The sequence below is a fragment of the Sphaeramia orbicularis genome, chromosome 8 (genome assembly GCF_902148855.1).
Source record: "Sphaeramia orbicularis chromosome 8, fSphaOr1.1, whole genome shotgun sequence".
NCBI classification, from domain to species: domain Eukaryota; kingdom Metazoa; phylum Chordata; class Actinopteri; order Kurtiformes; family Apogonidae; genus Sphaeramia; species Sphaeramia orbicularis.
In genome coordinates this window covers 11,591,292-11,662,349 of record NC_043964.1, presented here as the reverse complement: position 1 = coordinate 11,662,349, position 71,058 = coordinate 11,591,292, and the positions used below count along the sequence as shown (strand labels likewise).

At 36.9% G+C, this 71,058-nt stretch overlaps 6 protein-coding genes across 13 annotated transcripts in view; 2 read left to right on the top strand and 4 right to left on the bottom strand.

Annotated features, from left to right (window-relative positions):
* Nucleotides 1-11,642: 11,642 nt before the first annotated feature.
* LOC115423915 (E3 ubiquitin-protein ligase TRIM39-like) lies at nt 11,643-18,333 on the top strand. 2 transcript variants are annotated; one of them, XM_030140946.1, is made up of 2 exons: nt 11,643-11,666; nt 16,360-18,333. In XM_030140946.1, exon 2 carries the CDS (start codon nt 16,362-16,364, stop codon nt 17,997-17,999), a length of 1,638 nt encoding a protein of 545 aa, XP_029996806.1. In that variant the 5' UTR covers nt 11,643-11,666; nt 16,360-16,361; the 3' UTR covers nt 18,000-18,333. The 2 variants fall into 2 exon arrangements, with proteins under 2 accessions (XP_029996806.1, XP_029996807.1); XM_030140947.1 differs by lacking the exon at nt 11,643-11,666 and adding an exon at nt 14,576-14,680.
* A 3,019-nt stretch (nt 18,334-21,352) lies between these two features.
* Nucleotides 21,353-28,570, bottom strand: mrpl12 (mitochondrial ribosomal protein L12). Its single transcript, XM_030140949.1, has 5 exons — nt 28,375-28,570; nt 24,697-24,895; nt 24,535-24,609; nt 22,853-22,990; nt 21,353-21,927 (listed from the first exon to the last, which is right to left on the bottom strand). Exons 1-5 carry the CDS (start codon nt 28,431-28,433, stop codon nt 21,811-21,813), a joined length of 588 nt encoding a protein of 195 aa, XP_029996809.1. The 5' UTR covers nt 28,434-28,570; the 3' UTR covers nt 21,353-21,810.
* Nucleotides 28,571-31,125: 2,555 nt separating this feature from the next.
* Nucleotides 31,126-35,589, top strand: LOC115423916 (methyltransferase-like 26 B). 3 transcript variants are annotated; one of them, XR_003936022.1, is made up of 8 exons: nt 31,126-31,255; nt 31,339-31,541; nt 33,280-33,442; nt 33,614-33,673; nt 33,755-33,822; nt 34,810-34,888; nt 35,010-35,110; nt 35,464-35,589. XR_003936022.1 is itself a non-coding variant. In XM_030140948.1 (7 exons), exons 2-7 carry the CDS (start codon nt 31,342-31,344, stop codon nt 35,055-35,057), a joined length of 618 nt encoding a protein of 205 aa, XP_029996808.1. In that variant the 5' UTR covers nt 31,126-31,255; nt 31,339-31,341; the 3' UTR covers nt 35,058-35,313. The 3 variants fall into 3 exon arrangements, 1 of the variants encoding a protein (XP_029996808.1); XR_003936023.1 differs by having other exon boundaries at nt 35,010-35,113; nt 35,466-35,589; XM_030140948.1 differs by lacking the exon at nt 35,464-35,589 and having other exon boundaries at nt 35,010-35,313.
* Nucleotides 35,590-35,636: 47 nt separating this feature from the next.
* hgs (hepatocyte growth factor-regulated tyrosine kinase substrate) lies at nt 35,637-57,056 on the bottom strand. 5 transcript variants are annotated; one of them, XM_030140941.1, is made up of 20 exons: nt 56,890-57,056; nt 55,425-55,509; nt 55,216-55,291; nt 54,980-55,072; nt 53,635-53,758; nt 53,313-53,365; nt 53,149-53,217; nt 52,900-53,024; nt 49,860-49,971; nt 46,811-46,909; nt 46,426-46,521; nt 45,584-45,622; nt 45,325-45,489; nt 44,212-44,422; nt 43,275-43,447; nt 41,113-41,253; nt 39,073-39,256; nt 38,844-38,980; nt 38,564-38,746; nt 35,637-36,992 (listed from the first exon to the last, which is right to left on the bottom strand). In XM_030140941.1, the coding sequence occupies exons 1-20, from the start codon at nt 56,924-56,926 to the stop codon at nt 36,888-36,890; spliced, it is 2,307 nt and encodes a 768-aa protein (XP_029996801.1). In that variant the 5' UTR covers nt 56,927-57,056; the 3' UTR covers nt 35,637-36,887. The 5 variants fall into 5 exon arrangements, with proteins under 5 accessions (XP_029996801.1, XP_029996804.1, XP_029996805.1 ...); XM_030140944.1 differs by having other exon boundaries at nt 44,212-44,425; nt 49,860-49,944; XM_030140945.1 differs by having other exon boundaries at nt 49,860-49,944.
* A 5,068-nt stretch (nt 57,057-62,124) lies between these two features.
* Nucleotides 62,125-65,716, bottom strand: cldnk (claudin k). Its single transcript, XM_030141971.1, has 2 exons — nt 64,076-65,716; nt 62,125-63,209 (listed from the first exon to the last, which is right to left on the bottom strand). The coding sequence occupies exon 2, from the start codon at nt 63,021-63,023 to the stop codon at nt 62,376-62,378; it is 648 nt and encodes a 215-aa protein (XP_029997831.1). The 5' UTR covers nt 63,024-63,209; nt 64,076-65,716; the 3' UTR covers nt 62,125-62,375.
* A 536-nt stretch (nt 65,717-66,252) lies between these two features.
* The window catches only part of btr02 (bloodthirsty-related gene family, member 2), a 9,426-nt gene continuing 4,620 nt past the window's right edge, over nt 66,253-71,058 (bottom strand). The window contains exons 3-7 of the mRNA XM_030140311.1: nt 69,558-69,635; nt 69,232-69,480; nt 69,004-69,151; nt 68,882-68,908; nt 66,253-66,816 (exon numbers count right to left, since the gene is read on the bottom strand). Of these exons, the coding sequence (XP_029996171.1) occupies nt 66,272-66,816; nt 68,882-68,908; nt 69,004-69,151; nt 69,232-69,480; nt 69,558-69,635 (1,047 nt within the window). The 3' untranslated portion in view covers nt 66,253-66,271. The remainder of the gene's footprint in view (nt 66,817-68,881; nt 68,909-69,003; nt 69,152-69,231; nt 69,481-69,557; nt 69,636-71,058) is intronic.

Genomic DNA, 71,058 nt, shown 5'->3' with positions numbered 1-71,058 from the left:
CTTAGCTCTGTCAGTTTAGCTCTATTAGCTTTGCTCTGTTAGCTTAGCTGTGTTACTTTAGCTCTGTTAGTTTAGCTCTATTAGCTTAGCTCTGTTAGCTTAGCTGTGTTTGTTTAACTCTGCTAGTTTACCTGTGTTAGTTTAGCTCTATTAGTTTTGCTCTGTTAGCTTAGCTGTGTTAGTTTAGCTCTATTAGCTTAGCTGTGTTAGTTCAGCTCTATTAGCTTTGCACTGTTAGCTTAGCTGTGTTAGTTTAACTCTGTTAGCTTAGCCCTATTAGCTTTGCTCTGTTAGCTTAGCTGTGCTAGTTTAACTCTGTTAGTTTAGCTGTGTTAGTTTAGCTCTGTTAGCTTAGCTCTGTCAGCTTAGCTGTGTTAGTTTAACTCTATTAGCTTTGCTCTGTTAGCTTAGCTGTGTTACTTTAGCTCTGTTAGCTTAGTTGTGTTACTTTAGCTCTGTTAGCTTAACTCTGTTAGTTTAGCTGTGTTAGCTTAGCTCTGTTAGTTTAGCTCTATTAGCTTTGCTCTGTTAGCTTAACTGTGTTAGTTTAACTCTATTAGTTTAGCTGTGTTAGTTTAGCTCTGTTAGCTTAGCTCTGTTAGTTTAGCTCTATTAGCTTAGCTGTGTTAGCTTTGCTGTGTTAGCTTAGCTGTGTTAGTTTGAGCTCTATTAGCTTTGCTCTGTTAGTTTAGCTCTGTTAGTTTAGCTCTGCTAGCTTAGCTGTGTTAGCTTAGCTCTGTTAGCTTAGCTGTGTTTTAGCCAGAAAACAGCCACAGTGAAACCACACATCACCTCTATTTCCTGTACAGTTTGTGTTGTCAATAACTGAACTAAAGATCTGTTTGGAATCTGTTTAGTCTGAACTACGGATCAACTAAATCAATGGCTAACTTAGCAAAGACAATAAAAACTCATAATAGCTTTTATACCTTCATGAACCTCTTAAAGAAAATCACTTGTGTAGAAGAAACGCTGTGATTTCACCATCCAACTCCATTCTTTTCATTTCCAGCTGTGTCCAGTGATGAAAACAACAACAGTGCTTCTAGCTTTTATCACTTTGTCACTTTCTTTGACTCTAAAAGTTGTTTCTCATCCCATTTCATGACTTTCTGACACTTTCAAAGCCCCCCTGGCGTTTTCCTCACCATGGGAGCTCAGCAGAGTGACTTACTACTCCCTCAAGTGGTCACATGAATCCACTGAACTGTCAATGTGAATATACTGAGTTCATATCGAAATACAATGCAACACACTGCTATCTTTTTTTTTATATATATATATTTGACAGTTGAAATACTACACATAGCCTCTTTAATGTTCCTGTAATAATAAAACAGTGCAGCTGATCTGTAGGTGGAAGTGACTCATGTAAAAATAGTTTGTCAGCTGAACTACTGATATAGTTTTGTCATATGACATGCCAGAATTTTAGGATAAAAAATGAATCAACAGGCGCAGCTCTCATAACTCCAGCCAGTCGGGGTCAACAGAATCCAAAACATACATCATTTCTGCACTTAGTAACATGTAGAAACAGTACGTACCCATGAGGGAGTGATTAATTTCATTTTATGATTCTCTGGAAGTTTCAAAGCCCAAAACGGCTGTGATTTTACATGAGTGGGGCAGGGGGGGTGTGCTGAGTCAGAGGCAGACAGAGAAGGAGGGAGGACAGAAGCAGTTCAATCAGGAGTGTCAAACTCATTTTAGTTCAGGGGCCATATTCAGCTACATTTGATCTGAAGTGGGCCGGACCAGAAAAATAATAACAGAATAACCTATGAATAATGACAACTCCAAATTTTTGTCTTTATTTTAGTGTAAAAAAAAAAACCCCATTCAATTAGGAAAATACTTTTATAAACTATCCAAACAAACAAACAAAATAAAACCTGGAAAAAAATAAAATTTAAATTAAAAAACATAAGAAAATTTAGTGCAATTTTAACAATATTCTGCCTCAACTTTTCATTTCTCCATGAGCATTATGGATCAGATCTACAAAGACACTAAACACTGAGGAACAGGCAGAAAATTTGTTCAAATTGTGCTTAATTTTCTTTGGACATTTCAGGTTGTTCATATTTGTTCAGGTTATTCATATTTTAGTGTTATAGGATAGTTTGTAAATGTAAATATTTTCATAATTTATTGCTATTTTTTGCACTAAAACAAAGAAAAAAAATTTAAGTTGTTAATTCAAGATTTATTTATTTTTTTACTTAATTGATTATTTTATTTTATTTATTTTTTTATTTATTTTTTGGCTTAATTCAAGATGTCTTTTTTTACCTAATTGAAGATTTTTTTTTTTTTTTTTTTGGCTTAATTCAAGATTTTTTTACTTAACTGAAGGTTGTTTTTTTTTTTTTGCATAATTCAAGATTTTTTTTTTTTTACTTAATTGAAGATTTTTTTGGGCTTAATTCAAGATTTTTTGCTAAATTTTAGATTTTTTTGGGGGCTTAATTGAAGATTTTTTTTTTAAACTTAATTGAAGATTTTTTTTTTTTTTTTTGCTTAATTCAAGATTTTTTTTTACGTAACTGAAGATTTTTTTTTGGCTTAATTCAAGATTTTTTGCTAAATTTGAGAATTTTTTTTGCTTATTTCAAGATTTTTTTTTCTTAATTCAAGCTAATTTTTTTTTATTTTTTTTGCTTAATTCAATTCAAGACTGTGGAATTTTTGGACTTGGCAAAAACATCCCAGGGGCCGAACTGGACCCTTTGGCGGGCTGCATTTGGCCCCTGGGCCGCATGTTTGACACCCCTGCATTAAAAACAACAGCAACATCAGATTTATATGAGCTGAGGTAGAAAAAGCATGTGCACATTCACTTTCCCCACCACACCATAAGGTATAAACTGATTTAACCTGTTACAATATGTTTAAATCTCAACAGTCCTTTTGGGTGTTTCACATTAATGTTGAGTTCATTTGTTACCTCCGCCAAGGAGGTTATGTTTTTGCCAGGGTTTGTTTGTTTGTTTGTTTGTCTGTCTGTTTGTTTGTTTGTCTGTCCGTTAGTGTGCAACATAACTCAAAAAGTTATGGACAGATTTGGATGAAATTTTCAGGGTTTGTTGGAAATGGGATAAGGAAGAAATGATTAAATTTTGGTGGTGATCGGGGGTGGCGGGGCCCACAGGGGGGGCCACTGATCAGCCTTGGCGGAGGTCTGCACTCTCCGAGTGCTTCTAGTTTTATGATGAGTTTAGCAGTGTTTTCAAAAAGGGTGACATAAGTTGCTTTTCCATCGGACATCTGTGCAAAACTTTACCGATATTTACTAAATGTTGAAAAAACAGAAGTCCGTAATGTCGGTTTTTCCATTAAATCACAAATGCGATGATTTGTTTAATGTTTATTTATCAGGAGATTCCATAAACATGGCAATGAACGGAAATATGGTGTTGATTTACAGATATATTAATTATTATTATTATTATTATATATTACCCCTCTCATCTTTTCATGGTCATCAGATATGACCCATTTGGATGTTCAGAGGCTCAGTTGTTACCGTAGAAACACTGTCATCTTCTACAACATTGATTCACCAGTAAAGCCCATGGAGTTCAGTCAATGACAGTGCATGGAGATTACTTGGTTTATGTTCAGTTAATGACAGATTTGACTGAAAAAGTCACTTTTTCTATGTTTCAGTATTAATAACCCTCAAATTTAATCTGAGCTTTTATGAACATCTACATGATCAGTAAATTAAATATAGGAAAAAAACTTAATTTTCACTGAAAAATTCAAAATACAGAGGATAATATAATAAATGGTGATAAATCACTTAAGAAAGGTTAAATATAGAAAAATAAATCATTTGTGAACTTCCACAAAAGTAGCGCTTTGGACTTTTAAAAACCATTGACAGTGGATGGACACACTGGGTTTATGTTCAGTTAATGATAAATTTAGCTGAAAAAGTCTTTTTTTTTTTTCTTCAGTTTTCTCTATTTTTAATATAATAACAACTTTAACCCTTTCATGCATAGTGGTCACTACAGTGGACAGTTACAGGGGTTGGACAAAATAATGGAAACCCCTTCACCTCAAGATGATAATGCCCCAATCCATACAGCTAGAATTGTTAAAGAATGGCATGAGGAACATTCTAATGAAGTTGAGCATCTCGTATGGCCGGCACAGTCCCCAGACCTCAACATTATTGAGCATTTATGGTCAGTTTTAGAGATTCAAGTAAGACGTCGATTTCCACCGCCATCGTCTCTAAAAGAGTTGGAGGGTATTCTAACTGAAGAATGGCTTAAAATTCCTTTGGAAACAATTCACAAGTTGTATGAATCAATACCTCGGAGAATTGAGGCTGTAATTGCCGCAAAAGGCGGACCTACACCATATTAAATTATATTTTGTTGATGTTTGAAGGTGTTTCCATTATTTTGTCCAACCCCTGTACTCTACAGCTTTAATCTTGTATATTCATGGGTTTTGTTGTTTTAGTTCCATATCAGCCAACACAGTGGACACTTATGCATCATCTCATAAACTGCAATTCATACCATTATTGTAACTTTGCTGTTCTTGATTGGTTCTTGAGTGGAAATCAATTGTTAATATTTATTTTTTGCATATTATCTCCATGAAGTGAGTAATAACTAGTGTTAGAATGTGTTAAAATGTGAGAAAACATCAGATTAGCTGCATTAAACATGGTTTCATTTCACTGTTTTCATATCACTTTATGATATTGGGTTTTAAATACATGTTTCTTTGCTTCAAGAATAAAATTCATGGTGTAGCTGAGTGGACATTTTGGTAACTCCATGAAAAACAGGTTGATTTAAAAAAAAATTCAATCACATTGTTTTTTTTTCATGCCTAAAGAGGAATAAAAACACTCAGGAAAAAAAAAAATCTAATTAATGGTTCTCATAATTCATGCATGAAAGGGTTAATCTGAGCTTTTATGAACATCCACATGATTAGTAAATTAAATATAGGAAAATACCTGATGTTCACTGGAAACACACAAAATACAGAGGATCATGTCATAATAAATGGAGATAAATAACTGAAGAAAAGTTAAATATAGAGAAAAAAATTTTTTGGAGCTGCCACCAAAGTAGCACTGGGTCTTTATGGGATGCATATATGTATAAGGTGCTTCCATACTTATACATATTAATGATCTTTTCCCTTTGACACGATTCACATTTTCCGTTTACCCTTTGAATTTTAATTCTTTTCCCATATTGTGGCAGTGGCTGGACTCTTTATGTTTGCATTCTTGTGAATGTCATATGTCAGGAACACATGGAGGGAGGGAATTTCTTTTAAAATCAAGGACACTTTGATTCAACACTGGAAACTTGGACTGTCTGTGTTGAAGGTCAAGCTTAAGAATTTCCATGCTACACCGTGACATTTCACACAAATATTCTCACTTTAAATTATGTACTGCAGTGATAACTCATTCACACTTCATAGGTTTTAGTTAATGCCTTTTTCTTTATATATAAATATGATGAATCTAGACAACAGATAAAAGTAAATGCAAATAGACAAGTTGTAGACTTCAACTGTGAGGTAATAATTCTAGTTTTATTGGAGATGTTTACCTGGTTTTAAGGTTTTTTGTCTGCCTTTTCCTCTGCTTCCATCATCCCACTTTCAGTTTTATAATTTAGACAAAACCTGCAGAGTGACTTTAAAAAAGAAACATCTCAACACAAATGGGAGGCTGGGTGTTTTTACTGCTTTAATAAAAATCCTCAACAAGTTAATATTTGCTGATATGTTTGTCAAATAATCATAGTAAGTGCAGTGAATAAGGTAAGGAGTTTCGAACCCCAGGTAAAGTGAGTCCCAGTTAACCCTCACTGAAATACTATTTGATCTTTTTTTTGTTGTTGTCATAAAATTATTCTATTGATCAGTCTGCACGTTGGCCTGACAGTTTTAGAAATATTTAACCAATGAAAAGCATTGAAAACAGCTTGTGACTACATCTCTTAACTCCATTCATTTATTTAGAATATACATCTTTTTTCCAGTTTCCTTACAAATAACTGTTTTGGATATTCCACCTGACAGCGATGATGTAGATTTTTATACACCATATTATCATCAGCATAGAAGGATGTCATCACATTGGGGACAATTGGGAATATGAGTTTGTTTGCAGCTCATAAACATGTTTTAGTGTAAGCATCACTTTAATTCAGTCATCAGTCTGAGTCGTCTTATTGCATAAATGCATTTACATAATTATTGTCTAAATCAGTTTCAATAGCACTTACTCACATTTATTAATACATCAGTCATTCTGAACTTCCCAAGCGTAAAAAGTGTTTTGCACTCTGTAAAGTTTTTTTTTTTTTTTTTTTTAATTTTTTCAGTATTTAATTCAGTAATAAAGTAATACAGTATTTCAGTATTTAATTTTCAGTATTTCCATATGTTTTATTCGGTTTTATGTTTCTGAATACAGTGAAAACACCTCTCTTCAGACTGATCATAAACCCTGCATATTTCACATTTTAACCCTTTATAGGGCACTCACTGAAATACTATTTGATCTTTTTTTGTTGTTGTCATAAAACGATTCTATTGGTCAGTCTTCACATTGACCTGACAGTTTTAGAAATATTTAACCAATGACAACTATTGAAAACGGCTTTTGACTACATCTCTTAACACCATTCATTTATTTAGAATATACATCTTTTTTCCAGTTTCCTGAGAAAAAAATGTTTTGGACATTCCGCCTGACAGCGCTGATGTAGATTTTTATACACCATATTATCATCAGCATAGAAGGATGTAATCACATTGGGGACAATTAGGAGTATGAGTTTGTTTGCAGCTCATAAACATGTTTTAGTGTAAACATCACTTTAATTCAGTCATCAGTCTGAGTCGTCTTATTGCATAAATGCAGTTACATAATTATTGTCTAGATCTGTTTCAATAGCACTTATTCACATTTATCAATACATCAGCCATTCCACCTTCTCCAAGCGTAAAAAGTGTTTTGCACTCTGTAAAGTTTTTTTTTTTTTCAAAATTTTCAGTATTTCATTATTTAATTGAATAATACAGTAGTACAGTATTTCAGTATTTAATTTTCAGTATTTCTATCAGTTTTATTCAGTTTTATGTTTCTGAATACAGTGAAAACACCTCTCTTCAGACTGATCATAAACCCTGCATAGTTCACATTTTAACCCTTTATAGGGCACTCACTGAAATACTATTTGATCTTTTTTTGTTGTTGTCATAAAATGATTCTATTGATCAGTCTTCACATTGGCCTAACAGTTTTAGAAATATTTAACCAATGAAAAGCATTGAAAAGTGACCACATCTCTTAACGCCATTCATTTATTTAGAATATACATCTTTTTTCCAGTTTCCTAACAAATAACCGTTTCGGATATTCCGCCTGACATCAATGACGTAAATTTTTATACACCATATTATCATCAGCATAGAAGGATGTCATCACATTGGGGACAATTGGGAATATGAGTTTGTTTGCAGCTCATAAACATGTTTTAGTGTAAGCATCACTTTAATTCAATCGTCAGTTTGAGTCGTCTTATTACATAAATGCAGTTACATAATTATTGTCCAAATCTGTTTCAGTAGCACTTATTCAAATTTATCAATACATCAGCCATTCCGAATTTCCCAAGCGTAAAAAGTGTTTTACACTCTGTAAAGTTTTGGGGGTTTTTTCCCCTAAAGTTTCAGTATTTCTATCGGTTTTAGAAATAAAAGCATAAAAAGTGTTTTGCACTCTGTAAAGTTTTTTTTTTTTTTTTTAATTTTCAGTATTTCAGTATTTAATTCAATACTACAGTATTTCAGTATTTAATTTTCAGTATTTCTATCGGTTTTATTAGGTTTTATGTGTCTGAATACAGTGAAAACACTACTCTTCAGACTGATCCTAAAACCCTGCATATTTCACATTTTAACCCTTTATAGGGCACTCACTGAAATACTCTGAAATTCAAAATTTCAACCTTAGTGTGTTATTGGACGTCATCTACTTCCTCGTCGGTTGCCGTGACGACTGTCTCCCTCCTTTTGCCATAAAACATCCGAGCAGCACTTGCTAAAAAGTAAACACATGCAATGAAACAACTGTTACAAGGTCATAAACGGACAAAAATCACTCATATTCTCCAACTCCCTCCCACCTTCTATCCAACACTGCTCCGACCTCAACACCTTTAAATCCCTTTAAAAAACTCATTTATTTAAGATTGCTTTTAATGTTTAATTTTAATGTTTAATTGTTTTATATACGTATACCGGCCTTTTGCACCTGCTTTTTATCAGTTTTTAATGTGTTTGGTTTCTGTTCTTATCTGCTGTATGTGAAGTGTCTTTGAGTTCTATGAAAAGCACTATACAAATAAAATGTATTATTATTATTATTTTTTATTTTTTTATTATTATTATTATTAAAGTCACTATTTCCAGCTTCAAAATGTTTCTGAAATCTCTCTGAATCACTGTATCGTGTTATAAAAACCAACATGCTCCTAGACCTCAGTGAGACATGGGATTGGCCCCATATTTAAAGTTTGCAGAAATTACCAAAAATAGTCACTTGCTTGATAAAAGGTTAATTCAGGATCGTTTCTCATAAGGGCTGCACATGGAACTCCACTGTAACTGAAAAATGGTCTCTGTGGACTTAGTAAGTACTTAATCCTATTAACCTTTTTAACAATCAGAGAACACGACCTCCCACTGATAGTACTTTGCTACAGCACAATAAAAAGCCTCTTTTTTTTTTTTTTTTTAATTTTACATGTGGCAGTGGTTCTCCTATTTTGTCTCCTGCAGCGTATAATCAGAGTTGATTTATTTCAGGTGCACAGTCCATCACAATTAAGTCCTCCATGTGTTAGATACAACTTTAAACATGTGGTAAATACTCCACCTAGTGGCAGAGCACAGTCAGTGACACCAACAGGATGAAAAGTAGATTTGATTATGTGATTTATTTTTATTTTATTTAACCTTTATATAACCGGGAAAGTTACCGCTGAAAAAAAAGTGCCTGTTTTGAGTTTTATTAAAGTGCGTCACAAAGGGGGAAAATGTGGGTTTAACCTATAAAGACCTAGTGTTACTTTTGTGGCAGTTCTTCTAGATTTCACCTTTCTTAAATGATTTATCACCATTTATTAAAAAAAAAACTATCCTATGTATTTTATGTTTTTTCAATGAAAACTGTGTATTTTCTATTATTCAGTTCACTGATCATGTAGATGTTCATAAAAATTCAAATTAAAGTTGAGGGTTATTATATCAGAAACAGAGAAAACTGAAGAAAAAGTGACTTTTTGGGTCATGTCTATCAATAACTGAACATAAACCAAGTGTCTCCATCCACTGTCATTGATCGAGCTTCATAGAAAATCAGGTGTTTTAGGCTGCAACAGTAAAAAAAAAAAAAAAAAAGCCCGTGAAATCCTGGAGGGACTGTTTACCGAAACAATTCCTTGTAAATGTGAAGCCCTGTTTTTAGGGGATATTTCATATGAGAACTGGACTCTGAAAGATTAAAAAAAAAAAAAAAAAATTGTTTTTAATGCTTTCGGCAGCAAAAAGACTATCAGTAGAAAATGGTTAAAGTCTGAAGCACCCACAACGGAAGACTGGATGAACATCGTACAGGACATTTACATTCTGGAGAAGTTGACATTTTGTTTCAAGGGTCAAAGGGGAGCTTTATCCACTATTTGGTCAAATTGGACAAACTATGTAAAATCTGTAAATGATGTGAACTGAATATATCAGTTATGTGAAAAGATTTATATGACATACATTTGTGTTTAGGTTCATGTAAACATACACACATTAATTTTTTGTAAAAACTGGGGCACTCAGAGTAGGGCTGAAATTAAAAAGCTTTTATTGAAGCATGGCCAGACAAATAAAAACTGAGCCGATGCGTTGCGGCCTATAGGCCTTCATCAGGGCTGATAAAAGAAGGCCGCCCATATGGCTCCTCCTATATATAGGGAGAGGTCACATGACTCATAGTGCTTGAAATGTCTATGTTGTTTGTTTTTATACTATGTATTGCTCTGTTTTTTTTTTGTCTGTTTCAATTTTTAATTCTCTAAATCTCTGTTTTTAAGGTCTGCCCAGTCATGTGACCTCTCCCTATATATAGGAGGATCCACATGGGCGGCCTTCTTTTATCAGCCCTGATGAAGGCCTATAGGCCGCAACGCGTCGGCTCAGTTTTTATTTGTCTGGCCATGCTTCAATAAAGGCTTTTTAATTTCAGCCCTACTCTGAGTGCCTCAGTTTTTACAAACAACTAATATTTGGATCCCAACGCTGATGAGCACCAGAAGCTAGGAAAGAAGACCAATGATACCCACGCAGCACTCCAGGCTTGTGTTTTTTTGATCTAATACACCCATTAATGCAGGGGTGTAAAACTCTTTTTGGTTCAGTTCCATATTTAGCCCAATTTAATCTCAAGCGGGCCAAACCAGTAAAATAATGACTTAATAACCTATAAATAATGACAAATCCAAGTTTTTCTTTTTGTTTTAGTACAAAAAAACAAAACAAAAAACAATTAAATTATGAAAATATTTACATTTCACAAAAAAAGATGTGAATAACCTGAAAAAACTGAAATTTCATTTGAAAAATTTAGTGCAATTTGAATAATATTATGCCTTGACTTATTATTTATACATGTACATTTACACACAGTGTTACATAAACATTTGGTAACAGGCAGAATATTGTTAAAATTTTGGAGTTTGGAACTAAAATTTGAACAATTTCTACAATATTCCATCTCTTATTATTAACACAACTCCAGATCACAGTGGATCCATAAATGCACAAAACATTTAGTAACAGGCAGAATATTGTTAAAACTGCACATTTTGGGTTGTTCATCTTTGTTTTTATTTATGTATTTATTTGCATTTTATTGTGAAAGAATAGTTTTGTAAATGTAAATATTTTCACAGTGTAATGATATTTTTTTCACTTAAATTTTTTCCACATAATTTTTCACAAAGAAAATTTGTAGTTGTCATTATTTATGGGTTATTGTGTTGTTATTTTTACTGGAGATCACATTGGTCTGTATGTGGAACCTGAACCAAAATGATTTGGACAACCTGGACTGTTCAGGTTCATTTTTGCACTTTCATCCTGCGGGCCGGAATAGAACCTTTGGCGGGCCAGATTTGGCCCCTGGGCCGCATGTTTGACACCTGTGCATTAATGTGTTTTATCTTGTTGAAGAAGAAATGGAACAAGCCCTCTTCTTCAGCCCAGTTTTCATTTTTCTTTTGTTTTTTTCTGTATAAGTTCTATATTCTACTAAAAAAACCTGGATCATCACCTCTGTTGAAATTTGATGTGTGGATATTGAATGGTACCTGAAAGGAAAGTTGTGTAAGATCTGCTTTTCCAAGTGAACAAAGAATGAAAAAAAAAGAAAAAAACAAAAGCACAACAACCAGGAAACAGATCAGAGGCGGAGCTACATTCAATGGAATACAGATCATTTCCTGGAAATGAAAGTAGAGGTTCTTCTCAGTGTGATCAGAGCTGCAGACGTGTCTGTGGGACCGTCCAACAAACCTGAAACGACTTCATCAGATCTGTTTCAAGTCTCATTGGTGAGTTTATCTGAGCTGATCCACAGCTTCAACACTACACTGCAACTCCAAACACACACACAGAACCAGGGCCGGTTCTAGAATGTCATATTAGGGTGGGCTGGTTGAAATAACAGGTGGGCAACTCGGTTGGTGTGTACAGATGGTAGCAACAGTGGCCTGAAGGCTCACAATTTGAATTGCAGTCCTGATGGCACTCAAAAGAAGTGGTCTGGGGGTTTATGTAAGTATAAGACTCCCTTTATTGATCCCCAAAGAGAAATTCAATTGTCTGGCAGCTCATCTGTGTTCATTTACTCTTTAATATGAAATAAAAAAGATTTTAAAAGTCCTTCATGCATATTTCTTTTCCTTGGATGAGCTTGAAAAATAAAAGAATGAATACTAAATACTCATAAAATAAATTATTCTCACTGTGGCCAGAATTTATGCAAAAAGAAGGCAGTCTACTCTTGTTCAAACTCAGACGGAAATGTGGCACAGATAGAACTGCACAAACAACTGAAACTGTGTGTGTGTGTGTGTGTGTGTGTTTTACTGGCGCTGTGTATGTTTTTTGGTTTTACTGGTGTTGTGTTGCCCAGTGTGTGTGTTTTATTAGTGTTGCTTTAGTCAGTGTGTGCGTACATAACATGATGTGAGTGGCTGCAGAACTGGGCCGGCTGTTCTGCAGGAGCCCGGAGGCGATGCTCAGCCCAAGAGCACGTCAACAAGCCACTGATACAGTGAAACTCTGATAATCGTGGTATTAAACAGAAACCTCAACAGGTGCAAGAGAGACCAAGGAGGGACGTTAACTCCCCACAGCCCAGAAACAGACTGTGAGCTGCTGTACGAGCGAATGAAGCGCTCAGGAAATGCAAAACAATAATGACAACCAATCAGTGACAGAATAGGGCGGGCTGTAGGCTGCCCATCCAATCGCAAATAAGAGCCAGTAATAGTGTAGTCTGTTATGTTTTTCTATTGGATAAACATTTTCCCCTAACTTTCGACTGGGTGGGCAAGACGGACATTTGGGTGGGCTTAGCTCACCCCTGAAAAAAATTAAATTCAGCTCTGTTTTTACGGGATAATTATCTCATTAATTCAGAAAAACAGAGCCGAATTTAACTTTTTTCAGAAAACAGTATCTTGTTAATTTGGAAAAACTGAGCAGATTTTTTAAAACTTATTTTTTCTTGTAATTACGAGATAATTACCTTGTTAATTCAGAAAAACAGAGCCGAATTTTATTTTTTTGTGTGAATGCAATACGCTTCCGTACACAATCGATCTTGTTAAGCTTAAAAATTTTTAAACCTTCATTTTTGTTTTCAAATCTTGATGTTTTGTTTCAAAACTATATTTTTTGTTTGTCTTTGTTCCATTTGCTTTCATAATAAAGACTTAAAATTATCTTCATATCCAGTTCATGTCCTTCAGATGGTCTGGAGTTTGGTTCTACATCTCTTCCTGCTTTTGTTTCCACTAACATTTTCTACAGTTACACTCGAATGAACTTCCAGAACATTTCACAGTCAAAGTATTGGACTGACGTCATGGATTTAAAACACTGCTGTAGAGTCATGTGACTGACCAGTCACACTTATCTGAAGTCAGTTTTTATTTGTCTGGCCATGCTTCAATAAAGGCTTTTTAATTTCAGCCCTACTCTGAGTGCCTCAGTTTTTACAAACAACTAGTATTTGGATCCCAACGCTGATGAGCACCAGAAGCTAGGAAAGAAGACCAATGATACCCACGCAGCACTCCAGGCTTGTGTTTTTTTGATCTAATACACCCATTAATGCAGGGGTGTAAAACTCTTTTTGGTTCAGTTCCATATTTAGCCCAATTTAATCTCAAGCGGGCCAAACCAGTAAAATAATGACTTAATAACCTATAAATAATGACAAATCCAAGTTTTTCTTTTTGTTTTAGTACAAAAAAACAAAACAAAAAACAATTAAATTATGAAAATATTTACATTTCACAAAAAAAGATGTGAATAACCTGAAAAAACTGAAATTTCATTTGAAAAATTTAGTGCAATTTGAATAATATTATGCCTTGACTTATTATTTATACATGTACATTTACACACAGTGTTACATAAACATTTGGTAACAGGCAGAATATTGTTAAAATTTTGGAGTTTGGAACTAAAATTTGAACAATTTCTACAATATTCCATCTCTTATTATTAACACAACTCCAGATCACAGTGGATCCATAAATGCACAAAACATTTAGTAACAGGCAGAATATTGTTAAAACTGCACATTTTGGGTTGTTCATCTTTGTTTTTATTTATGTATTTATTTGCATTTTATTGTGAAAGAATAGTTTTGTAAATGTAAATATTTTCACAGTGTAATGATATTTTTTTCACTTAAATTTTTTCCACATAATTTTTCACAAAGAAAATTTGTAGTTGTCATTATTTATGGGTTATTGTGTTGTTATTTTTACTGGAGATCACATTGGTCTGTATGTGGAACCTGAACCAAAATGATTTGGACAACCTGGACTGTTCAGGTTCATTTTTGCACTTTCATCCTGCGGGCCGGAATAGAACCTTTGGCGGGCCAGATTTGGCCCCTGGGCCGCATGTTTGACACCTGTGCATTAATGTGTTTTATCTTGTTGAAGAAGAACTGGAACAAGCCCTCTTCTTCAGCCCAGTTTTCATTTTTCTTTTGTTTTTTTCTGTATAAGTTCTATATTCTACTAAAAAAACCTGGATCATCACCTCTGTTGAAATTTGATGTGTGGATATTGAATTGTACCTGAAAGGAAAGTTGTGTAAGATCTGCTTTTCCAAGTGAACAAAGAATGAAAAAAAAAGAAAAAAACAAAAGCACAACAACCAGGAAACAGATCAGAGGCGGAGCTACATTCAATGGAATACAGATCATTTCCTGGAAATGAAAGTAGAGGTTCTTCTCAGTGTGATCAGAGCTGCAGACGTGTCTGTGGAACCGTCCAACAAACCTGAAACGACTTCATCAGATCTGTTTCAAGTCTCATTGGTGAGTTTATCTGAGCTGATCCACAGCTTCAACACTACACTGCAACTCCAAACACACACACAGAACCAGGGCCGGTTCTAGAATGTCATATTAGGGTGGGCTGGTTGAAATAACAGGTGGGCAACTCGGTTGGTGTGTACAGATGGTAGCAACAGTGGCCTGAAGGCTCACAATTTGAATTGCAGTCCTGATGGCACTCAAAAGAAGTGGTCTGGGGGTTTATATAAGTATAAGACTCCCTTTATTGATCCCCAAAGAGAAATTCAATTGTCTGGCAGCTCATCTGTGTTCATTTACTCTTTAATATGAAATAAAAAAGATTTTAAAAGTCCTTCATGCATATTTCTTTTCCTTGGATGAGCTTGAAAAATAAAAGAATGAATACTAAATACTCATAAAATAAATTATTCTCACTGTGGCCAGAATTTATGCAAAAAGAAGGCAGTCTACTCTTGTTCAAACTCAGACGGAAATGTGGCACAGATAGAACTGCACAAACAACTGAAACTGTGTTTTACTGGCGCTGTGTATGTTTTTTGGTTTTACTGGTGTTGTGTTGCCCAGTGTGTGTGTTTTATTAGTGTTGCTTTAGTCAGTGTGTGCGTACATAACATGATGTGAGTGGCTGCAGAACTGGGCCGGCTGTTCTGCAGGAGCCCGGAGGCGATGCTCAGCCCAAGAGCACGTCAACAAGCCACTGATACAGTGAAACTCTGATAATCGTGGTATTAAACAGAAACCTCAACAGGTGCAAGAGAGACCAAGGAGGGACGTTAACTCCCCACAGCCCAGAAACAGACTGTGAGCTGCTGTACGAGCGAATGAAGCGCTCAGGAAATGCAAAACAATAATGACAACCAATCAGTGACAGAATAGGGCGGGCTGTAGGCTGCCCATCCAATCGCAAATAAGAGTGTAATAGTGTAGTCTGTTATGTTTTTCTATTGGATAAACATTTTCCCCTAACTTTCGACTGGGTGGGCAAGACGGACATTTGGGTGGGCTTAGCTCACCCCTGAAAAAAATTAAATTCAGCTCTGTTTTTACGGGATAATTATCTCATTAATTCAGAAAAACAGAGCCGAATTTAACTTTTTTCAGAAAACAGTATCTTGTTAATTTGGAAAAACTGAGCAGATTTTTTAAAACTTATTTTTTCTTGTAATTACGAGATAATTACCTTGTTAATTCAGAAAAACAGAGCCGAATTTTATTTTTTTGTGTGAATGCAATACGCTTCCGTACACAATCGATCTTGTTAAGCTTAAAAATTTTTAAACCTTCATTTTTGTTTTCAAATCTTGATGTTTTGTTTCAAAACTATATTTTTTGTTTGTCTTTGTTCCATTTGCTTTCATAATAAAGACTTAAAATTATCTTCATATCCAGTTCATGTCCTTCAGATGGTCTGGAGTTTGGTTCTACGTCTCTTCCTGCTTTTGTTTCCACTAACATTTTCTACAGTTACACTCGAATGAACTTCCAGAACATTTCACAGTCAAAGTATTGGACTGACGTCATGGATTTAAAACACTGCTGTAGAGTCATGTGACTGACCAGTCACACTTATCTGAAGACCATAAAGGACTTTTGAGTCTCCTTATTATAAATGATCACATGATGATAAACATTGATGATATAATTCAAATATTTCAGTGTTGTATCTGTTCTGTTGGTAGATATGGCTGCTGCCGGTCGTGTCCGATCTGAAGATCAGTTCCTGTGCTCCATCTGTCTGGATGTCTTCACTGATCCAGTCACAATACCATGTGGACACAACTTCTGCAAATCCTGCATCTCTGAACACTGGAGGGTTAATGTCCCATATCAGTGTCCCATGTGTAAAGAATTCTACATAAAACCTCAGCTGAAGATCAACACGTTCATCTCAGAGATGGTGGCTCAGTTCAGACATGAAGCTCAACATGAACCAAACATCTACAGCTCAGACCAACAAGCTGCCAAACCAGGAGAAGTTCCCTGTGATGTCTGCTCTGAACCCAAACTGAAGGCCCTGAAGTCCTGCCTGGTGTGTCTAACCTCCTACTGTCAGACTCATCTGGAACTTCATCTGACAGTTCCAGCACTGAAAAGACATCAGCTGATCCCCCCTGTGGAGAACCTGGAAGACAGGATGTGTATGAAACACGAGAAACCTCTGGAGCTGTTCTGTAAAACCGACCACACATGTATCTGTCTGCTCTGTCCTGTTGTAGACCACAAGAACCATGAGTTTGTTCCTCTGAAAAATCAATATGAAGAACAGAAGACAGAGCTGAAGAAGACAGAGGCTGAAATTCAGCAGATGATCCAGGAGAGACGATTGAAGGTCCAGGAGATCCAACGGTCAGTGGAGCTCAGTAAGAACGCTGCAGACAGAAAGACAGCAGAAGGTGTTGAGGTCTTCACTGCTCTGATGGACTCTGTTCAGAGAAGTCTGGACCAGTTCATTGAGGAGATCCAAAAAAAGCAGAGGACCACCGAGAAACAGGCTGAAGTCTTCATCAAAGAGCTGGAACAGGAAATCTGTGAGCTGAAGAAGAGAAGCACTGAGGTGAAGCAGCTCTCAGGCTCTGAAGACCACCTCCACTTTGTCCAGAGGTTCACATGTGTCAAAGCTGCTCCATCCATGAAGACCTGGACAAAGGTCAGCATCCGTGCACCATCATATGAGGGGACTGTGGTGAGAGCGGTGTCTGAGCTGGAGGACAAACTGACAAAAGACATGAAGAAGGTGGTGGCTGAAGCTGAGCTGAAGAGAGTCCAACAGTATGAGGTGGATCTGACTCTGGATCCAGATACAGCACATCCTACCCTCATCCTGTCTGATGATGGGAAACAGGTTCATGATGGTGGTGTAGAGAAGAACCTTCCAGACAAACCACAGAGATTCTCTTTTTGTCCTTGCATCTTAGCGAAGCAGAGTTTCTCTTCAGGCAGGTTTTACTTCGAGGTTCAGGTCAAAGGAAAGACTGGATGGATTTTAGCAGTGGTCAGAGAGTCCATCAACAGGAAAGGAGAGATCCAACTGAGTCCTCGGTACGGAACCTGGACCATCTGTTTGACAAAGGGAAGAGACTACAAAGCTTTTGCTGATCCTGAGGTCCTTCTGTCTGTGAAGGCTGGTCTTCAGAAGGTGGGGTTGTTTGTGGATTATGAGGAGGGTCTGGTCTCCTTTTATGACGTAGATTCTTCAGTTCTCATCTACTCCTTCACTGGCTGCTGCTTCAGAGATAAACTCCTCCCATTCTTCTGTCCATGTCCTAGTAATGGAGGTCTAAACTCTGCTCCTCTGATCATCACTCTTGTCACACACTGAGGAACAAACTCATCAAATGGACAGATTTTCTCAGATTTACTGGAGTCACTTAACTTAGTGATGATGTAAAGTGTTTGAACGTGCATGAATCTGGATCCAAATGCACTGAAATACTAACATTAGTGCTGATAATAATCCTGGTTTGACAGATTCTGAATTCTGTGATTTAATCCAATGATCGTGATGGTGTTTTAATGTTAACTTGAATTCAAATGTTGGGATTGTGAATGTGTTTAAATTATGTGATTGATTTTATACATTTAAATGATAAAAGTGTTCAGGAGAATTAAATATTCAATAATAACAGTAAAGATTATGTTCATCAGCTTTAATAAATAGTCATATACTGTCTTCATTTGAAATGAGAAAAAACATTAAATATTAAATGTTGTGAGAGCAGGACATCTCCATCACTATTGACTCCATACCTCTGGCTCCTACCAGTGTAGTACGTAACTTGGGAGTCATGATTGATAATCAGTTGACCTTCACGGATCACGTTGCCTCTGTCACCCGATCATGCCGTTTCACTCTGTTCAACCTAAGAAAGATCAGGCCATACCTAACCGAACAGGCCACCCAGCTCCTGGTGCAGACTATGGTTATCTCCCGTCTTGACTACTGCAATGCTCTTCTAACGGGCCTCCCAGCTTGTGTTGTCAAACCACTACAGATGGTCCAGAATGCAGCAGCGCGTCTGGTCTTCAATCAGCCTAAAAGGGCACATGTCACCCCCTTACTCATTGAGTTACACTGGCTACCCATAGCTGCCCGCATCAAATTCAAATCTTTAATCCTAGCCTACAAAATTCTCAGTGGGTCTGCTCCTGTCTACTTAGGTGCACTAATAAAAGCTTATGTCGCCCCACGACCACTCCGCTCGTCTGGGGAACGTAGTCTGGTGGTCCCCAGACCTTGTACAAGACAATCCAGGCTCTTTTCATGGGTCGTTCCACGTTGGTGGAACGCTTTACCAAGTGCTACAAGAACAGAGTCATCCCTGCCTATCTTCAAGAAGCTCCTGAAGACCCAGCTCTTCCGAGAGCACCTCCTGTCCTAGCACTTTCAAACATTCCATTTTAAATATTCTAATAAGGTTTTTCCCAGGACAACCACAGATTCTTTCATGATTATCTCTGGACCTGCTGCGGTGGTCCGGCCTCTTCCCTGCCCTCATCATCACCACTCACTTATCCTCAACCGCCTCCATGTGTCTCCCCCTACTCCCCCCTTCTCCCCCTCTCCCCCAGTCTCTATCTCTATCGCTCTCTCTTTTTCCCCTTCTCTACCCTCTCTCTTTAACCCCAACTGGTCAAGGCAGACGTCCATCCTCCAGGAGTCTGGGTCTGCTCCAGGTTTCTGCTGTTAAAGGGAAGTTTTTCCTTCCACTGTCACCAGTCACAAGTGTTTGCTCCTGGAGGATTCTGTTAGGTTTCTGTAAATTGACTTAGAGTCTGGTTTTGACCAACTCTATATATAAAATGTCAAGAGATAACTTTTTTGTGATCTGGCGCTATATAAATAAAATTTGATTGATTGAGTGATTTAATTGGTTTTCCCCTGTAAGTCGCTTTGGAAAAAAGCGTCTGCCAAATGCGTAAACATAAACATGTTTTCTATTTGTTTGTAGACAAACACATGGAATTATTGTAAAAACTGTAATTATTTTCACATCAGCTCAGACGGTGGTTATACCATAATATTTAAGACCAAATATATAGAAAGGATTCATCAGTTATTCAAATATTTTCTGATATAAATATTTTCAAATCATTGCAACTTTCACTGCAATTTTTTGGAAAAGCTGCTGCAAAATCAGGCATTTTTGGTCGCAATAAAAAAAAAGCCTGTGAAATCCTGGAGGGACTGATTATAGGATATATATGAATTACACAAACCATATGCTTTCACTGCTGACAGTGGACGTACCATCGCAGATAAATCCACCTCTAGGTGAGTCACTGTAATCATGATGGGGGCGGGGCCAAAGGTTCCAACTGTCAGCTGATGATGATGCTCGATGTTACACAGGTGACACTTATAGAGCGGGTCGTCCAATAACCAAAGGGTTGGTGGTTCGAATCCCACTCTATCCTAGTCAGCCCGTTGTGTCCTTGGGCAAGACACTTCACCCTCCTTGCCTCCAGTGCCACTCACACTGGTGTATGAATGCATATGAATGTTTGGTGGTGGTCAGAGGGGCCGTAGGCACGAATTGGCAGCCACGCTTCTGTCAGTCTGCCCCAGGGCAGCTGCGGCTACAGATGTAGTTTACCACCACCAGAGGGAGAATGTGAGAGCGAATGAATAATGGATCAATAATGTAAAGCGCTTTGGGTGTCTTGAAAAAGCGCTACATAAAATCCAATCTATTATTATTATTATTATTATTATTATAATCCATTTAATGGGATATTCAACAGACCTGTAATTACCACTTATCACCAACAGGAGTCACCAGACAGCTGAAATCTTCAACATTACTAAAGACGCCACACAACTTACCTAAAAAAAAAAAATCATGTGACATCTAGTGGTCAGTAGCAGTAAGGCAGGATACCACCAAATATGATCAACAGTTCATGTCAATAATTAGACCATTTTTATGGACATTATTGACCTCCGCCAAGGAACAGCAGAGGTTATGTTTTCATTGGGTTTGTCTGTGAGCAAGACAACTCAAAAAGTTATGGAGGGATTTTGATGAAATTTTCATGAAATGTTGATACTGGCACAAGGAAAACATGATTAAAATTTGGTGGTGTTTGGGGGGGGGGGGGGGGGGGGGGGGGCTGATCTGCGCTCTGAGTGCTTTTCTAGTTACCTCCGCCAAGTGAAACTGCGGAGGTTATGTTTTCATCAGGGTTTGTTTGTCCGTCTGTTAGCAAGATAACTCAAAAAGTTATGGACAGATGAAATTTTCATGAAATGTTGATACTGGCACAAGAAACAAATGATTACATTTTGGTGGTGATGGCCAGAGGTCTGCGCTCTTCGAGTACTTTTCTAGTCAGTAAATGGACTGCACTTATATTGTGCATTTTTTACACCTCCATGGTGCCCAAAGTGCTTTACAAAGCCTCACATTCACTCATTCACACACCCACACATACACCATTTGGCAGCTGCTGCCATGCAGGGCATTGCCAGGCCCTACTGGGAGCAATTTAGGGTTCAGTGTCTTGCCCAAGGACACTTTGGTATGTGGACAGTTGGAGTCAAAATTCAAACCGCCGACCCTTTGCTTATTGGACGACCCGACCTTCCACCTGAGCCACAGCTGCCTTTTGTTCATGACTGAACATTAAAGATTCAATTGAACTGTGATAAGAAAACATAAGAGAAGAGGAAAATATGGATATTTCAAGTTTAATCATGTTATTAACAACTCTATGAGCAATATGTCATACCTTCAACAAAATGCATGGTGTTTTTCAACATAGGGTTTGGTAAACATGTCCCTACAACATCATCTGTTGTTCTGTGACAATTTAACATACACACAGAATACCTGACTGACGTTCTGACTTCCTCAGGCCAGTTTTTCTGTCGCCTCATTGCTACACAGATATCGGACAGACATACAGTATGAGCAGGCGAATGGACAAGGGGGGGGCAGCTGTTTGAACAGTTCAGTCTGAGTGGTGCCGCCCCACCCGATACCGTTAGGAGAAAATATTCAGAAGGCATTTCTTTGTTTCCTCTCTCATTGGATTCTCTCCTCTGATGTAAAAAAAAAAAAGAAAAAGTAGAATAAAGGACGAAGTGCTTGAAGAGCAAAGTATTGCCGAACCAGAAGGGCAGTGGGACTTTACTCTAAGACCACGGTGCCACCTGCTGCCTCCAGGGCAGCTTTCAGTTTCTCTGCCTCTTCTTTGGATACGTTGGCCCGGATTTCCTGAGGAAGGGACTCCACTAGTTTTTTAGCCTGGTTAAGGAAAGAAAGAAAAGACGACATTCAGTGAGGAAACCAGAATAGTGGTGACTGTCCTGAGAGGATTCTACAAACTCATGTTCAAACCTCTTATCATATATTAGGTCTCATTCTTCAAGATCTAAACAGGGTTTCTACAGGTTTCTATAAGTGCAGTTTAAGACTTTTTAAGACTTAGACAAACTTTGTTGATCTTTATTGATATTGATTGAAATTACTTGGTCATAATAGCGCAGTTGCAAACAAAACACTCTTGAATAAAACACTAGCAAAAAAAAAATTAAAAAAAACAGCAAAGACTACTTCAAACAGAATTTAATGCCCATTGCACAGCCGTTCTACTCCACTTTTGTCAACCAGGTTGTGAATGATCTTTTCTCCAACCAGACATTATTAAATTTACACTTCCCTATGTTTACTTTTCACTTGTGAGCTGTCCCTTAAAGTTCTCAAAGTCAGCTTTCTCAGGTGACTAACGGCTGCACGTGTTGGTATGAATATTGTGATCATTTCTCACGGGGAGCTGCAAAGTTGGTGATAATTGGTTCTTAATTTCAATATAAATTGTCAGGTTGGAACGGTTGGAACTGAGTAAATTAACATTACTTTCTTTGGGTACGTTTAAACACAATACAGTGAACAAGTTTATGGCAACATAACTTAAGACCAAATATAATATAATATCAAATACAATACATTTTAAAGACTTTAAGGTAAATTCAAGACTTTTAAGACTTTCTAAGACCCCGTGGGAACCCTGCTTTCATATAATGACTCACTCTTCTCCAGATGTAAAACCCAGATCACAGTCTTTCCAAACCAAACTCGGTAAAAGCCTGTTCACCAACTACTAAAACTTAGCCTGTACTTACTCAAATTGAGGTATAGGGCACAGACCAAATGCTGAAATGAGACTTACCTGCACCAGATTCAATCCTTGTATACAGTTCTTCACTTCCTTTATAAGCTTTACTTTTTCAGTTGCCTTCAGTTCTGTCAGTTTTACTGTAAAGACAGTCTTCTCCTTCTTCGCTGGTGCGTCCTCCTCTTGTGTGGCCTGGTTTCAAACAGACAAACGACAATGGAAATTCACTTGTGCACTCATGACACTTAGGCGTGGGTCGTGTATTAAATGATGGTCTACTCATGTTCAACTACTGCAGCATTTTATCAGAAAGGTGCATTTCACATTTTGTAGTAATGTCTTATGTCACGGTGTGAATGGTGTTAAGGCGCATGCCATGACATTGTAGGGTGTTCCTGTTAAAGGAGTGATATTTTGCTTTTTTAAATGGAATGATTCATTTTCAAACATTTTCCTGTGGTCTACATAAACTGTAAATGCTCTGCTTGGGTCTGAATTCTTCATTAATTCAACTCCACAGATCCATCTTCAACCCTATTTCTGAGTAATGACACCAGAAAGGTGGTTTTGAGTGCTGGCCCTTTAAATGCAAATGAGCCACTTCATGCCCCGCCCCCTCCAGGTTGTTGACTGTGCTGCTCTGTCCCGTTCAGCCATTGGTGTTCGTTAATACAACCAACAACTGAACATTTTAGGTAATCGGCACGAAGTTTGAACATATTTTCAGTTTTTAATACAACCGCTGCTGCTGATAAACAATAACCGTACTTTCCGGACAATAAGCCGCTACTTTTTTCTCGTTTTGAACCCCGCGGCTTATATAGCGATGCAGCTCGAGTATAGATTTATACAGGCTAACGGCCACCAGGGGGCGCTCTAGCAGGAAGTGCAAAAGTGAGACAGAAAGGTGGAAGAGGTGATGAAGAGGAGAAGTTTTAATCTTAACTTCTAACAATCATTTTGCATGTCACGCACAAACCCTCATCATGGAAAACACACGAAGAAATGCATATTTTGCAGCTTTTAAGTTAAAAGCGATTGATGTGTCTGTCTAAGAAGGAAATAGAGCTGCAGCACAGAAGTGCCCTTGAGCAACAATATAGGAGAGACGTAGAAGGTGTGTGACAGATGAATTTGAGGCTGTTCAACTCCAACACTGAAGAAGACAACTGCAGTGGTTTCAATGAGCAGAAGGAAGATGACGATAGAGATCAATGATTTTTCTGGGTTTTTTAACCAGCCGTGTTCCTGCCGTGTTACAGGCACTGTTTGGAAAAAAGCAGTTAAGGTACGGAAATAAATATTTAAATAATCTTTCTGTTTACCATCTTTCTGTGTAAATATCTCACGTCACAACGTGGACACCTGCAGCTTACAGTCAGGTGCGGCTTATATTCCGGTGCGCCATATAGCCTGGAAAGTACAGTATGTTGTATTTGGAGGAATGTTCGTCGGAAGTCTTGACCTTATATGTGCAAATGTGGTGATGTAACTAGTTATAAAATGTAACAAATTACAAAAGAATTAAAACGAGTTGCAGAAATCCACTCGATTTTTGCCAGAATGAATATAAAGATAGCTTTGCAGCACCTGGAGGGTTCAAATTCAAACTTTATGAACTATTAAGAGTCCAAATACACAAATAAATAAACCAAAGACTAATAAAAGTGGGTTTAGCAGAATATGACCCCTTTAAATCTACTTCATCTTAAAACAGTCGTCTACATGTTTCACACCTGAGCTGCAGGAGCGGCAGGTCCAGCCACTGCCCCCATTGGCATCATTCCAACATCTTGAATATTAAGAGTTTTCTGTAACAATGAAAGAAAAAAAAAATCCATCAAACAAGAACCAGGTTTACGACCATTTACATCAATTATTTCAGGGTTTTTCTGTACCTTAAGCAGCTCATTGAGGTCCGAAACCTCTAACAAGGTGAGGCTGGCGATGTCACTGACAAGCTGTTGAATTTTGGGTGAATATTGTTTGGGTGCTCCATCTAGTGGAGGGGTGGCAATGGCATCTGAATGTGAGGCTGGACTGGTCTTCAGAAGTCTAAGAGCGCACAGGGCCGGTGTCTGCCGCTGGAGCTCTTGCCTGGAAAACAGAATGAATGAATGAAGAAATGAATGAATGAATGAGAGGAGGAGGTAAATAATTATGTTTCTGATTATAAGAGCCCAGGAAACAAAACCCCCTCAAGAAAAGACCCTTCTGTCTGTGTAAGTTTAATGTCTATGATAATAAACATACTGACACGATTACACAGCCACTTTATAGCACTTGAAAAAGCTGATTACAGCACTTTTGCAAATTTATTTTCATAAATATATATATAAAAAAGATGATAAACTCACATCATCACTCTATACTTCTGACAGGATTTTACTCCATTTCAAATACTCTTTTACTGACACCATCTCCTTCTTCATCTATGGTTTAAATGCACCTAGAGGTTTACTGCCACCAAGTGTAAATCTACAGACATCTGGCTTCTAATATTAGACAGATGAAGCCTAGATACCAAACACTAAAGGGTCAAAACACGGTGTTCGAAATCTTTCTGACGGGACATTTAAGAGACAATTTGACAGACTGGTGTTGCTAAATAACCCACATTTTTACTTTTAAGTTCATTTTTGCTTTCGTTGGACCATAAGGTATCATCCAAAACAAGGAGCTACTTTATACTGAAATAAATGTTGGAATGGTTATCAATTAAAGTTCGCTCTCTGATGGGACATTACTGTGTTTTAACCCTCAAGTAATTTGGATGTATGTAAAGTTCTTATGTCCTGATAAATGACTTGCTATTGTTCATAATCCATAGGAATATTATAAAACTATAATATGACTTCGAGTATATAATAGAATTATAATGAACAGACCAGACAAACTGAATCAGTTACATGATGTAAATTTATTCTCAACTAAAATTTCATCATCATGTGCTCACTTTAGATGTCTAAATCTTAACAGATATTACTGCAACCATCAGAACAAACACACCAAACAAAGTTTATTTACAAGGTCCATTTGTTTTTACTAAACAGTGCTGACCTCTGTCACCTCTGGCAAAAGTAACTAACTACCACATCATGTTTGGCATGAGTTGATCTATAACTATGCAAATAAAGTGAATATAACTAAGTAAGTAAGTAAATTTTATTTATAGAGCACTTTTCACAGACAGAGTCACAAAGTGCTTTATCAAATCAAATTTACAGAAACCCAACAGAATCCTCCAGGAGCAAACACTTGTGATTGGTGACAGTGGCGAGAAAAAACTTCCCTTTAACAGCAGAAACCTCGAGCAGACCCAGACTTCTGGAGGATGGCCGTCTGCCTTGACCAGTTGGGGTTAAAGAGCGAGAGTAAAGGAGGAGAAAAGAGAGAGCAATAGAGGTATATAGAAACAAACAGGAGGACTACGTCTAATAATCAGATGCACTAATATGCTTCAATACTTCTCGACCCCTCCCTCTAACTCACGGGTGTCAAAAATGCAGCCCGGGGGTCAAAAGCAGCCCGCCGAAGGGTTCAATCCAGCCCCTGGGATGAATTTGTGAAATGCAGAAATTACACTGAAGATATTAACAACTAGAAGCACTCGGAGAGCGCAGACCTCCGCCAAGGCTGATCAGTGCCACCCCCCCCGTGGGCCCCCCCACCCCCGATCACCACCAAAATTTAATCATTTCTTCCTTATCCCATTTCCAACAAACCCTGAAAATTTCATCCAAATCTGTCCATAACTTTTTGAGTTATGTTGCACACTAACAATCAGTGCCCCCCCCCCCCCGATCACCACCAAAATTTAATCATTTCTTCCTTATCCCATTTCCAACAAACCCTGAAAATTTCATCCAAATCTGTCCATAACTTTTTGAGTTATGTTGCACACTAACGGACAGACAAACAAACAAACAAACAAACCCTGGCAAAAACATAACCTCCTTGGCGGAGGTAATCAAGGATGTTAGAATCATTTTAGGTCAATTCAATCTCAAGTGGGTCAGAGCAGTAAAATACTATCATAATAACCTTTAAATAATGAAAACTGCAAATTTTTCTCTTTGTTGCAGTGTGAAAAAAAGTAAAATTACACAAAAATGTTTACACACTAAACTTTTACAAAAAATGTGAATAACCTGAAATTTCATAAGAGAAGTATGTTGAATTGTAATAATATTCTGCCTGTTACTAAATGTTATTTGTCTTATTTGTCTTAAGAATTTTCAGGTTGTTCATATTTGTTCATGTTATGTTTAAGTAGTGTTTGTAGATGTAAACATTTTCATTACAGAATTTGACTTTTTCCACTCAAAAACATAGAAAAAAAACGCTAGAGTTGACATTATTTTTAAGATCTTATCCTCTTATTTATATTATTTTACTAGTTTTTAGATCATATTAGGCTGGATGTGACCCCTGAACTAAAATGAGTTTGACACCCCTGCTCTAACTCCTCAGATGTTCCTCCTCTGACCCATGACAGCGCTCTCTGCTGTTTCAGTTTCCTATGATGAACCTGTAGACTCCATTTTCCTCCTGTTATTCTTTAAAATTTCACCTTTGCATGACACAAATAGCTACACATGTGCAAACTGTCAAAGCATGAAGGTGCAGAAAAGTGCAGGTTTATATAAATGCTTTGCAGTAAAATGAGTTTCCATGTTTGGCATATATCCAGAAAAACATAAATATACAACAAGTGAACGGATTTTTTATAGACTTAAGTCTACTTATTGCGAAAAAATGTATTTCATTATTTTGGAAAAGATCTCATAACCCAACTGTTAGTCAGTGGATATGGCAGATGCTTTCTACCCTTCCACTAGAAACAATTTCCTATATTCTTAAGGGCAAACAGGAGTCATTTGAACGTGTTTGGACTATTTTCATTGTGTATGCTAAGATTCTAAATTTATTGGAGGACAATGCAAACAACTGAAAAAGTTACCACTGTGGCTTCTAAAGGTGGATGCTCAGATTTCTGTTTTTTTTTTTTTTTTTCTTGTAAAAGGTAATAATATTTGTGATTGTGGTCAACAGGTTGCATGGATCTGATATATGCACTGTTTGTTGTATGTTTGTTAAAATGTTACAAATTTAAATAAAAACATTATGGCAAAAAAAAAAAAAAAAATGAGTTCCCAACCACGAGTGTGACCTTGGATGTTAGTGTCAAAAATGTGCAATGAAACTCAATGTCATTCGTTGCATAGATTTTATTCAACGATTAAACTAAAAACGAAGATAAATAATTTCAAGGGATTAACTTCATGCATCAATGAACCTTGGTGTTAAAATGAGGCAGAGTTCAGTTACAACCGGCTAAAGTTACCAAGCTAACGTTAGCTAACACCCATTAAACACAGCAGGAACCCTTCAAACTCCTTTAACACTCAATACTGAACACATAACCTTTATTTACACCATTTACAGAACAATTCGCATGTTTAGTATCCATACTGGAGCTGTCTGTCCTTGAGCAGCACACACTCACACACCGCTGTGCCGTTACCGATGCCCGGTGTTACGTGACTAGTTGCCCGCTCGGTGTCGCCTCTTACCGGTGTGTAGTCGCCGCGACCCGCAACGCGGTCCGGAGGCAGCGTCTGGTGCAGTACATTTTACAGCCTAAGTGGAGCCTCTAGTCCCGGTGTCCTTCTGAAAACAAGACGGGTTTGTCACAGCCAGGTCCTCTTCTGTTGCCCCTGTCTCAAAAGCACATGGCGTCCTCTTTTACTACTGACCTACCCATCATGCACTGCGTGAACTGTTAGAAAACGTACGGTGGCCCGCGAGGAAAAGCGAGAACAAATTAATAACCTTAATATGACACGGATACAAATATTTGATTTGGTTATTAAATGTTATGTTTTTTTCCCCAGCTCCTTAGCTCTTTATATTTTCTTCTATTTAAAACTTTTAAAAGTTTTTTGGTAAATAAGTGTTTTAAGAGCCGGTGCAGTTTACTGCCATCTAACGGTAACACTATGAACTGCATCTGTAATATTATGTAGTTGCAGGGGTAAATGCAGGTGTACAGTTCATTTTACTAGTATTTTTATTTATTTATTTATTTATTTATTTGTTTGTTTGTTTGTTTATTTATAGATATTTATATTTTAAGTTATTATTATTATGTTTTTTTTTTTCTTTGTGTTTGTAATTTATTTGTTTGGATGATTTTTCCTTTTGACATCTTGATGTTTGTTCAAAATTTCTCAATGTGTTTAACCCTCCAGTATCCGGTTGCGCCTTTTAGGCACACTTTGCACTTCGTTTTAAAAAACTTCATACTATTTTTCACAATTTAAATGAGGTTAGAATTCAAAAGTTGTTCATTTTTGCGTGATCTTTAAAATTCTGGCCACCGACTAAAATTTGCACGTTGTAAACAAAAGAAAATTACATGACTAGCATCTGTCTCCCAAGTGTGCCTAAAACACACTATTTCTTCCATTTGATATGTATGATTAGGGCTGACCTTGATTTCCAAAAATAAAATCAAATTACAGCAGAAAAATAAATCAATATATAATTTTAATAGTTTGATTTATAGGTGTGCATTGTACGCACACTTGGCGACTGATGCTAGTATTTTTGAACATTTGACCTAGCATCAAAAGTAATGATGCAAATTAACTGATGTTGCTGTTAATCATTGACATATGCCAGGATGAAAAAAATCAAATAATATGTGATCCACTTTTTCTGTAGTATATTGAAAAAAAAATATTTTTTTGTGTTTTTTGCATCCAAAAAATGGTTTGTTTACATTACAAACACGATATTTAAAGGGTTAAAAAATGTGACAGTTATTGAGTATTTGGTGTTTTTATTTACGGCTCAAGTTGATGAAATAGAAAAAAGTGTAAAAGAATTAAAAACAAACTATATTAATTTTTTTTGGGACATTATTCCACAAGTGTGCCAAAATGGCACACTTGGTGCTTAGTAAGGGCCTTACTGGATGGGATACCGGAGGGTTAATAATAATAATAATAGTAATAATAATAATAATAATAATAAGAAGAAGAAGAAGAAGAGGAAAATTGTATTTATAAAGCACTTTTCCTTCAGCAGAATCTCAAAGCGCTAGAGAGAAGACAACATACACATATATTTTCAATGAAGTTGAAAAGGAAAAAAAAGTTCATTTTTCTATGTTGTGACAAACATTTAACACATTTATCATTGCTTTACAATTCAAAACATCATTTACTTACCACCAAATCACATCAGAATATTATTTAAAGGCATATAACAATATTTTATAAACAAAACCCCCACAAGCCCCTCGATAAAGAGAACTTTACACAGACATCAACTAATTATCAGAATTATAATATTCATCAAAATAATGAACAATATTCACATAAATATTAATAATACAAATATGTTTTTATTTGCAGTTATTGTGCATGAGTCACGATGTATAACATGTACTTTACAAATATTTACACTATATTTTATACACTATAATACTCCAAAACAGTGCAAAGCATCAAATAACTCAAGGCAGTAAAACACAGTAAACTATTACAGGGTGGGGAAGCAAAATTTACAATATTTTGAGGCAGGGATTGAAAGACAGTGTATGACCAGTTAGTTTATTGAAAGTCATGAGAATTTATTTGCCACAAGAAAATGTACATAATAGAAAATGTTTTTATTCTATGTGTCCTCCTTCTTTCTCAATAACTGCCTTCACACGCTTCCTGAAAATTGCGCAAGTGTTCCTCAAATATTCAGGTGACAACTTCTCCCATTCTTCTTTAATAGTATCTTCCAGACTTTCTCGTAATAGTTTTGCTCATAGTCATTCTCTTCTTTCCATTATAAACAGTCTTTATGGACACTCCAACTATTTTTGAAATCTCCTTTGGTGTGACGAGTGCATTCAGCAAATCACACACTCTTTGACGTTTGCTTTCCTGATTACTCATATGGGCAAAAGTTTCTGAAAAGGTATGGATAATAGTGTTAGGTATGATTATGACATCAATATATGTTTGGTTTCAAAACAATTGATGTAGTGCCTGCTGAGAAAAAACAACTAAATGTTCATTGTAAATTTTGCTTCCCCACCCTGTATATTAAGGTAATACATGCATTTCAGTAAATACAACACATATCAGTCACTTATTAAGTCTGTAGCTGCTGTGATCAGGTTTATATTATATGTTTTCGAGTCAACATTGTTATTTGTTACTGTTCAGTTAGAGAGGTCATGCATTTCAATCATAAGATAAAGTCTCATGTGTGTCTGTGTCTTAACCAGCTCTGTACCTGCTCCCAAAACTGTGGAGGAGGAGCACAAAGGGAATCCTCTTAACCAGGTAATCTCTGCACCCATCTGCCGTTACAGTCATCCACCACATCCAGCCTCCACCGGCATGACATTTGCCTGCTCGTCTCTGTGTTCCAGCAGAAGACCAACACAAGGTAAGACGGATCATCTGACAGAAAAGAAAAAAAAAACCTCTGCACATGGTGTGATAGCATCCCATTGTTTGTGTCTCCTTCAGATCATGCTGGTGTCTCCTCAGGCTGAGAGGAACTGGGAGAGCCTGTGTTCAGTTCTTGAGGAGGTTCTGGAGGAGCAGTCCCACAGGCAGCTGTTCGGCTTAGAACTGGGCTCAGGAACCGGCCAACATGTCATACGCTTCGCCCAGAAAATACCATTTGTCACCTGGCAGCCATCAGACATCAAGCAGGAGTCACGGGACAGGTTTGTGTCAAAAAAATGGAAATGGAATTCTATATGTCAGGGGTGTCAAAGTCGTAGTTTGTTTTTGTTCTTGGTATGTTTATTATTGTTATGAAATGGACAGAGTTTATTTTTGTGTTATGTGTGTTATTGTTATGAAATGGACAGAGTTTATTGTTGTTCTTGGTATGTGTATTCTTGTTATGAAATAGAGAGAGTTTATTTTTGTTTTGATATGTGTATTCTTGTTATGGAATGGACAGAGTTTATTTTTGTTTTGATATGTGTGCTATTGTTATGGAATGGAAAGACTTTATTTTTGTTTTTAATATGTGTATTATTAATGCTATGAAAGGGACAGAGTTGATTTTTGTTTTGATATGTGTATTATTGTTATGAAATGGACAGTTTATTTTTATTTTTAATATGTGTATTGTTGTTATGAAATGGACAGAGTTTATTTTTGTTTTTAATATGTGTATTATTAATGCTATGAAAGGGACAGAGTTGATTTTTGTTTTGATATGTGTATTATTGTTATGAAATGGACAGTTTATTTTTATTTTTAATATGTGTATTGTTGTTATGAAATGGACAGAGTTTATGTTTGTTTTTAATGTGTATTATTGTTATGAAATGGACAGAGTTTATTTTTGTTTTGTATGTGTATTATTATTATTATGAAATGGACATTTTATTTTTATTTTCAATATGTGTATTATTGTTATGAAATGGACAGAGTTTATTTTTGTTTTGGTATGTGTATTATTATTATGAAATGGACATTTTATTTTTATTTTCAATATGTGTATTATTGTTATGAAATGGACAGAGTTTATGTTTGTTTTTAATATGTGTATTATTGTTATGAAATGGACAGAGTTTATGTTTGTTTTTAATATGTGTATTATTGTTATGAAATGGACAGAGTTTATTTTTGTTTTGATATGTGTATTATTGTTATGAAACGGACAGAGTTTATTTTTATTTTAATATGTGTATTATTACTGCTACAACAGGGACAGAGTTTATTTTTGTTTTTAATATGTGTATTATTGTTATGAAACAGACAGTTTACTTTTGTTTTTAATATATGTATTATTGTTATGAAATGAACACAATTTATTTTTGTTTTTATATGTGTATTGTTACTGCTACGAAAGGGACAGAGTTTATTTTTGTATTTAATATGTGTGTTATTGTTATGAAATGGAAAGAGTTTATTTTTGTTTTTAATATGTGTATTATTGTTATGAAACGGACAGAGTTCATTTTTGTTTTTAATGTGTATTATTACTGCTATGAAACGCAGAGTTTATTTTTGTTTTTAATGTGTATTATTGTTATGAAATGGACAGTTTATTTTTGTTTTTAATGTGTGTTATTACTGCAGCAAAAGGGACAAAGTTTATTTTGACGTGAATTGCTGTTGCAAAATGGACAGAGTCTATCCTTGATATCTATAGCATTTTGTGTTTTGTCAGATTTTAGTCTGGTAAGTGTAGAATTTTTTTGTTTCTTATGGGATCTGACAGGGGAATTTAGGGCTGGTAGAAGGATGGGGTAAAGGGGGTGGGAGATTATAAATTAAACTTCATCCCGATCCTTTTTGAATGTTTGCCTTCCTTTTTATATAAATCTTTTAGTTGTTTGATTTAATGTTATATTTCAAGTAAATAACAAGCAAACAAAACAAAAATGAATCATGAATCTAAATATGTTATAAACGTGAAGTTAAATGTGTATGTTTTACTTACAGTATTAAGGCGTACATTGCTGCGACCAACGCAAAGACTGTGCTGCAGCCGGTCCACCTGGACGCCAGCGAACCCTGGGAAAAGTGGGCGGGCCTTCACAACAACTCCTGTGATGTCATCATTGCTATTAACTTACTGCAGTACAGCTCCTTCAAAACTGCACAGGTAGGACCGATAAACCGAAAACACCTCAACTACAGTGGGTTTGGGCGGTAGATACCTTTCACAGCAGACACTAGTGGATCAGCAGGTATTAAACATTTATATCAGTGGATGCTTTTGGTTGCCAGTGTCTGTTTGGGTGAATATTTGCCTGTTTTTTGTTTTTTTTTTCAGGGTGTTTTCAGCGGGGCAGGTCAGCTCCTCAAACAGAACGGCCTTTTGATGACATATGGAGTTAGTATCAACACCAGGATCAGATCATGCATATCCTCACTGAAATATTAAAACTGACTAAAGCTGTAAACTATTTTCCAGGTGTACGCTATAAATGGAATCATCACACCCAGCTGTAATGAACGACTAGATGCAGAACTTCGACAATTGTGAGTTTCCACCAACAGTTTATGCGTTCTGTCTGATTTAAAGACAGTATCAACTACCACAGTGAATTTTTCTTATTTTTAGGGGTTATTTTTTTCCCAAATTTCCAGCTAAAATATATATTTTTTTCAGTTAATTTTTGCTCCTGAATATTTTTCATAATTGTTTTGAATGTTCTTCCTCAGAAATGTTTTGCTGTTCTAGTGTTTACAATGTTAAAACCTTGGAAAAAAGCAAGTCTAAAACCATAAATAATTGCTGTTTTCATGCAACTTATAACACACCACACTCATTTTGCTTGGATAAAAATCACTAAAAGCATTAAATCAAAGGTGTGTTCTCATCCTGATATGTTTGTGTTTATATTGTCTTGTTCTGTTATTTACATTATTTTGTTATATCATAAAAAAAACAAAAAACAAAAAAAACAAAACACTAATTAATTTGGTTTCTTCAGCTTTAATCAGAACCAAAAAACCTTTAGTGTAGAAAGAAATAATGAAGAAATGACTGCTTTTCATTCCTTAATTTGGTTTATTTTGTTGTAAAATTATCTCCATCTTGTGTTTTTTTTTTTTTTATGAATATTTTAAAACCACATATAAATGCCTGTTTTCCAACTTTTACTCAGGACCAAAAATCAAAGAAATTATATAATTCATTTAGATTTATCATGATAATCATCAATTCTGACTGATATATGAAAATAGTTTTCAGTTCTATCAGCTCATTAAAACACCAGAGTGTGAATATGTGAATGAATACTGGATCCAATGTGAGCGTTATATAAATATAATATATTTAATTTATTATTTATTTATTATTATTTATTTATTTAGTTTTATTATTATTATTATTTTATTATTATTTATTTATTATTTATTTATTTAGTTATATAAATGTAATCCATTATTATTTATTGTGTGACATTTTTAGCCATACTGCTCAGCTCCATCTTATATTTTACATGTTTTTTTCTTGCTTTACAGAAATCCAGACTGGGGCCTTCCAGACATCGATGTCCTGAGACAGCTGGCCTATGGGAGCGGACTTCGGATGGAGAGGATGGTAGGTCCATAATAATAATAATAATAATAATAATAATAATAATAATAATAATAATAATAATAATAATAATAATAATAATAACCTATAATTTACATCTTTATCTGTCATGTTTCATTTTCAGATTGAGATGGACGATTACTACAAATGCCTAGTTTTCAGAAAACTTTAAAGAAGACAAACATCAGAGGAGAAAACATGCTTTTTTCTACACTATCCATTAAAGTAGTCATGGAAAAAATTATTAGACCATCAAAAGTCGTCAAAAACAATGGTTATGCAATCAAGTACTAACTCTTGTGTGTATCATGTGACTAAAACAGAGAAACAAAAATATGCAGTGTTTTGGAAGTACAATGCCATAGCTATTGATGTAAAAATTGAAGTGATTTTGGTTATCAAAAAAAAAAAAAAAAAAAAAAAAAAAAGGAAAATGGCTAGATGTCAACTCTGAAATTGAACTATTATGAGCTATTTTTGTTGTTATCATTATATTTGTCCAAAAAAATGTAGTAGGCATTAAAATGAACAAGAAATTGAAGAAAACAAGGGGTGGTCTAATAATTTTTTCCCCGACTGTATTTTATCAGATCATTTAGGAATTAAATGTTAGCGTTTTCACTTGTAAAAATAAAAAAAATTCAGACACTTTTGTTAATGCAGAAACATTGTACATGAATAAAGTTTACCAAATCATTTCTACTCTTATGGGTGGCTTTATTTTATTAAAAGAACAAAGATGAGGCAAGTGGACAATAAGAACCAAATATTTATTAAATATAATTTTAAAATTACTTTAAAGTCAGACAGATCAGTATGATGGAATAAAGAAGTTCACAGACGGTAACTGAAGGGTTACAGAAATGACCGGATGGATGTGTGATTTCATACATGCGGCACATCGTGTTCACTTTACAGGCATTTCCACATTTCTAGAGACAAGAGCACTTCAGATAAGAGCGCCCACTTGTACTTCTGATGTGACATTTAACGACCATCTGCACATGGTACGGGACCTGGAGGCAGTTTGCGTAAGGGGAAATGACAGGCCGAGGTCTTATGCACGTTTTGGTACTTTTACGCCAAATTATTTCGATAAGGAAGTGCAGAATCCTATTAGATTGACTTGTTTAGTATCTGTATTATATGGAAAAGAGCTGTGTAAATAACATACAAAAGCATAATTAATGGGGACGTTAGCATCCAGCTTGATTCGTGTCCGTTTCTACCATCGCCTCCGAACATTACGACTATGTTAAAAAAAAAAAAACAAGGCAAACGGGATGCTACCTGGTGTATTTGTGTGCATGAGGAGGGGCTGAACTGATAACCACGACTGGAATGTCAAACAGATGGAGACGACGGTTATTTATTCAGGCCTCTGACTGTGCTTTCTCCCTTGGCACATCTTTCCATCCACTTACCCACAATCCTCTGAAACAGCACATACAGGTGTCTACAATCACTGCTCCACGTGTAACAACAGGCTCCAAAATATTCACTTCCATTCCAGAAAATAATAAATTTAACATGCAAATTTCGCTTTAGAAAAATATGAGACAAATGATGGTTATGTCTTATCTTTTTTTTTTTTTTTCGTTTACTCCTCAATTATTATGATATTGTCTTAATTTAATACCACTGACTATTTCTGAGCTTCAGTTATTTATTTAATAAGGAAATACTACATACATATCAGCTGGAAAGAGGGAGGAAGAAGGTGAAGAGGGGTTTGGGTTATGGCGCCCACGCTTGCAGCCTTTTTTTTTTTCCCATTTTTTCCCCCAAACTGTCATGGGGGGACAGAGGGCTGGGAAGGAGGGCAACACTTCTGCAACATCATCACAATATTCACATTGCCACAACATCACAGCGAAGTGGAAGAGAGGAGGTGTGTGTGTCCTCAGAGTCCGGAAAGAGGAGGAGAAAGGGTGGGGGGCAGAGGTGGAGAAAGGGGGCGTAGTGTGTGTGTGTGTGAGAGAGACCGGCGACGTGACGGTGTTCAGTCGAAGGAGATGAGCTGTGCCTCTGCGCTGCCCGGTACGGCCTGGGGGGCTCCCTGCTGCGCCGGGGGCTGCTGCTGGGGGGGCCCGCCAGGTGGAGGGACCTACGGGGACACAATGTATGAGGGGGGGGAGGGGAGAGACAGTGAGTATTCATTTAGCAGAAGGATGAGTTGTTTCACTAGTTTTGAGCCCTTTAACCCCTGAGATATTATTCCAGGTAAACATGCTGCTGTGAATTTGAGTCTGTTTCAGGTTCATAAAAGCTGCTGTGAGTATGTGTTTGTGTTCCTTTTCTTCAGTGGTTTTGTTTTACTGTGTGTTTTAGGGTCAAAACACGGTGGAAAAACAGAAAAAGGCAAAGAGAGGAATTGAAGTTTGACAAGTTTTGACTAAATAAGGCACTCAGAATGTTCATCAGTAAGAGATTTAGGATGTTGAACATGAACTGTGAACTGGAACACACTGAACAACAACAAGGATTTGAATTTTGGTCCAGTAGTTTTTGTTTTGGGTTTTGTTCTGAGGATGAGGCTGTTTTTATGCAGTATGCATGGACATCAATGGCCTGTGCAATGACACATTTCCAGCTGACCAAACTATTTGCTGTTCACCACTCCTCTATCATGTCAAACATATGGCCCAAAACCAGCCTTCCGAAGGGTTAAATCCAGCCCAATGAATGAATTTGCAAAGTTTTAAGCTTAAGATTCTTTATTTTATCAGTATGTAGATCACATGCGTAGACATGCACCACACATGAAAACTAACTTCTGCATTTAACCCATCAGGACATGCAGGAACACACACACACACACACCACAGACTAGGAGCAGTGACCTTTCCATATCAAGCGCCTGGGGAGCAAATGGGGGTGCCTCGCTCAAGGGCACATCACCCTTCCGCCAGTCTGGGGAATCAGACTCTTCGGTCACAAGCCGACTCTCCAGCCTTCGCCAGCCTCCTCACATTCACACACACACTCATCCACCAGCTGCTGCCATGCAAGGCGCTGCCTGGCCCTACTGGGAGCAATTTAGGGTTCAGTGTCTTGCCCACTTCGACATGTGGACAGTCGGAGTCAGGATTCAAACCGCAAACCCTTTGGTCATTGGATGACCCGCTCTGCAAACTGAGCCACAGCTGCTGTTGTATTGATCATAGTTCGCTGTACGTTGTAATGCACATGTGTAAATGACCAGCTGAGGGATAATACTGGTAAAAATGCACTTATTTTTCATAAGAAATTTCTCATTCAGATTTTCCACATTTTAAGGATTGTTTGTAAATGTAAACATTTTAATAGTATGATATTACTTTTTGCACTAAAACAAACAGTTGTTGTCTAATTATTGTCTTAAATTTTTAACAATTAAATTGTTTTGTTAAAATAAATTGCAAAATTCTAAATATAAAAAGAAATATGCATTTTAATGTGGTCATTTTACATGGAATGTACAAAAATTAGTGTATTATCATAAGCATTATTTTCCTGTGAAATGACCTATCTAGGATGATCCCCAAACTGAAAACCACCAGAGGGACACCTGCTTCACAATCCATGAAAACTGATTCTGTGTGATGAAACGGTCGTATCTGAGTCCTATTAAATGTATTGTCATTATTATTATTATCATTACTATTATTATTACCAGGTATAAAACCATGGACTGACCTGCTGGTACATGGGCTGCTGTCCAGGCATGTACGGCTGTTGTGGGGGCATGTTAGGGTCTTGTCCTGGCAACGCTGAAATCATGTTCTGCATGCCGTACGGCTGGTAGCCCATGTAACCCATACCGTTGGTGGGGGCTGCCTGGGACATGGGGGGCATACTCTGGGCCTGAGAGACCACATTCTGCACAGATCAGACACGGCATTTAGAAGAAAATTACACAACATTTAAGAGTCTGTAGTGACGATAAAGTAGAAATGAGCCAAAAGAAAACACCGACCTGGTAGCCCTGTGTAGGTGTGGGCTGGTAGTTAGAGTAAGGTGGACTGGTAGTGGGAGGGGCCTGACCAGGAGGCGGGGCAGGCTGCCCATTGGTGCCTGCAGCCTGGTACATGTATGCATTGACCATATTTGGATCTGGAAGAAGACAAAAGCCATGAGTCATCACTTCTTGGATAGTTTTCTTGGATAGTGTGATATTTCCAGTTTCCGAGTCTTGTGTTCGTCACCTGTGGCAGCGCCGGGCATGGCCTGGTACTGTGTGGGCGCCGTCTGTCCAGGTTGGTTCATGTAGATGTTGTGCATAGGGGACCCCTCCACGGACCCAGCAGGGCTGAAGGTGCCTGGGTAACTGGGTGGAGCGCCTGGCTGGTACACCACCCCTCCAGCCACATTGGGAGGCAAGGACTGCATCTGTGTAAGAGCACATACACACTTACATATACATTTACATTAGAGCTGCACAATATATCGTTTGAGCATCAACATCACGATGTATGTGTGCGCAATAGTCACATCGCAGGTCCTGCAATGGAGGCAAATGAACTCAACGTGTTCTCATCTAATTTCAAGGGTATGTGACATACATTGCACGCAGCGAGCCACCAATCACAATCTTTCTTAATCAGTTTGGAGTGAGTTGCTGGCAACAACATTGAAAAATGAGCAACGAACAAGAGAAAATCACCGTAAACGAAGACTTGGTGCCAAAAAGAAAAGCAATGTCACTTATCTGGAATTATTTTGGCTACAAGAAGGATGATACTAAAACATGTGCTCTGTGTCGACAGTGTCTTACACCTGTTGCCACAATCAGAGGAAACAACTCATTTGTTTAACCATTTACTTCGGCACCACACAGCTATTATATCCTCCTGAGTTGTTTTTCATATTGCAATATATATCACAGGGTTAAAAAAAAAATCGCAATGTCACTTTTTCCCGATATTATGCAGCCCTAATTTACATACATATCCTCAAGAAGATCATGCATTACAGTAAGTAAGACATTCATACTGTTTGTGTGGTAGATAATGCTCAGTATTCAGTGGAACAGGAACACATGACATATCACACATTGTACAACCTGAATGCGGCTTTCTAAATCATGCCTTTTTTATACCTACCATTTAGTGCCCATATTTACACAGGATTTTTTCAAAGCTTTCCACTTGTTAAACCTCATGAATACAGGCTCCCTCTTCCCTTTCTTTAACTGCCTTCTTGAAAAACTTGAAAAAGGTCAGTGGTGAAATATTTGCACAAATCCAAAAACCTGCTGATATCCTCTTTCATGCTTTTTAAAAAGGAGCTGGCTGTCCTCCAACCATAAATAAGGGTCTTTTTGTTGGTATGGCACAGAACCAGAAGAATCCTGAACTGAGACCCACATTCTGCATAGACTTTATACAGGTGCAAAAAAATGCTCCAAAAACTTGAATACTATAAGCATATCCCACTTGTCTTAAAAGAGTGATATTTTCCTTTTTTAAATGGAATTATGCACTTTAAAACATTTCCCTGTGGTCTACATAAACTGTAAATACTATGTTTGGGTCTGAATTCTTCATTAATTCAACTCCACGGGTCCATCTTCAACAACATTTCTGAGTAATGACAGAAAGGTCAATTTGAGCGCTGGCCCTTTAAATGCAAATGAGCCACTTCATGCCCCACCCCCTCCAGGATGTTGACCGTGCTTTCTGTCCCGTTCAGCCACTTGTGTTTGTTAATACAACCAACAACTGAACATTTTTGGTAATCGGCTTGAAGTTTGGAGATATTTTCAGTTTGGACTACAACCACTGCTGCTGATAAACAATTATGTCGTACTCTGAGAAATGTTCGTCGGAAGTCTAGACCTTATATGTGCAAATATCGTGATGCAACTAGTTCTAAAACGTAACAAATTAAGCAGGAATTAAAACAGGTTGTAGAAATCCACGCGATTTTTGCTGGAATGACTATAAAGATAGCTCTGCAGCACCTGGAGGGTTCAAATTCAAACTGTATGAACTATTAGGATCCAAATACACAAATAAATCTATCAAAGACACCAAAATATGACCTCTTTAATAGGAAATTCCAAATTTTGAACCTAATATTCCAAATTAAATATGCTGTTTGCTTGAACCATATTAAATTATGTTATCGTATTTTATTCCTGCTTAAAGTTCAACAATAAAAACCCTGGATCACTGCTGTAATGGTCTCATTAGTTAAAGTTAAACTTTTAAGTTTGAGTAGGATGGACAGAGCGACGTACGTACCTGAGCATAAGGCAGAGAGAAGGCAGGCATCTGTGCCCTCATCTGGATGGTGTGTTTCTGCTGCTCCAGACGCATCTGCCTCTCCTTCTCCTGCTCCTGGAGGCGCTGGATGGCCAGCTGTCTTTGCATTTCCAGATACTCCTGCGATCAACAGACAAACACATGTGAGTATAACCATGTGTGTATCCATACCTGTACTCGCAGTGTGAAGCCACATTGTTACGGACCAGTACAGTTATTCAGGATGTGTCGCTGGCCCTTTAAGAGCTACAGGTGAAGTGTGACGCATCCAGACAACGGAGCGGCTACACTACAGGGTGAGTCAGAAAAAACGCTCTTTCCATTTAAAGAAATTGTACTGCTAAAACGGAAACACTGATTTTTCTTTTGACCATACAGTCATATTGATGTGGTTATTGAGCATGTCTGGTGATGTAGTCATAGCATTGCATAGTCATTGCATTGCATAAGAGAGAGAAGGTCCATTGTTTATTGGGCACTGAAATACCTGCCAACACAATGTATGCCACAGTGAACAAACTTGAAATTGACAACAATTACAGGAGTCGGGGTTTTGCTTTCACACTCAGGACATAGGCCTACATGACAGTGCCCAGGGAGTTTTCATCATGGCAAGACCACAGCGATTGCAGGTATTATTTCCTCATCGAGTTGTCTGTTTGGGTCAGGAGAGAGAGTGGCCACCTAGATCCCCGGACTTGACCCCCCTTGATTTTTTCTTGTGGGGGTATCTTAAAAACCGTGTGTATCAGACTGTTCCACAAACTCTTCAGGAACTCCGAAATCGCATCACGGCTGAAATCCAAGCCCTACGACGAACACGAATGGCGAGAAGAGCTGCGTTAGAGATGCGACAACGAGCACAGATTTGCATCAGTCTGAATGGTAGCCAGGTTGAAGGTCGTGCCGGACGACTTCGTTGAGACAAAACATTTTGATGGCGAGTAAACATGCTGTAATGGTTGACAATTTCAATTTCATTCACGGTGGCATAAACTGTGTTGGCAGATATTTCGGTGCACAATAAACAATGGACATTCCCTCTGTTATGCTATGCCATAAATCAATGATTCAATCGCCAGACATGCTCAATAACCACATCAATATGACTGTATAATCAAAAGAAAAATAAGCATTTCCATTTCAGTGGTACAATTTCTTTAAATGAAAAGAGCGTTTTTTTCTGACCCACCTTGTACAGGCATGGACTTCAACCAGCGTGCTATATGCTGCTAACCCTCGGTTTTGTTCATAACAGCATTCCATGTAAGTATATAGGGTTGGTACATATTTTTTAAAGTCAAATCCAAGTACTTTTAAGGGTCATTTCCAATTTTTTCTTATCGCTGGGGTAAAATACATTTGTACAGGAATACCTATAGTCATAATTTTTTTTTCACTTTTTATCACAATGATGTACATTGTATTATATTATAAACACCAAAAATTATGTTTCATAATAGCAAAAAGTCTAGAAATTAAAGGAGAACATTAAGTTTAATCCAGAAAAGGGGGAAGCCACTTTGCGTTCTTCAGACGCTCGCACGAGACAAAAATTAAGATGAAAATGTATCTGGAGTCGACCTGAGAACACCAGATAATTTTATTTTTTGACATAAAGTTTTATTTCTCAAAATGTATCACCTCTCTGTAAGTAGCTTTAGCTTAGCATCTAACCTTGCAGAGTTAATATTAAAAATAAATAAATAAATAAATCACATCACAGAATTATAATTATAATTGCAAGCACTTTTAAGCACTTTTCAGACTTTGAAAACACAACATTGAAATTCAAGCATTTTCAAGGATTTCAAGCACCCGTACAAACCCTCAAGTATAGCATACAGACATTAAAATTAGCAGAGGATGTATATATTTGTTTAATGCGTATTGATTTCAGTAGTCTGATATCATACTTCTATTGTATGAGCTAATCCATGGTAATGTTTGCTCTGTTTCTCATGCATTTATATTCATTTTGTGTTTATGGCAATGTACGCAATGTCTGTTACAGTTTAACACCCTCCACATAAAAGGTAAAACATCATCCGAGTGTCTCAGACTTTTCGTGTGGTAGTGTTTATCTACCTGGAAAGTAGAGGAGGTTCTACGAGGCCAAGACACACACTTTACTTCATTACCTGTTTCTTCTGCCTCATGATCTCCAGTTTCTGTGCCAGCTGGATCTGCCTCTGCCTTTCTGCTTCCTCCGCAGCGCGCCTCAGCTTTTCTCTGTGTTCATCCCTGAGGGCATTGAGGGCCGCTCGAGCATCCCGCACCTGGGCCAGCTTGTCCTGAAGCCCCTCATAGTACACTGCAGATGTAATGGGATTAGTTTACACCGGGGGTATCAAACTCATTTTAGTTCAGGGGCCACATTAAGCCAAATTTGATCTGAAGTGGGCTGGACCAGTGAAATAATAACATAATAATAAATAAAGCATATCAACTCCAAACTTTCCTAAGTGTTTTAGGGCAAAAAAAGTAAAATTATGCGGTAAAATGTTTACATCTACCAACTATCCTTTAAAACAATGTGAATAACATGAACAAAATTAAATTTCTTAAGAAAACTAAGTTCAATTTTAACAATATTATGTCTCATTTTATGATTTACACATGTAATTTACAACTTACAGATCACAGTGGATCAACAAATACACAAAACATTTAATAACAGGCAGAATATTGACAAACTTGCACATCAGACATTTCAAAATGTTCAGGTCATTTGCTTTTTTGGGAAATGATAGTTTGTTTTAGTGTAAAAACAGTAAAATTACATGAAAATCTTTACATTTACAATAAGAAAAATTTGGAGTTGTGAGTATTTATAGGTTATTATGATAGTATTTTACTGATTTGATCCACTTGAGATTAAATTGGTCTTTATGTGGAACCTGAACTAAAATTAATACCTTCAGTGTAATTTTTGCATTTCACAAATTCATCCCAGGAGCCAGACTGGACCCTTTGGCGGGCCGGATTTGGCCTTCAGGCCGCATGTTTGACACCCCTGGTTTATAGACTGCACTTACAGTATGTGAAAATGCATCGTCACACACGGCAGAGACTCACATCGCTTCTCGTCCAGCTGGTTGAGGATGTCCAACAGCTGCGGGTGCATGTTGTTGATGGACTGGAAAAGGGAAAGCACGGCGCTGTCATTGGTGATGCTGCGTCCGCGCATGTGGTTGCTCTTCATGCGGTTCAGGAAGGTGGTGACGGCATTCTGCAGAGCCTTCAGAAACTGCTCGTGGTTCTCCTCCGATTCGCCGTTCTGGTACTGCTGCTAAAGTAGGAGACGAAACCAGTGGAAACAGTCATTTTAGTTTCATTTATTCCAGTTTAGCTTCACATTAACTTATTACATGTGATCGGTGTTGGGAGTAACAAGTTATAAAAGTAAAGCATTACAGTAATGGATTACTTTTTGCTGTAACGCAGTAGTGTAAGGCATTACTAAGCAATTTTCAGTAATATTTTACTCTGTACATGTTCAATAGTGTTTGCATTACAACACACTTGTCGCCCATAATTTAATTGCTCAAATGATTAAAAAAAAAAAAAAAAAAAACAGCAAGACAGCGAGACCTTAAGGAATCAAAAATGCGGCAGGAAAGTTCTATTTCCTGTTGGTGTTCAGCCAGTGGGTGAAGACAGTCCATTGTCCACATGGACGTATGCTCATTACTAACCCTAACCCTGCTTTACAGAAGCTAGTTAGCATGATCCCTGTGATCAGCAATGACAAGATAAGATAACGCTTCTATGACTAGTTCGAATTCTTTAACGATTATGGATTTATCTACAGGCATCCTCGGTCATGCCCCCTGTTTGGACATGTAAAATATTGAAAAAAATGCAAGTGTTCCTGCTGGGATTCGAACATCGTAAACCGTAGCATTACTTACTGAGCTATCCGTCCACATGTATTCAATTTATGTGTACTGGGGGGGTTATTATTTGACTTTGGGGGTGGGGGGTTGGTTCTACTGCACACGTGCCATTTATGATGGGAGTCTGTATGTAACTCAAAAGTAACACAGGAGTCATAAAATGAATTACAATTCTGAGATAGTAATATTGTACGGTAAGGAATTACTTTTAAATAACAGTAATAAGTAATCTGTAATGGATTACAGTTTGGATGTAACAGGCCTTACAGTTCTACCCAGAGTTTTAACATACCTCCACTATGCTGACTGGCTGGACAGAGACGTGACTTTCTACAGGCTGGCTGATTGGTGGAAGGGGCTCGGCCAGGGACACCGGGGCTGGGGCTGAGGGGGTGGGACTCTTGCGGGCCTCCTCCTGTTTCTTCTCCCAGTACGTTCTGTTCAAGTACCGAGCCAGCTACAATAATGACACACATTAAATTCAGTTTGAACCAGCACGAGAATAGACTTTAAAAGAGTCTGGACTTTTAATAAGAGCCTTTAATAAGTACCTCTGGGTCTACATCTTCAGCAGAGGGAGCAGAAGAGCTCTAAAAAGAAAAAAAAAACACAGAATAATGTTCACAGTTGTCAGGAATAAATTTCAGAAATGTTAAGAAAACAAACACTTAACTTTGAATCTGGGTTTCTGCAGGTTTCAATTTAGTAAATATGAGACAATTTATGGATATTATGAATGCACCCGATGTGTTAATAACAGGGATTTGCCAGCTTCTTTCTGTTTTTCTGACTTCCCATCAGATTTTATTCATTCATTCATTCAAGCTTTATTAAAGACACAAAAACTAGGTCCATAGGATAAGATAAAAACATACAAAACTAGAAGCACTCGGAGAGCGCAGACCTCCGCCAAGGCTGATCAGTGGCCCCCCCCGTGGGCCCCCCCACCCCCGATCACCACCAAAATTTAATCATTTCCTCCTTATCCCATTTCCAACAAACCCTGAAAATTTCATCCAAATCTCTCCATAACTTTTTGAGTCAGGTTGCACACTAACGGACAGACAAACAAACAGACAAACAAACAAACAAACAAACCCTGGCAAAAACATAACCTCCTTGGCGGGGGTAATAAAAAAATAAAATTATGAGTGCATTATTAGTGCATTTAGATCCAAAGATCCTTATTTATGCATCTTCTTGCACAAGATGGAACCAAGATCTGCATTCGTTCATTTTCAACAAGCTTCAACTAAGCATTAAATGAAGCTTTTTTTTTTTTTTTTACAATTTAAGACCTAAAATTCTAATTATTAGATTTAATGACCCACAGAAACCCTATTTAATGTAAAAAATAATGAATACATCCATAGAAAAATGCAGCATGTCTTACCACAGGAGGAGTGTACAGAGTACTGACTGGGGGTGCAGAGGAGGTGACTGGGGTGGGATCAGCTTTGGGATACATGGAGTAGGAGTTCTTTTGCCTCTGTAAGTGCACATAAAGGTATGCGTCAGTTTCCGTTTCTCATTGGGGTTTTTTTTTATTTCGAATTTGCATTAAAACCAAACAACAAAAGGATAATTTAAAACAATGTCCAACATTCGAAAAAGAGCAGGATAAAGTTTATCTTATAATCTCCCGCCCCCTTACCCCCATCCTTCAACCTACCCTAAATTCTTACACAAAACACAAAATTGCCGTACATATCAAGGATAGATTCCATTTAGGAACAGAATGAGAAAAGACAAAGCCGTATTACAAAGGTGCATCTCACCATTCGCTCCTTCTCCTCAGCTTCACTTTGGGAAAGAGCAATAGCGAGCTGCAGCTCCTCCTCCTCCTGTAGGGCGGCCTCATCCCTCTTAGGAGGCATCTGGATGAAATGTGGAGGAAATGAAATATAAAGACAGCACACAGACTTCTACAAAGATAAATTAAAGACTAGAGCACAGGTGTCAAACATGCGGCCCTGGGGCCAAAACCGCCCCGCCAAAGGGTCCAATCTGGCCCCTGGAAGGAATTTGTGAAATGTAAAAATTACACTGAAGATATTATCAATCAAGGATGTTCAATCTAAAGTGGGTCAGACCTGTAAAATACGATCATAATAACCTATAAATAATTTTAAAAAAAAGCAAATTTTTCTTTTTGTTTTAGTGTCAAAAAAGTAAAATTACACAAAAATGTTTACATTTACAGACTGGCCTTTGACAAAAAAATGTGAACAACCTGAAATGTCTTAAGAGAAGTATGTAGTATTTTAACAATAATTTAAATAATATCTCTGTTATTAAATGTTTTGTGTATTTGTAGATCCACTGTGATCTATGTATAAATGATAAACTGAGGTGTAATATTGTTAAAATTACGCTTATTTTTCTTAAGAATTTTCAGGTTGTTCATGTTTGTTCATGTTATGTTCAAGTACAGTTTGAAGATGTGAACATTTTCATTACAGAATTTTACTTTTTTCTCACAAAAACATAGAGAAAACTTTGGAGTTGATATTATTTATAAGTTCTTATCCTTTTATTTATATTATTTTACTGGTCTGGCCCACTTTATTTCATATTAGGCTGTATGTGGCCCCTGAATTAAAATGAGTTTGACACCCCTGGTCTAGAGGAAAAAAAACAATATATATCAAGGAGAAAGCAAGATGATGATGTAACTACTTAAAGGTCTCCTATAAGCAAAATAAAAAACATCATACATCATACATAATTTATGTCTCGTTTCTCCATTAAAAATTATTCATGGAAAATGTCACAGCTGAAATGTCATATCATGTCTGTTATAGCCAGAATAGTCTTCTAACGACTATTTGAGAAATCTCCACCTTTTCTACTTAAAAAAAAAAAAAAGCTTTAAAAAAAAAAAAAAGCTTAAGGAAAAAAAAGGTTAAAATCTAATTTAAACCCGTGAACACCTGTGACATCTGATCAGCATTTCATTTCCATTTCAATAGTTATTCTTGGCAGTTTTATCCTGTATTTATCATATTAATAATGTATTGTATGATGATTTCTTCAATTTCTTGTTCATTTTAATGCCTGCTACAACTAAAGGTACATTTGTTTGGACAAATATAAAGACAACAACAAAAATAGCTCATAATAGTTTAATTTCAGAGCTGATATCTATCCATTTTCCATGTTTTCTTGATAATAACCAAAATCACTTCAGTTCTTCCATCAATATCTATGGCATTGTACTGACAAAAACAGTGCTTTTAGGCATTCCATGTTTTCTTTTCTGTCTGTTTTAGTCACATGATACACACAGGACTTTGTACTTGATTGCATAACCATTGTGTTTGATGACTTTTGATGGTCTAATCATTTTTTCCGCGACTGTATACAGTAATGTGTCATATAAACTGTATTGTCTTGTTTGTCTTTAAATGTTGTAAATCTGGCATATTTACACAAAGTAATGTTTATTCTTCTAAGTGCTCATTAATATGCATTGTCCTTATCAAATAAACAAATAAAGAAATAAATAAAATAATGACACATGCACCTTTCAAACTGAAATATGTCAAATCTCCAACACTTTAGCTGTTGGACATCAGATATTTCTTGCTCTTACAAGATCATTTTAAGTTGTTGCAATAGGAAGGCTTCCAACATTCCACATAATTCTACAAATCCTGCTCACACCTTTTAGATTTTAAATGAGGGTACACGAGCATTTCGCCCTTCAGCACATAAAAACACCTGCATTATACAGGGTTCCTACAGGTTTCTACAAGTTAAATTTAAGACCTTTTTAACACTACTTAGAACAGGAGTTGATGCCTATTTCACAGCCATACTGGCAACAATAAGTAAAAATGTATTTACTTATTTCAACGCCTTAATTCCCACACTTCCAAGTGATTTCTCACCGGGAGCTGCAAAGTTAGTGATAACTGGTTCCTTATTTCAGAATAAATTGTCGGGTTGGAACAGGTGGAACTGAGTCAACTAACACTATTTTCTTTCAAGTTTGGACATTTCCCAGATACATTTAGCCACAATACAGTAAAAAAGTTTATTGCACCATAACTTGTCAAATGTAATACCTTTTACAGACTTTTTTAACCCTTTCATGCATGAATTATGAAAACCTTAGTCAAGATATTTTTCCTGAGTGTTTTCATTCCTCTTTAGGCATGAAAAAAACAACGTCATTGAAATTTTTTATGAAGCTGTTTTTTATGGGGTTTCAAAAATGTCTACTCAGCTGGACAGCATTCGTTTCATTTTTGAAAAAAAGAAACATATATTTAAAATACAATATCAGAAAGTGATATACTGTGTGAAAACCATGAAATATTTTCTTTTAATGTAGCTAATCTGATGTTTTCTCACATTTTATCATACTCCAATACAAGTAATTACTCGCTTCATGGATAAAATATGTTTATATTTTTAACCTTTTGTTTAAGAAAACTGTTAATTACAGTCTAATAACAAAAAGCAAATTGATTTACTCTCCAACATGTTACCACAGATCAGGTTTATCAAGTATTTATCAGTAATTGTGTGAATTACAGTGTATAAGATGGTGCATAAGTGTCCATTGTGTTGTCTGACGTGCAACTAAAACAACAAAATCCATGAATATACAAGAGAACATTTGTAAAATAACTGTCCACTGTCGAGACCAGTATGCATGAAAGGGTTAAGGTATTAAATGCATATTTGTAAATTCAAGACTTCTAAGACTTTTAAGACGCTGTGGGAACCCTGTTACATGAAAATTTGAAGGGTAAAACTCATAAGCTACTACTACTACTGTTTTAGTGATAATTAAACAGATGTTTTTTCTCATCAGACCTGTGACTGCTGGGACAGTGGACTGGTCAGGTATTCAGGAGGCAGTTCAGCAGTGCCTGCCGATGGGGCTTTTCCTTCAGCTTTCCTAAGTGGAGGAGAGAGGGAGGGGTGGCTGGTGAGGAAAAGGGATCAGGGAGGACAAACAACCTTGTGAATCAGCGGAGGAGAGCATGCTGTTGAAAACACCAAAAACTCTCCAAGAACAAGATAAACACAACAGCTAAGAAAACATGACAGTCAAATAACACTACACACTTCTACACAAAAACATACACAGCAGGATCACTGACAGAAGGGATGTAACGATTAAAGGTATAATGATAGTAGGGATGTAACGATTAGCGGTATAACGATAAACCGCGGTAAAACTAAAGACAGCTAGTATTACCGTTTAAATTCTAATTATCATCATAACCGTGTTTGATTACTGCACTTTAGGGGAAAAAACGCCTACGTAAAGATCTGCTTTTATGTCAAATATTTGAGTACAGCTTTAATTTATTACAATTTTAATTTTGTATACCTAATATCTGGAACCAATATTCACTTTTAAAGTCTTTGAAAAGGTTTGTTAAGGATCTGTGTGTTATTTATGCAATAAATTATATACATTTTTCAAATCGGATTTTATATTTGTTTTTTTGTGTTTTCTGTCCTTTTGTGTTTTTATAGTGGGTTAAAGTGAAAAAATAATAGACAGATGATATGGATTAAGTTGTGCTGAAACATGGGTATAGTAAACATTTGTTTATATAGTATATAAAGGCAAAATCAAAAGGACTGAAAAACGGACAAAAAAGGCTCAGACCACTAAGGGTTAATATTTGAATGTTTCTGCAACAGAAGGTACATTGTTTTTTTTTTTAATACAACTTGGTTAAATTATTTCAGTAAGTGTATTAGTACTTTTTGAACATTTTGAGCACAATTTCAACAATACCACGATAATAATGATAACTGTGATAATTTTGGTCACAATAACTGTGATATGAAATTTTCATATCGTTACATCCCTAAATGATAGACTGCAGTAAAATCCCTGACAGTTCGTACTAAGGCTGCACGATAAATCAACTTTAAATTGAAATCAGATTATTTAATGAACACGATGTTTAAAAAAGGGTAATCGTCAAATTGAATTTCATCTCTCTCGTGTCTCTGGGCCACGTGCCTCTTGGCTATCGTAGGCTCCTCCTTCTAACTATGAGAGCGGTGTCCACAGTCTTTGGTCTCCACACATCAGTGCAAAAATGCTGTTTAATAACAAGAATGAGAAGTTCATGGCTAAAAATAGCAAGAGCAAGTCATTTGTGTGGCTTCGAAATTTCCGATGAAGACCAAACCATTCCTCGTAGCAAATAGCAGCACAACCAACTTATTTCAACACCTCAAACTTCATCACAAGCCAGGGTGGGAGCACTGCGTTGCATTGCGGGCTGCAAACAAAAACAACATACTGGCTAAAAAACCACCCGCAGCCTGAATCAAAATCGAGTTTTCAGAGGAAAAAAAAAAATTATCTAATTATCACTAAAACCGTGTTTAATTACTGCGCTTCAAAACACTCACAGTGATACTACTCATTTCCTAGAGAAGCAGCAGCACTCCAGGCGTGCAGATGTTTGTAATTAAGTAAATTTTACTCATATAGCACTTTTCACAGATAAAATCACAAATTGCTTTGTAGTTTAGAATAAGATGCTAATAAAAGCTTAAGATACAATAAATAAAATGTCATACATACACCAGGATAAAAACAAAACAGTAGTATAGAGAAACAGACAATAACACAAGCCCATAAAACATCAACCTGAGCTAAACGCCTGCCTTCATGTATTTTTGGCCTTTGAAAACATGGTGGAAGGCACCCGCACTGACAGCACTCCAGACATTTTTCCTCCTACTAAAAGGTTTAATGTGGATAATGTTTCTGCTACATTAGTTTGTTGAAAATGGTAGTGTTGTTTTTATATGTACATTTGATTTCTAGATAAGGTCCATGAAACAGTGACAGTGCTCTTGCTGTACGAGTTCTTAAATCTGTAAGATTAGATCTAGTCTTGAGCGCTGAATGTAAAGAAAAGTATTCTTTCTTCTTATCCAGGGTTTCTACAGGTATCAGCAAATCTAATTTAATGCCCTTTTTAATGCCACTTTAAACAAATTTAATGCCCATGTCCAACTGCAGATATAGTTTTATATATAGTTTTATGACAGTTTACCATCGACAGGCTTTAACCAGGTTCTGAATAGTTCCTCCTCTAATCACTTCTACTGAAACTTACATTTTCCCATTTTTCTGACATTTGGTAATATTCCCTCTGCTCTTTCACCACAGCATGACAAAGCTCACAGCATGTTGCATTCCAAGCATCTAGTGTTGTGACTTCATGCACCAGCCACAAACAATAGCCAATTAAAGGGTTCTGCCTGTCAATCATCACACTATACTTCTGATTAAAACTATTAAATGTTTATATTATCAAAATAAAGTGTGAATAACAATGCTTCAAGTGTATTTAATTTTTTAATGCCTCTGGACATCAAATTTAATAATTTTTAATGCTATTTACAGCCTTAATTTTCACAAAATCTATTTAAGGACTTTTAATGTTTTTTAATGACCCGCAGAAACCCTGTTATCTACAATTTGTACAAAGTGCAGTTACCTCTTATGGCCATAAGGTGCCATCTTTAATACACATTTGTATGTTTCATGTTTACATGTTAATAGGTTAATGTTTCTGCCAATAGAGAGTAAATTTTGCGTGTTATTTTATTTGTTTTTTTCCAAAACAAAACTTGGTTAAATTATTTCAGTGTGAGTATAGGTACTTTTTGAAGATTTTCAGCACATTTCAACAATACCGCGATAATAATGATAACCGTGATAACGTTGGTCACAATAACCGTGATATGAAATTTTCAAATCGTTACATCCCTAATTGACAGTGACACAATATCTCATACTGCAGCAAAAAGAACAAAGATCTTTCCAACTCAGTGGCTACAACATACACATCGCAGATCTGGGACTCACTTGTTAAGCAGCTCAAAGCAGGGTTCGCAGACACGCACTTCCTTCTCTATCCCAAACTTTGGAATAGTTGAGTACTTGGATGAACACTTTCCGCAGAAAATCTGTCCACAGGCTCGACAGTGGTGCTGGAAACAGAAAGACGACAAATCAAGGTCAACATGTACATATGCACAACATACGGTAGTCCAGTTATGAATAACGGAAACCATAAACTCTGAAGCGCCCTAGGTCAGAGGAAGCCCAGCCTACCTTTCTTGTCATAACTCCAAACTGGACTCTGCACCGGTGGCACTCCTCAGCATCTACCCAGTCTGGAGCCTGGATACAGTGGACATTTAATGACAACACACTGTATGACCTACTTTGTAAAAGCTTCCTCTAATTCACAAAAACAGAGCGATTAATGATCTTACCCTCTCAGCTGCAAACATTGCATCACTCTCCTTAAACTCAGGGAACACATGACCTATGAAGAAAAAAAACAAGACACAAAGTTGATGAACTTACTGTACTATATGTTACTAGTAAACATATAAATAGTGTTAAACCAGAACTAAAGAATTGAAAAGCAAAGCGTAATTAGGTAAGAGTTTGCTACTGTGACTAACTATTTCCATGAATAAATTATTACAAAATACAAACATCTCTTACATTTCACTGCAGCACAGATACTAAGATGTTAATTTAAATTCAGAGATAAAGAAGCAAAACAAAATAGTCGATATGTTCACTTACCTTCCACCTTCATGATCTGATAGGTATCTTGAACCACCTTGTATTTGGGTTCGTTGCGGAAAGCGTGGGCCCAGGCCTGGATCAGGTACAGGATCTTGTTCCTGACATTGGGTTCTGTCTGTTTCTTTGAATAAACAAACACAGAGGGCAAAGTATGTCCTCAAATCTTAAAGACCGTTCTGCTTTTATCTTATCCACAATGCTGCTGTCACCAAACATTGGTCAGTCTGAGCTATTTGAACAAACTCAATCAAACACTGTTGTGTTGAATAAGAACTGAGGTGGGAAGTCCCTCGGTTTCATTTGAAGAAAAAAAAAAGAAAAACTCCTCAAGTCACAAGGTAATGACATAATCAGGAAGTCAACACCAGCATGGGCTGCATGAGCCTGTGTCACATGGTACAGTGATGAGCCAATCAAATGCTGCTAGATCACACTGAGCTGGCTCACAGCAGTAAACAGTTATCAAGTCAAAAGAGAAGGTGGGAGAAATGATAAGGCTTCAAACCAAAACATGGTATTAAGTTTGAAAACAGGGTATCCCATCCACTGTTTGCTGACACCATTATACAAGGGATTTACACAAAGCACCTCAATAGATACTGATATTATTTAACCCTTAAAGACCCAAACAGCCACTTACAACTAAAACTTTCTGCTGATCTAAAATGTTTAATAACTTCTGAACCATTAAACCTATTGATGTGGTGAAATAATTCAGGTAAAATACAGCTTGTCATCTTTTCATGGTCATCAGATATGACCTATTTGGATGTTAAGAGGCTATGGAGCAAATGCAGAAACAAAGTCATCTTCTACAACATTGATTCACCAGTAAAACCTAAGGAGGTGGATCAATGACAGCGGATGGAGACACTTCTTTTTACGATCAGATGTTGATATTTTTGCTGAAAAAGTCACTTTTTCTTCAGTTTTCTCTCTTTTTGATATAATAACCCTCAATTTTAATCTGAGCTTTAATGAACATCTAAATGATCAGTAAATTAAATATAGGAAAATACAGGATTTTCACTGAAATGGTGATGGTATTATAATACATGGTGATAAATCAATTAAGAAAGGTTAAATAAGAGAGAAAGATTCATCTGGGAACGGACTCAAAAGTAGCACTGGGTCTACTAAAGATACCACAAATACCACTCTTTGCTCCACGGTAGATTTAACTTGGACATAAAAACATTTCAGATAAACCCAATACACACATATATATTAATTTAGGTTTTTAATTTGAATAGGAATTTGAAAAAAAAAAAAAAAAACAATTTAGTGAAGTTGAGATTGAAATAGACATAATCAAAGTACAAACAGAAACAAATGTACTCACCTTAAGAAGATCTTTCAGTTCCTCCATGGTTTGTTTACTTGCAACTTCATCATGGACCGTCTGTCCACAGTTTTTCACAACTGACTCCAGGACCTGAATGTGTAATGCTGCATTATTCACTACTATGCATAACTTAATCATACACAGTTCACCAGATTACACACCAGATTACACATAGACATATGCACGCTTGAATCAGCTGTTAATTTTCCATTTCACATTTAAACACATTTTACCTCAAGAGCATAAAGAGCCACATGTGGATTTTTGTCATTCAGCTTCTTCTTAATGGCACCAATAGCATATTTCGCTCTGGAGGGAAAAATACAAATACTGATCAGTATGAAATTCTGTTTGAAAAGCAATCTAGCTCAGTTTATGCTCAACACATTCTCCGACAGTAAGAAATATGAAAGCAGAGTAAAAGTGGGTTGAAATCACTCACTGTGTGTCTCCTTGTCGAATTAGATCACAGATCTGCAGAATAGATTCCCAGTCTGTCTCAAGCAACAGCTGACTGGTGGCTTTATCTGCAGTTAAAACAGCAACAACAATGGCCAAAACCTTGCTTTATATACTACATAAATTTTCACACTTTTTTAATGATGAGGCCTCAATAAAACTCAAGTATGTATCTTCATTTAAAACCCTATTCTATGGTAACAAACAACTTTCTGTCAAACTTAAAATATATTAATGAAAAAAGTATCTTATGTTGACCTGCAAAGGGTGATGTGCTCAAATACATAAAATTAGCACATGCACATTTAGCATTTTTGACTAGAAAATAACCCAAAATGAAAATCAAACAACTGATCTACTGTTTTCTCACAGCCAACGAATACTTGTTTAAGAAATGGGTAAAAGAGAACATATATAACATATATATTAAGTATTGTATAGGAATATTTAGGAGATACTCTTTCTATTTAAAGCTATACCTAAAATAAATATTAGTTCACTGGTTCAGATAAGGGTTTTCAAAACATGTTTGTTATCAAACAAATGGTTTCCAAACCAGATTTTTTTCTTCCTTATACATCCATGAAATGAATTCTGTTTGAGTAACAACAACACTGGTTGCCATACTCTTTTATTACAAGAACCAGCCGCTTTAACCTCATTAACTTTTTAGAATTTGACAACTTTATGTTTGAGTCAGATAAATGTTCATACATGATCAGGATCCAAATCCAATAAACTGAAACCAAGAAAAGCTCTAAGATGTTGTTAATGAATTTATACGATTACTATTTTAGATCATTAGACCAATTTGACTAAGAGCATGGAGTATACTTAGTTTATTACTGTGATACAGATCAGTGAAGCTCCTTTAGCCGTCTATAGTTAACTTTGGCAGCTGTACTTTAGTAAAAGGGACTTCTCTAGTGATAGGGATTAGATTAGTATCTAATTTTATCCATATAGAAGCTACACAATCTCTGCTGTCGACTTAAAACAACAGTGCAGATTCTCTAAATTAACATGGTATCTAAATGTCTGATTTTCTCGGAATTCAAAGCCTTGTTGTCCATGTATACAATACTGATATACTGCTAAATAACCCACTGACTATCGTGAATATGTGATCGTACATGTATCTGAACTCATCGCAATGTTCAACAGACTGATTTAGCTCGACGGTTATAACGCAGTCAGTGCCCCGCGGTTTTGATAAAAAATAACGAAGAATCAAGACTTGAAGTGTTACAAAAAAAGTCGGATTAGTATATTTGGGGAGCCCAACTCGGCCTTCAAACAATAGCAGCGATTTTGTTAGCAGGCTAAAATTAGCTGGCCTGGGAGCCACAGCCCCAGCGTCTGTCAAAACAATACACTGGAAAACATCGCACTTTGACTGATAGTTGGCGAATAAACTCTTTAACTTGGTGTATTTGCTTAGAACTTACCCAGAAGCCTTTCGAATGTGCCTCCACCTTTCCCCATGTTAGATTTAAAGTCTCAAAGTAGCTGTCGCGGGGTGTTGTTAGGTCAGCGGATCCTGGTATTTTCAGCACTAGGGGTTAGCCTGTTAGCTTCTTTGCTAGCAGGAGCACAGCTGTACGACTCTTCCTACTTCCCACTTCCGCTTTACGTACGGCAACAAGGAGGAGTTTATGCCCCTAGTGGCCGAACGTCGCAATTACAACTGAGGACTGTGTGTTATGTAGGCAGAAAAAAACACTATGGAAGTAAATCTGTCTCATCAGATTTTGAATTATAAAAGCTATTGAATTTCTAGCACTGAAGTTTTTTGCACTGAAATTAAGTATCTGAATTTTTTTTGCACTGAAAATAAGTATCTGAATTTTTGTATCTGATTTTTTTTTTTTTTTTGCACTGAAATTAAGTATCTGAATATTTAGGAACTAAAGCAGGGCTGTCAAATTCAATTTAATCAAGTTCCACATTCAGACTAATATGATCTAAAGTGGGCTGGACTATGGAAGGAAATCTGTCTTATTAGATTTTGAACTATAAAAGCCACTGAATTTTTTGCACTGAAATTAAGTATCTGAATTTTTTTTGTCTCTGAATTCAACTATGTTTGTAAATTTAGAATACAAAAAAAATTCAGATACTTAATTTCGGTGCAAAAAAATTCAGATACTAAATTTCAATGCAAAAAAAATTCAGATACAGAAATTCAGATACTTAATTTCAGTGCAAAAAAAAAATCAGATTCTTCCTTTCAGTGCAAAAAAAAAAAAAGAAAATCAGATACTTAATTTCAGTGGGGAAAAAAATCAGATACAAAAATTCAGATACTTAATTTCAGTGCAAAAAAAATTCAGATACTTAATTTCAGTGCAAAAAAATAAATAAATTCAGATACAAAAATTCAGATACTTAATTTCAGCGCAAAAAAATTCAGATACTTAATTTCAGTGCAAAAAAAAAAATTCAGATACTAAATTTCAGTGCAAAAAAAATTCAGATACAAAAATTCAGATACTTAATTTCAGTGCAAAAAAAAATTCAGATTCTTCATTTCAGGGCAAAAAAAAAAAAAAAAAATCAGATACTTAATTTCAGTGGGGAAAAAAATCAGATACAAAAATTCAGATACTTAATTTCAGTGCAAAAAAATTCAGATACTAAATTTCAGTGCAAAAAAAATCAGATACTTAATTTCAGTGCAAAAAAATAAATAAATTCAAATGCAAAAATTCAGATACTTCATTTCAGTGCAAAAAAATTCAGATACTTAATTTCAGTGCAAAAAAAAAAAAAAAATTCAGATTCTTAATTTCAGTGCAAAAAAAAATTAAGATACTTAATTTCAGTGCAAAAAAAAAAAATTCAGATACTTGATTTCAGCGCAAAAAAAGTCAGTGCTAGAAATTCAGTGGCTTTTATAATTCAAAATCTGATGAGACAGATTGACTTCCATAAAACACGTGTAACTTAAAATACTGCTGGGGTTTCCACACTTTTTACAGTTCAAAACTCCAAAAAATTGATTTGATTTATTTATTTATTTATTTAGAACATGCAAAGAAAAAAATAAAAATAAAACGAAACAAAATAAACAAAATAAAACATTTAAATGGACAGAATCTATCTTCAGCACATTTGAGTCTGAATACTGCATGATCAAAAAGGAGTAGGAAGAAGTATAAACTTATTTAACCTGTTTAACCCTGACCATATTTTCAGGGGAAAAACGCCTAAAAAGACATACCCAAAGTAAATGAAGAATTACTTCACAATAATAAGGTTCATATGGATGTTCTTGGTGTCTGTGGACATTTACAGACCTCACAGAATCTATTCCCATTGTCTAAAATATTGTATCTATTACTATGCCTGAGTAAACTGTAACAAACTAAAAGAGAAATTAGAATTTTTTATCCTCGCCTGTTTTTTTCTTCGGCTGGATTGATGATGATATGCATAAATTAATTGTTTGTGTTGGAGATTTTTAATAGCGTATATTTCACCCCACAAAGATTAAAAATCATGTTTGAACATTAAAGTTTGCACTAAAATACACTTTTGATGTACTTTTATTAACATTAGGGTCTAAACTTTGAGCAAAAGTTGAAAAAAACATCCACTGTCCTGATTTATTATATTTTTATAGTAGATGAATATTAATATTTTTTAGCCCGAATATAATTTTTTAGCCCTATCGGCCCGCTAAAGGAGTTTTAAACATTATTTTTTGTATTTATGAGGCTTATTAACATGAGGTCTATGATACATTATATACAATACACAGATATACTGACAGTAAATGTAAGTAGCTTGATCAAGTGAATGTGTCCCAGTTTATGCTTCTATATTTAACCCTAATATTTAAACTTTTAGCCGCTGAAGATGGAAAGATTTTGATTTTAGATGTTTTTCATGCTTATAAGTGTGACTCTAAGTGGTTATATCAAACCAGTGTACAAATATTTACAAGCTAACAAGTGTAGTCTTCTCACTTAATGTTTTCACCATTATACTTACCCATCGTTTGTACAGTAGAGGAGCACAGACTGTCTTACTGTATTCATGGCATTACTCTCCAAACGCTGCTATAGGCCTACTTAGGTCATGCATGAGTCACTACCTGGCACTTGGAATACTGTGCCCATTGTTACTGTGGGGCTGTAATGCTTCATAAAGTGGCATTGTGTTGGTTTGTTCTCTGCTGCTACTCACAAAAATGTAAACAAATGCTGATGAGGCTAATGCTGTTGTCATTATAAGCAAATAGAAACTTTAGTAATTCAACACCTTGGTATCAGAGGTGTCAAAAGTATTCACATTCATTACTCAGGCAGAAGTAAAGATACTAGGGTTTAAAAAGCTTTTTACTCAAGTAAAAGTGTAAAAGTACTGGTTTCAAATCTATTCAAAGTATAAAAGTAAATGTAAGGGGGAAAAAAATACCATTAGGACTAAATCTTAGATGGCGTGCACTACCCCACGTCCCCATAAAACATGTTTCTAAAGGCCATAATAACTATAATGTTATATTAAAATGTTAATGTTGAAAAATTTGGGATGCCCTAGTCTACTTGTTTCAGCCGCATATATGCCCACTGAAAATAAATGCATTTTAGTCCAATGCAAATGTATTAAAAAACCATATATGTGTACTACTGAGCTTTAACATGTGAAGATGTAGTCGAAAATAAGTATTGGAATGGCGCAAAAAGTCAGGTGTGATAATAGGGTGTCGGAATGGTATATGTTTATACTTCTCATCCAATCTCAATTAAATTCACTCTATCCGCCTAGTTTTTTTTTTTTTTTATTTGAACGATGACACACCAGAATGAAAACAGGAGTAACAAGACTATTTTTTAAAATATAAGAAGTAGAAAGTGCAGATAATTGCGTGAAAATCTAAGTAGAAGTAAAAAGTCGGCTGAAAAATAATAACTCCACTAAAGTATAGATAACCAAAATTTCTACTTAAGTAACATAAAGTATTTGTACTTTCTTACTTGACACTTCTGCTTGGTAAGTATGTAATTTACAGACATTCGGCTTGTGAGAAAAACACTGGTATTAGAAAACACTGCTGTGTCAGGGCTTTAAACCCTTCAATGAATGATCTTGATCTGATAGTTTTGAACAATGTCTTATGAATAAAGATCGTGTTTTCCACTGATGGAAATGTTATCCATTTCAGTGCATTCCCCTCCATTGTGGCTTGGACAAAGAGTAGGAGGTGCATTGAGATCAGCTGTCGTAAGAGGAGCAGCAGCGTACTGTACCTACTGACAGCCTCAGGAAAACCAGGATCTGTGTGTTTTTAAATACAGATTATGTGTGTCCCTGGTACAGAGCAGCAAAGATAATGAAGAGGAGGTTAGATTGAGGACAGAACACACACATACTCTAAATTCAGTGTGGATGTATGCACACACACACACGCACACAGGCACAAGCAATGTACACACACCACCATTGTTCTATTGTTCTTTTCCGCTCAGCATACGTAAATGAGCCAAACAACAGTTTCCCTTTTAAAATTACTACTTACACTGTAAAAAATGACTGTAGAATTAACACCAAAAAGTTGTAAAACTGCAACATAAAAAAACCTGTAAGTGACAATACAATGCAAAGTTGTTTATTTGAAAAGATTTTAGTGTTAACGATTAAATCAAATATAGCTGTAGTTCCCACAGGAAGAGTATGTGAACAAAACCAGATTTGTATGTAGAAATTATGGATTTCTATGTATATCTGTATAAATTGCAAGACCATAATGTTGAAATAACAGCGTATTTTCTTTTTTTTTTTTTCTTTTTTTTAAAAAAGTTATAAAAAAATAGTAAACATTTAACAATGCAACATTTTAAACTTGTAAATTAATGGGTTGGTAGAGTTGGTAGAGCGGCTTGTCCAATAACCAAAGGGTTGGTGGTTCGAATCCTGGCTCCAACTGTCCATATGTCAAAGTGTCCATGGAAGACACTGAACCTTAATCTGGTTCCAGTTGGACCTGGTGGTTTTGGAAAGTGCTTTGGACACAGTGAAGGTGTATAAAATGTTCTAAATAAGTGCAGTCCATTTACCATTTAAATCCAATGTTAAATCTACATGTTTAAAATGTTAAATCCACACGTTACTCCGTAAATACAGGGGTTGGACAAAATAATGGAAACACCTTCACCTCAAGATGATAATGCCCCAATCCATACAGCTAGAATTGTTAAAGAATGGCATGAGGAACATTCTAATGAAGTTGAGCATCTCGTATGGCCGGCACAGTCCCCAGACCTCAACATTATTGAGCATTTATGGTCAGTTTTAGAGATTCAAGTAAGACGTCGATTTCCACCGCCATCGTCTTTAAAAGAATTGGAGGGTATTCTAACTGAAGAATGGCTTAAAATTCCTTTGGAAACAATTCACAAGTTGTATGAATCAATACCTCGGAGAACTGAGGCTGTAACTGCCGCAAAAGGTGGACCTACACCATATATAATTATATTTTGTTGATGTTTTAAGGTGTTTCCATTATTTTGTCCAACCCCTGTATGTTTACAGTTGGATGTGTTTTTACAGTATTGTTCTGGTAACCACAGCTGCCAGTTTTTTTCTGTAAAAACAACAGGATTTTTTTTTTACAGTGTAGGAAATGTATACAGTACAGAGCAGATCAAAAGTTAAAAATGTGAACAAACACATGAAGATTTTAAGGACAAAAAACCTTTATTGTCTTTTACAACGACAGACAGAGCTAAAGGGTTATGGGTGGATAGAATGTATGTCATAATGAAATGAGTTCATTTTTCCCTAAACAGCCTCCTGCGGCTTTTCAAAGAAAAAAATAAACTGGAATAACATTAAATATAAAATAATTACAAGGAGCAAAATTGAGAAAAGAAAAAAACAGGTTTGTCATTTTTGGGGGGACTTCAGGTTTTTCAGGTATGGTTTGAACTCAGACATAACCTTTGACTTGTGTGGCAGGTGCTCTGCGAGGACTACTTTCTCCACTGCTGAAGGTGGGAGATCCCGGGATACCAGGGGGACTCGACCCAGCATAGAGCAGAGATCCCCCGATGAGGAGCAAAGCTGCTGCCCCCCAGCCGATGTAAAGGGCAGGGCCGAGCTCACGTTTGTGGGGAGCCGCCACATGTGGGTCGTAGAAATCCCTGATGATGGAGTGGGCAGTCCAGCAGACGGGCACAAGGTAAAGGAACCCTGCGATAGCGAAGAGGGCGCCGGAAATGCGAGCGATACGGGCTTTAACACTGTTTACACCAATACACTTAGTGCACTTGACCCCCAGGACCCCCAGAGCCAGAGCCAGGCCACAGAGCAGGATGGAGAAGACGGTGAGGCCGCGGGCCGCCTGCATGTCGCTGGGCAGGGCCAGTAAACTGTCGTACACCTTACACTGGATCTGACCGGTGCTCTGCACAATGCAATTCATCCAAAGGCCTTCCCAAATGATCTGAGCTGTCACTATGTTGTTACCGATGAAGGCAGTGACTCGCCACAGAGGGATGGCACACACTACCAACCCACCCACCCAGCCCACTATGGACAGGATAAGGCCTAGCAGCTGCATACCCGTGGTTGCCATGGCAATAGGTGTTTTTTTTTTTCACTCAGATGGATTTGTCTTGGGTTTTTAAGTGTCTCTTTGTGTTGAACAGCGCCTGCTTAGTCCTGCAAGATGAGTGACAGTCTTGAGTTCTGGAAAAATCCACTGGTGGAACCTCAGTGTTCAGGTGATGATCGCTTCAGCTTGGATCAAAGGGCAGGTATCCTGAAATTCAGAAGAAAAACAAGCGGTTTACTCGATCTGCCGTTTATACTTCCAGCATTAGCATGGCATCAGAACAATTATGAAGCATATGTTTATCATAAATATTTGAAAACAGACTGGGAGGCCCATGTTTAGTGGATTCCAGTAAGAACCACAGAGAATAGCGTTCTTTGACACAGCTGTGGGTGTCGAGCTACGCCTTGCCGGGTGAGTGGATTATCTCAGAAAAACATGAGGAGACTCTGAACACAAGCAGCTTTCATGAAGGCTCGTAGAGTGGGCCAGGAGGACCTGTGTCCTCACAGCTCTCAGTACCCACTGTGTGGATTCTGTGAATCAAACCCTCAACATCAGTCCAGGGGTTCAGACAGATACACGCAGAGGGAATAAATTGTACCTTATGATTGGACCAAATAAGTGTGTTATTCGAAAGGCTCCACCTGAGAGGGCCATTAGATTAGATAACAGGACATCTACAGCCTGTTATGCAAGTAGGCAGATAACAATGAATCTTCTAAAGCAGAATTATTATTTTGACAAGAAAGCGTTCTCCTGTTTTGTGGAAAGATGCTGTGAGTGAAATTGGAGAAATAAATGGTGTTTCCTAGTTCATTTTCCTCGTAACAGGTCAACAGGCCTCACTTTGAAAACATGTGTCTCATCTTTGGTCCAACTAATGAATAAAATACAAACCCAGCAATGACTGATAACTCTCCCAGGATGCTTTCAAACACTTAAACTTTATAAAAAGGAATACATCAACAATTAGGCACAAAGTGTTAACAACACAAGAGTACAAAAAGTGTTTAAGTTGGACTTTTTTTAAGGATTCTCACCAGAGCACTGACATTATCCCAGATATTTACCTTAACAGACGTGTGTTGGCTCTTACTGCCTCCTTGGCTGTGGTCCTGAGGTTGAGGTGGTCTGCAGGTGTTTTTCTCGTGGGGATCAATCGTAGATGCCTTGAGAGGTGAACGGCGGCCCTGAGCGTTTCAGTTCAGTCCACAGTGAGGCTGAGGAACGGAGCTGAGAGGTCAGCTGTGGAGAGGGTCTGTCTGCTTCGACACCCAGGACCGGACTGGGGATTGGAGATGGGGCTGCCCTCCGAGATGCCAGTGCAAGTCTGTGTGGCAGTGGGCAGAAGCATGCGCTTGTGTGCACGACCGTGTCAGTGTGTGAATGCGTGAATGTGTTTGAGTGTGTCTCCCAGTGCCTGGTGTATGAACACAATGCCCTGCTGTTCCGCATCACCCTCCCTCCCTGCTCCTTGTCAACCTCTGTCCCAACCCTACAGCCCCTAACACCCATCCAACTCAGCAACCCATTTTCTCCTCTTTTCCAACTTTGTTTCACTTGTTCATTTATGAGAGCCTTCTCTTTTCTTCTACCCTCCTCTTTCTTTTTCAATCTGTTTATGGGTTTCATTGAAGTTTTCAAGTGTACGGAGTCAGTCCTTTGGATTGTGAGTTTCTTATGTTGTATTGTGTTCACCGTCTGCCAGGGAAATATAGAAATAAGTGTGAAAATATGTGGTTCTTATAGCTTATTTTACAGATTTCAAGTTAATAAATATATTGGACATATTTGATACATACATTTTCACACACAGCCTGGCCAAAAAAGAAGTTGCACATGCAATATTTATTAAATGACCGCACTCAGTTTATTCAATTAAAAAAATTTACATCCCACCCATCCCCTCTTTCCTCTGGTGTTCCTCAAGGCTCTGTTCTTGGGCCCCTTCTATTTATCATCTATGTCATCCCCCTTGGTCAGATATTTCACAAGTACAATATTCATTTCTATTGTTATGCGGATGACACCCAGCTCTACCTGTACACCAAACCCAATTCCATCCTTCCACCCACTTCATTTTAATTGCGTTTCATTTATTTTAACAACTTTGTACGGTGACCTTGAGTGTCCTGAAAGGTGCCTATAAATAAAATGTATTATTATTATTATTTTTAATAAATATGTATGCAATATATATTAAAGAAATGAGAGGCTACTTGCTGCAGTTACAGTTAAATAAACAGCCTGGGAAAAAAATAAATAACTGCCTGAATTTAACTAAGTAACAGTTAGTAATGCAGTGGTTAATAACGTTTCAGTTATAACAAGTTATTTAACTCTAACCGATGCAGTAAGTGTCCACTCATGTCTTTAATGTCAAAAAAAAATTGGACAATGCCAGGATTAATCGGAATCATCAGGTTTGGGACAGAATGGTTCAGAGAGAATGAGACATCATTTACACATATGGATTAGCCTCCATGTGATGAAGACTCAATGTAGCGGTCCAATTCTTCATCATCAAAAATCAAAAATTTATGCAAATATGGATGGAAAATACATTATGAACCTAAATGTGATGCTACAGTTGCAGGAAAAAATATTAGACCATAATTTTTAATGAATTCTGAATGTGTATGGAGCATGGAAGTCTCATAACTTTTATAATATTTATGTATTTATAAGGTGGAGGCTTTAAAACAAGCCATTTTAGGCTTTCTGCCTCTTCCTGCACCTTTACTGTTTTATTATGTCTTTGATCAATGTTATGTATGTGCCAAATAAATCAATATATACATAAATCAAGTCATCAGAAACAATGATTATACAATCCAGTACGAACTCCTGTGTGTATCATGTGACTAAAACAGACAGAAAATAAAATATGGAATGCCTGAAAGCACTGTTTTTGTCAGAACAATGCCATAGATATTGATGGAAGAACTGAAGTGATTTTGGTTATTATCAAGAAAACATGGAAAATGGATAGATATCAGCTCTGAAATTAAACTAATATGAACTATTTTTGTTGGTATCACTATATTTGTCCAAGCAAATGTACCTTTAATTGTACCAGGCATTAAAACGAACAAGAAACTGAAAAAAACAAGGGGGGTCTAATAATTTTTTCCATGACTGTATGTAAGCATTATGTGGCAAAATAGATGTCACAGTGAATGTCTCCTGTCACCAAAACCAAAGGTGGTGCAGTCAAATATTGTATGTGCGACTTTTTTTTTGTATGTTGGGGGTGTAATAGACCCTTAGATACTACAAAAACTAGAGGAGATAATAAGAGGAGCTGCATTTTTGCCACCATGAAGCCGACCAGGACTAAAAAACGGATGAAGTCTGTCAGTGAAGTTATCTGTAAAGGTGTGAATGTGAGCTCCAGACTCCACACAGTAGAAGGACACCCTGCCTTCTGTGTAGTCCAGGAAGACCCCCACCCTCTTGGGTTTCTGTTCTAGAGCCAGCGGTGTGACAGGAGAGCTGTTGGCTATGTACTGACCTCCAGCTCTGAGGCTTAAAGTCCAAAAACCGTTGGCGGGACACACAGTAAACTTGCCCTTCCTGTTTATGGACTGTCTGACCACACCCAGGTTCCACTCCATCTTGTCTCCGACCTCCACCTCCCAGTAGCATCTGCCATTGCTGAAGTTTTCTTTGGCAAGCACGTTCGCCACTCGGTCGAACCTCTTGGGGTTATCCGGGACCTCCTGAAGCTTGTCTGTGTGTCTCACCTGTTTTCTATCATCTGACACAGACAGGAAGGGGTGGGCTGTCTTAGCGCTGAGACTGATATCCACTAAAACAGGAACAGACATAAAAGATAGTAAAACACAGACCGGGGTCATTTTACTGCACAGTGACTACAGCAGAGGCGATTTCTCACAGACTGCAAGGGAAACCTGGCTTCCCTTAAAATTACAAAAACACTGGTCTACAATTTTTTAGAAATGATTTGCTTCAGAGATTAAATGTGCTAAATGTTACGTATTTTAATAACATTAATTGGAAAATAAATGACAAAAGTGCCGGTTTGCTGATGTTTTCAAGGTATATGATTAAGTGTTATTACACATATATATTGGTTTATGTACATTTATATAATAGTTTTATAAATCTTCCACTAAATAGAACCTGTAAAGTGAATGTATTCTAATGTGCAGACAGTGTTTTGAAGTAGATCTTGTAGCTCTGAGACAAATATTCCTTTTGAGTCAAACCCATTCTCCTGTTAATTCTTGAGTTTCACATTTTGACCCAAGGCTGTATCTTGGAAAGTTCAGCCAACCAGCATTTTTGACTTGATTTTTCTTTATCAGTGACTCTCATGTGGTAAAATTTCATTACTTTTATTCTGGAAGCATTTTCCTTGTAGACCAGTGAAATTAAATGGTCAAATATGTATGGTTGTGTTGACATGTGTTAGAACACATTCATCTCACAGACGAGTTCGTTCAGAATCAGCTTTATCACAAATCAACAGACTCGAAATTGTTCACTTCTCATTCATTCCCGTTGCGCTGTTTTCTCATACGATCTATGGTCAATGCATTTGCTCGTAGACGCTCAGCGTCCATGCACTTCAATGGGACTGAGTGGAACAGTTTTTTTTCATTGCCTCAAAACTGGACAGTAATTGGATAAATGCCACGATGTTGTCCCGCCCCCGGACACTTGGCGTCTCTGGGGGTGAATGGAGCTGTGGGCGGAGCTCGGCTGGGCTGGACGCTGAGCTTCCACATGCTGATTGGGGGATCGATCAAAAGGCTGAATCCCGTTTGATTGACAGCTATTTTGAGATCTCCTCCTTCACTGACACAGTTCAGTTTAATACCTTCACGCATTCTGCTGTGAAATCGAGAGAGAAACCTACGAAATTACTTGTTCATTTCTTGCACCGTAAATAAAACACACTCACTGTACTTCCTTGAGTCAATCTAATATAATTTCAATGTTTTCTTGTTTACTTGGTACGATAAGGTCACTGACCATTTTCTTAAAAAGGAACGGAGGGACGAACTTATGTTTAAATAACTTGACTTTTTTTTTTTTTTTTATGTAAGCCGACAATGACTTTCCCCTCTCTGAAAGACAAGCAGCCGCCACTGGTTCAGACAGCGGGTCTTATGCCGCATTTCCACTACATGGAACCGGCTCGACTCGAGTCCTATACCAGGTCCTATTCCTTGGGATTGTTTCCATTACAGGATACTACCGACTTTACAGTACCTGGATGTCATAGGGGTGAGGCGCATTACTTCCGTGTCGTCTGCTCAGAGAGTTGCTGATAAACTTGTTTGTTGTCTCGTCAAGCTCATGCTGAATTTTTCCATCGGCCAATCTCCTCGGACCATGGTGTAGTTTTGCGGGCTGTCATCATGTGGATTAACCTATACTGCTATATTTACTATAAACTTCTGCATCTGTTCTTTGTAAAATGGCGGGTCACAGAGACAACTCTCTGACCAATCAGTGGTCTGCAGTGTTTACACGTCACATTTTAGTATCTGGTCCCCAGTCTTGGAACCTCGGCGGATCAATAAATGACAGTGGATGAAGACACTTGGTTTATGTTCAGTTAATGATGTATTTCACTGAAAAAGTCACTCTTTCTGAATTTTTCTGTCTTTCAACATAATAACCTTTGAATTTTCTCTGAGTTTTTATGAACATCTACATGATCAGCGAATTTAAAAAAGGGAAAAACACATGATTTACACTGAAAAATGCAAAATACAGAGGGTAATATTATAATAAATGGTGGAAAATCACTTAAGAAAGGTGAAATAGAGAGAAAAATTCATTTGGGAACGGCCACAAAAGTAGCACTGGGTCTTTATGGGTTAAATTAGGTTTTGTCTTACCTGTGTATTTCTCTATTCTTTTCAGTTCTGTCAAATTAGAAACACAACAATAAAGAAATTAATCTCATCTCTCAAGTGTAGATTTAGTGTTTTTTTGTGTGTGTGTAAACTGTATCACTGACCAGATTTGGAGAGCCTGTTGACTTCTGCCTTTATCTTCTCCATCACATCTGACAGTGCTCTTCTGGTTACCCCGATACAAGGGTCCGTTTCTATGGTAACCCTGGACCAGTCTTTCATCTCAGCGGGGCTCACAGTGGAAATTATGTTCTATGCAACAGTATGACAGTTTCAGTAGCTGGTATTAGTGTTTTATCATCATAATGAGGGTAAAATATGAACTTTCTTACCAATGTAACCTGCTTTGCGTCTTCACTTTGATCACCGTTTGCTGGAATCAGAGGCTCGGTTTCTGTCGTCTCCTTCCTCAGCTCCTGGATCTCCTGCTCAAGCTCTTTAACGAGTCTTTCTACTTTCTTCTCCTCTTCTCTCTGTCTCTCTTCGATTGCTGAAATAACCGCCCTGTGGCTCTTCTCCATGGCACTTACGAGGGCAGAGAAGATTTTTTGGCTCTCCCGAACCTCTCTGAGGTAAGAGTTCTGAGTGGAAATCATGATCATTATCATTTGATCATGCGTATTCAATGTTATTAGTTTTATAGAGGCTTTCAACGAACCTTTTGGAGCTCCAGGGAGTTTTTTAACCTCTCTATCTTCTGCAGTCTCTCCTGAACCATTTGCTCAACATCTATAACCTGCACAAAGTTTTATAGTTAAGTTAAAATCATAAAGTTAACATCGCACATTAACCCATAAAGACCCAAACAGCCACTGGCAACCAAAGCCATCTACGAAGAGTAGAATAGAATAGAATAGAATAGAATAGTTTATCTAAAGTTAATCTAAACTGTTCAATACCTGTTCATCCACTAATTCTATCAATACATGTAAATAAATGCAGTTTTCATCTTTTCATGGTCATCAAATATGAACCATGTGGATGTTCAGAGACTCCATAATTACCATGGAAACACTGCCATCTTCTACAACATTGATTCACCAGCAAAACCCATGGAGTTGGATTAACGACAGTGGATGGACACACTTGGTTTATGTTCAGTTATGGATAAATTTGCCGATGAAATCACTTTTTTTCTTCTGTTTTCTGTATTTATGATGTAATAACCCTCAACTTTAATTTGAGCTTTTATGAACATCTATATGATAAGTAAATTAAATATAAGAAAATACCAGATATTCACCTAAAAAAGCAAAATAAAGTGGATAATATTAAAGTATATAATATTATCCATATCATATATAAAATTCTACTTCTCACCTTCAAGGCCATAAACCACCTCGCCCCTCAGTACCTCAGTAACCTCCTCCACATGAACATTCCCACCCACAGTCTCAGGTCATCTTCATCTGTCCAACTCACCCTCCCACCTGCCCACTTGACTACCATGGGGTCCAGAGCTTTCAGCCGCTCAGCCCCCCACCTCTGGAATGCCCTTCTGCAACACATAAAAAACTCTGATTCTATTACCACCTTCAAATCCCAGCTTAAGACTTATTTATTCAGACAGGCCTACTCAATTCCATAATTTCACTTTTATCTACTGCCATTTTATGTACCTATGTGTTTTATATATGTATATGTGTAATTTTAATTGTGTTTTATTTATTTTTAACAACTTTTTACGGTGACCTTGAGTGTCCTGAAAGGCGCCTATAAATAAAATGTATTATTATCATTATTATTATTAAATGCTGATAATGGTGATGTGGAACAGATTCAACATGGAGTTAAAGCAATGTCCAAGCATGAAACAATTTAAAAGGAGGTACAAAGACACCATTTTTCAGAGGTACATGGATGAGGGAAGTATTGGGTATCACTGGGGGTTATAAGTATTGTGTATGTGTGTGTGTGTGTGTGTGTGTGTGTGTATACGTATATACAGTACATATGTATATATATATATATATATATATATATATATACAGTACAGGCCAAAAGTTTGGACACACCTTCTCATTCTTCGCATTTTCTTTATTTTCACGACTATTTACATTGTAGATTCTCACTGAAGGCATCAAAAGGCGTCTTTGTGCGACGCAGAAAAGGTGAACGGATGGATGCTACATGCCTGGTTCCTACCGTGAAGCATGGAG

Coding starts and splice junctions, on each gene's coding strand:
- LOC115423915 (XM_030140946.1), top strand. CDS start 16,362: ATGGCTGCTGCCGGTCGTGTCCGATCTGAAGATCAGTTCCTGTGCTCC.
- mrpl12 (XM_030140949.1), bottom strand. CDS start 28,433: ATGTACTGCACCAGACGCTGCCTCCGGACCGCGTTGCGGGTCGCGGCG. Junction 24,610..24,696: donor ACCTCAATGAGCTGCTTAAG/GTACAGAAAAAC, acceptor TCATTGTTACAG/AAAACTCTTAATATTCAAGA. Junction 22,991..24,534: donor CTGCCGCTCCTGCAGCTCAG/GTGTGAAACATG, acceptor GTTTGAAACCAG/GCCACACAAGAGGAGGACGC.
- LOC115423916 (XM_030140948.1), top strand. CDS start 31,342: ATGCTGGTGTCTCCTCAGGCTGAGAGGAACTGGGAGAGCCTGTGTTCA. Junction 33,443..33,613: donor GCTCCTTCAAAACTGCACAG/GTAGGACCGATA, acceptor TTTTTTTTTCAG/GGTGTTTTCAGCGGGGCAGG. Junction 33,674..33,754: donor GCCTTTTGATGACATATGGA/GTTAGTATCAAC, acceptor ACTATTTTCCAG/GTGTACGCTATAAATGGAAT.
- hgs (XM_030140940.1), bottom strand. CDS start 56,926: ATGGGGAAAGGTGGAGGCACATTCGAAAGGCTTCTGG. Junction 53,025..53,148: donor TTGGAGTTATGACAAGAAAG/GTAGGCTGGGCT, acceptor TTCTGTTTCCAG/CACCACTGTCGAGCCTGTGG. Junction 44,426..45,324: donor AGCCAGTCAGCATAGTGGAG/GTATGTTAAAAC, acceptor CTCCTACTTTAG/CAGCAGTACCAGAACGGCGA.
- cldnk (XM_030141971.1), bottom strand. CDS start 63,023: ATGGCAACCACGGGTATGCAGCTGCTAGGCCTTATCCTGTCCATAGTG.